Source organism: Aulostomus chinensis, chromosome 12, assembly GCF_037954235.1.
Source record: "Aulostomus chinensis isolate RoL2024-O1b breed Wild chromosome 12, RoL_Achi_v1.0, whole genome shotgun sequence".
Taxonomy (NCBI): Eukaryota; Metazoa; Chordata; class Actinopteri; order Syngnathiformes; family Aulostomidae; genus Aulostomus; species Aulostomus chinensis.
In genome coordinates this window covers 29086885-29157604 of record NC_141331.1, presented here as the reverse complement: position 1 = coordinate 29157604, position 70720 = coordinate 29086885, and the positions used below count along the sequence as shown (strand labels likewise).

The window sequence follows — 70720 nt, the reverse complement described above, 5'->3', positions numbered from 1 at the left end:
GGACGGAGCGACACTGACAGGAGCTCTACGTCAGATGAGCAGAGACTCTCCCTCACTGTCACAGAGGTGCAGTCGCGCTTGTTGACGTACATGCACACGCCCCCTCCTCTTGATTTCCCTGTTGTCTCTGTGTTCCGATCCTGGCGAATTGGGACTCCAAATCCATCAATAGAAAGATCGGCATCTGAGTCCTGCTCTGTGAACCAGGACTCCGTGAACGCCATGATGCAACAGTCCTTATAGTCACGGGAAAAAAGGAGCATTTCCTTGAGGCTCGTCAAGTTTATTCCGCAGAGACTGTGCGTTCCCCAGGATCAGAGAGGGGAGGGGAAGACGAGTAAGCTGTCACTTCTTGAGGTGCAGCCTGACTCCTCCCCTTTTACCCCGCTTCCTTATTTTCGGTCTTGTCTTATAATCGCTGCCAGAGTTCACGCTGTCTTTCCGTCATATTTCCTCTGGTATGTCAGGCAGATGGGGATCTGACGATGACCCAGCGATCTGACCCTGTATGTTCCACTGCAGAAGAAAGTCCCGAGTGTAACGTGTCCTCGGACCAGGAAGTGCGATCCCGCCACATCCCAATGGCAGAAAGCTCAAAGTCCATAAAACAACGAGGAAAAACAGCTCCATCACAACCGATCAATAAAAAGACACCTAAAAGCACTTGTCCATGACGATTAAAGCATAAAAACATATAGATCACTTATAAAATCACTCCAAACACAACAAATAGGGACACCGAAACCCCCCTACCGGTCGCAGCGTGCGCATGCGCCCCTCATCAAATAAAATTAATTTAACTAAACTACACATTGCAACTATCATTATTATTTTGGATAAATAGTTTTGGTCCCAACGACTAGGCAAACTGGATACTCTAAATTGACCATAGGCAAGGCAAGGTAGTTTTCTTTGTGGCCTGTTTTCCCCACCAGTTTGTCTCCAGGCTTCATGGCATCATAACAACATCCTCTGCCCTCAGAGCCTCACATCGACTGAGGAGAAACTCCATAGAAAACCTTGAACAGGGAAAAATGGGAGAAACCTCAGGGTGAGGAGGGGAGGAGGATCCCTCACCCAGGAGGGACAGACGTGCAGGAGATGTTGGTACAGACAAGAAAACAGTTTATAACACAGAATGGAAGAAACATGGAAATGTTAATAACAGCTGAAGAAGGAAGCTTCTGGAAGGGGAGGCAGGGAGAGCAAGCCAGCTTGATGGGGGACTGGATGGTAGACTGGTTCATGGGAGGGGAGGCAGGGAGAGCAGGCCAGCTTGATGGGGGACTGGATGGTAGACTGGTTCATGGAAGGGGAGGCAGGGAGAGCAGGCCAGCTTGATGGGGGACTGGATGGTAGACTGGTTCATGGAAGGGGAGGCAGGGAGAGCAGGCCAGCTTGATGGGGGACTGGATGGTAGACTGGTTCATGGGAGGGGAGGCAGGGAGAGCAAGCCAGCTTGATGGGGGACTGGATGGTAGACTGGTTCATGGAAGGGGAGGCAGGGAGAGCAGGCCAGCTTGATGGGGGACTGGATGGTAGACTGGTTCATGGAAGGGGAGGCAGGGAGAGCAAGCCAGCTTGATGGGGGACTGGATGGTAGACTGGTTCATGGAAGGGGAGGCAGGGAGAGCAAGCCAGCTTGATGGGGGACTGGATGGTAGACTGGTTCATGGGAGGGGAGGCAGGGAGAGCAAGCCAGCTTGATGGGGGACTGGATGGTAGACTGGTTCATGGGAGGGGAGGCAGGGAGAGCAAGCCAGCTTGATGGGGGACTGGATGGTAGACTGGTTCATGGGAGGGGAGGCAGGGAGAGCAAGCCAGCTTGATGGGGGACTGGATGGTAGACTGGTTCATGGGAGGGGAGCGCAGGCCGGTGTAACAGTAGGGAATAAGAGGGGGGGGCGATGCAGGCGGCGATTGGGGCTTTGGTGGATCTGTGGAAACACAGAGAGACTGCGAGACACCAACGCCAAACTACAAAGTGCAACAAGGCGTGGCTGGGAGAGCCAATGGTTGTCTGTCTCTACGTGTTGGCCCTGCCATGGACTGGTGACCTGTCCAGGGGGAAGGCTGCTGGGATAGGCTCCACCCCCACCACCCTGAACAGGAGAAGAGGGAGAACATGGAGGGATGCTAATTTGACCACAGATACAAACATAAACAGCAGGAGATTAGTGTTTAAAAATTAAGATGTTCCAATGAAACACGAGGAAAAGAACCTGAGAAAGAAACTCAGGGAGGCCCAGCCAGCAGCATGTGGAGGACGCACTGAACACATCTGCATGTCATTAAGGTCTTGAGCACCGTTTCACTGTTGTGGTCAGAGATCCATTACTGATCAGGAGGAATGCTCCTCAGATCAAAACAGACACGTATTCGTTTGTAGCTCTGGTCCCTCAACATCAGCCAGTCGCTCTGTCTTCTCTGTGGCAGTGGAGCAGACCACAGCACTTTAGGACGTCATCAGGGGGCTTTAGCAGCCCATAGAAGGGTTGTCCATAGCGGGGCACTAGTGAGCAGCTCATGGAGTACACGTGCATTCAGATGCTCCTCCGTGCCAAGTTTTAGAAATTAATAATTTGACAGTCTCTTATCGCTCCTGGTTAACTTGACATAAGGAATATTGGCTGGTTTGTTTGCTCTTCTTTGAAATGCCTAGGAGCAAGTCTAAAGACGTTTAGTCGCTCTGACCAACTTCGACTAATGCTAATGCCAATGATGCTAGCGGTGATTCTCCCAGCCGAGCTACAGGTGATGTAATGGATGAGTTAACACTGGTGTGGGAGAAGGTCTCCAACAAGATTCTCCGTCATATTAATGGCTTAGTTGACAAGTTGGAACAGACCCTACCGGCCACTCGAGGCTCTCAAAAGGAGCTGCTGGACAAGGTGGAGAACATCGCAGGGCAAGTGCTGGAGCAGGACTCTCATATAAGTTGTTTGGAAAAGGCAGTTTCCAGCCTGAAGAATGAAAATGAGGCACTCAAGCTCAAGGTGGATCATCTTGAAGGCCGGTCACGCTGTAACAACATCAAAATTGTCGGCATACCTGAACAGGAAGAAGGTGGATATCCAATGGAGTTTGTTGAGGCCCTGATACCGAAAGTTTTCAGAGAAGACAACTTCCAATCTTCGGTTATGATTAACCGGGCTCACCGGACCCTGCGACCGCCACCCCGGGACAGAGCCAAGCCTCGTGCCATCATCACCCAGGTCCATTACTACCAGGAGAGGGAGCTTATACTGCAACTCCGGAGAGCGAGAGAGATTCCTGGAGAATCTGCTGAAATTTAAAAACCTTAAAATCAAGAGACCTCATAGAGCGCTAGTTCTTACACCAACCGATCCACAGGTGAGACCCCGGTCTATCATCGCTAAGCTAGCCAGCTACCAAGCAAAAGAGGAGGTAATACGCAGAGCCTAGCTGAAGAGAGAGGTTTTCCACAATAACACCCGCTTCTTCGTGGATCACGATTATCCTCCTACAATTCTCAAGAAGCATGCTGAATACGCTGAGGTGAAGAAAATATTGAAGGAGAAGAGAGCCATGTACCAGACCCCCTACCCAGCGAGGCTCCGGGCTTTTTACAGCGAAGGCACCCACCTGTACCAGAGCGCAGCAGAGGCTACAGCAGACACGGCGTCGCTGGGATTCCCAGTGACCGTCGTGCCTGCTGCGGCTGACCCGGACCAGCGAGAGCTTCAACTCCTATCTACATGGCAGGTGACAGGGGGCCAACGCTCCGGAGCTCCAAGCGGTAGGGATGCTATGCAGCAAACGAGCACCTCTCTCCAGGCCCGTTTCAAAGAGAAACTACAGGAATACAGACTGAGATCAGCTACAGGTGATTGAACGGTGGGCTACAGTCTAAGTGGGACACTGATACGTATACGAGTGGTAGTACACATTAAGTTTTGATTATCGACTGCCAAATATACTGCTGGTTAATTTGAAGTTTAACAACTCCCACTTCTTAATTTTAACTGTTGAATATGTCAGGGCATATAGCGATCAGTCACTGAATAATTTTTGCTACTGATGCTTCCTTATCTCAGTTATAACTACATGCAGCCATCTCAAAGGGCCCTACTCTCTGCAGAGGGCGGGTTAACCCTTTATGGGCGCTCGAACACCTTGAGCCCCTCAAAGCCTCGTTTAGGATGGCCCTCAATTTTGGAAGCAAAGGATTGTGTGGACAACATAACCCCGTTGCAAGTTGTTTTGTTTTGGTTCTGATGTTGTTATGTAAGTTTCTCGATGTTCACGAGAGTCAAAGGGATGTATAATGTTGTGAATACTGGTGGTTATGAAGGGAGACCTTTAATGACAGTAACATCGACAGGAGACCATGGCTAACAACCATCACCTTAAAATTATTTCATTTAATGTAAACGGGGTCTTAAATCTGGTTAAGAGGAGTAAGATCTTGACAAAAAGAAAAAAAGAAAATGCAAAAATAGTTTTACTGCAGGAAACTCATCTTACTCCTACCCAACATGACAAGCTGAAGAGAGTGGGCTTTTCTAAAGGGTTCAATTCATCCTACAAATCAGGTCACAGAAGGGGGGCAGCCATGTTAATATCACATAGAGTCCATTTGAACAACTTACAGAGATAAGGGATAAGGAAGGAAGGTACTTATTAATTTAAGGACAGATAGAAGGGGTGCAGATGACATTGTTGAATGTTGACGCTCCCCCAGGTAGTCATGTTTCTTTTTACAAGAAAATGTTGGAGTTAATGACAGGTAACAGGTATTTTTATGGTGATCGGTTATACGATTTAATCCTAGGCTTAACTCCTCAAAAGACTCTACTTGGACCCTTGTACATAGGAAACCTAAGGTTCTCATGTCAGAGGTGGGGATAAAAGACCTCTAGAAAGATTTCTATCCAACTATCCCATTATTCTCATCTGCATGAAGTCCATTCCAGAATAGAGGTTTTCATTGTTATTAAAAGAGATCGCCAAAGAATACATAACAGTGAAATTGGAAATATTGATTTGTCTAACCCTGCACCACTTTTGTTGTCGTTGCAAATCAACAACAACCCTCGAAATACATGATGGAGGTTAAACTCAAATATTCTAAACGATTTGCAATTTCAAACACAGACCAAAGAAGAAATAAAAATGTTTTTAGAAGAGAACAACAATGGTGAAGTAAGTTCAGAAATTGTCTGGGACACACTGAAGGCAGTCTTTAGGGGGGAAATTATTGCACAAGTAAAAAGAAGGAGAGACAATCAAGATTATCAAAATTAAATGGAAAACTAAAAGAACTAGAGAAAAAGCATAAAAAGGAACCTAATCTGAATCTCATCCCAAAACTGAAGGAAATTAGGGGTGAAATAAATAATCTTTATGAACAGGATATAGAAAAACGATGATCTATAGAAACAGAAATACTATGAAACTGGTTCAAAATTTGCAAAGCTCTTGGCAAGGAAATTACAAAAACAGCAGGCCGATAATACCATTTACAAAGTAATGGGTCCAGCGACTACGTAGTCAACCACACATAGAAGATGGACACCACACTGAACAATTTTTAGGATCTCTCAATTTGCCTGTCCTGTTGGAACACCAAAATACAGAATTAATAGCTGAAATAACAATGAGAGAATTGAAAGACGCGATCTCTGGGTTAAAAACAGATAAATCACCCGGCCCAGATGGTTAAGGTCTGAGTGGTACAAGACTTTCAGGCTAGAGTTGATGCCAAGTCTTCTCCAGATACTTACTACAGCTTGAAAGGGTGGAAAAATCCTGTCATCATGGAGAGAGGCCACTATTTATATCCCAAAGAGGGAAAAGACAGATTGGACTGTGGGTCATTTAGACCAATTTCAGTTCTTAATGCTGATTACAAACTGTACACATCAATCAAATATCCTTCCCCAGCTCATCCACACTGTCCATGGCTCACCACCGATAATTCTTCACCATTCTTTCCCTCTGCTCCAGAATGATGGCCAACTTGAGTGAAGAAATCAAAGAGATCACCAGCAAAACTTTACCAAATGTGTCTGAAGAGACCCAGTGGCAAATAATATTGAAACTTCAAAGCTGCGGCTTGGAGTCAACAGAAGACTTCAAAGATGTGGAAAAGGAAAACACTGCTGATCTGCTACCTGTTAGCCAGCGCCGTAAACTCCTGGATCCATTCAAACTAGGTACTGTGTGGCTAGTTTAGTGTGGCATTCAAGTGGGGATGCACTAGTACTTTCAAAACTCTGGTATCAGGTGGATACCATAGTAACAGAGGGCCCAGGTGTAGGGAATGGCCATAATTAATCCATGAACAGTGGGAGCCACATTGAATGTACCAGAGACCATCCTGAGTTCATCCAGTTCATCTTCATCAACATTTAGGAGGGTGCCCCCCTCATATTGGATCAAATCAAATCAACGCTTTGTATCAGGCAGCTTTTTTACATTGAACTGTCACCCAGAATGCCTCACTGCTTCCTCTCACTCTCCTCCTGATGCGTGAGCTCCTCCTGTGTTAAGGGGGCTCAGTGTTGGTTTGGGCAAGAAATGTTAATGAAAAGAGAAAAATCTTCCACTCTTAATTTTCATGCATTTAAAATTGAATGAAAACATCGGATTCATTTTATTGACTGATTAAACTGAACAAACAAAGAGACATTGGACACCTCAATGTCCTCCTGTTTTATTTTGTCTACATTCTGCTGGCCCTGCCAACTTTCTAGCTTCAAACTGTGTTCTGGACAACTTTATATTTTTTAATCATTAGTGGGCTTTTTTTCTTAACCACATAATTCACCTTTAAACTTTTCAAATATGCCCAGTATAAGAAGAGTTAACTCTGATATAGCTTATTGATTGGGTGCACTCATGATTTGTTTGTTTTTAGACACCAAGACAGTTCTATTGGATTTACAAGCCAGTCCAACTTCATCACCACTGAGTAGTGATTTGTCAGCATGTGAGTCTTCATTGCCATCATGAAGCACGCCACCTCATTCTAGCTCATCACAGCTATTGGCCGTTGCTTCATGTTCAAACCAGGTAAGAAACTGCGAGCCAAGCAACAGACCTTCCACATCCCAGATACTGAAAACATGGCCAGAAACATTCCAGGTGCCTTGGGAACAAATGCCACAGGAGATTTGTTCTGCAATGGCAGACGGCGAGAGGCCGAAACCAGTGGAGCGACGCCAAATGGCACGAGTACTGGTAGATGAATGAGAAGGTATGATGCTAACCCCACTCGTGCCCAGTGCCTAACAGTGGTTCAAAATATCATCAGGCAGTACCCAAAGGGTTCTGCTGACCTGACACCAGATGGGTCACCTCTGGGTGGAGGTTCCACATCACTTTGGATTCAAGTGAAAAACCGCATTGAGAATGTGAACTGTGGTGGAAGCTTTCCACACCAGCGATCCTTCGCACAGAAGAGGGGTCCAACTGACACATATGGCTGCACAAGATTTCAACCAGAGCTTCCCCAGAAGAAACTGATGAGACTGTGGAGCACCACCACCAGAGACGGGTGGAGATTTACAGGCAAGAGGGTGGTGGCGGAGCAGAAAGAGCCAAGGTTAAAAATCTAATGGAGCTCCAATTCTCTCTACAACGTCGCCATATAAATCCACTTCCACCACCTGACATCGAAGATCTGAAAAGCAAATGGCCTTTTCTTTTCATGCCAAGGTATAAAATATATGCACATTTAGGGTTGCTGACAGACGTCGACGTGCTTCATAGCTTGGAACTCGCTATGGAAGAATGTGGAAGAGCCATCACTCAATGTTTCATGGAATACCTGCTAACAAAGCTGTCAAGGATGTCGTCTCCAAGGGGGAAGATGATGAGGTGGCACTTGGTGTTGCTCAGCTGCTCATGGCTCACTTTGGAGAGGACCTAACCGGGCTGATCCTTCTTGCAGATGTAAGTTTTCTGTTTCTTCCTATTTTTACCAATTATTTACCTTTTATGATTTTTTGTCTTAAAAAGTCTTGTATGTACTTATTTGTTCCCTGCAGGTGTCTGCCACTGCAGCAGACGTTGAGACAACTTTCAGTCTTCCTGCAAGTCCTGGCCTGATACTTCATGGTGTACATTTCATTTAGCTTCATTGATAGCCACATTCTATAGCATGGTGGTCATTCATCTTGAGTTTACAAATGTTTACATACGGTTAGATGCATTTTCAAGTTGCTAGGACTTGCAGTTTCAGGTGCAACAGGGCAAGTCCCAGTGGAGGTTGGAGGGTCACCCTCGAGGGCCACGTCATCTCTGAGGGCGTCACACCAACATTTGCAAAAAGGATTCGCTGCTGTGTTTGCATGTTCAACCTTCAGTACCAGGATGAGGCCGCCTGGAGCCTGGATTCATTCAGAGATAGACCCCCTTTACTCCTTGTCACCATTATGTGGTTATGAGAAACTAAATTAATGTGTTTGTATTTTTTAATATAAAATGGTATTAGAAATTTGAAGCCACAACACACACACACACACACACACACACACACACACACACACACACACACACACACACACACACACAGGGTATTGGACTAAGGCTTTATTATAATTCCACTTGATGATACTTGATGGAGTAGCCCAGTGGAGCAGTGGTCCTCACTGTGGCCCCCCATCAAGAAGGTTTTGGGTGGAGCCCCAGCTGGAGCACGGGGTCTTTCTGGGTGAGTCTCCATGTTCTCCCTGTTCCTGCTGGGTTCTCTCTGGTACTCCAGCTTCCTTCACAGTCCAAAGACATCAATTTGGGGACGAGGCTGATTGATTCTCTAAATTGACCGAAGGCATGAATGTGAGTGTGAATGGTTCTTCGTCTCTGTATGTTGGGGGACAAAGGCCAAAAGGGGCAAGGTGTCCAAGAAGAAAGGTGTGACCATCCAGAAGAAGTCTTCTGCAGTCAACACACACGTCTCCATGCTCCTGAAGAAACTCCTGGACTTGATAGAGAGCAGTGAGTTCTCCTTAATTTTGCTCTCTGTCCACGTGTTGTTTTGACAGTCTGGCATTGCCACATCGAGCCATAAGAGAAGTGGTATTATTAGCTTTACAAGCATTAGCTTGGAGAGTATATCGTACATTCCTGGTTGTATAATATTTGTTTGTAAATGTTTGACAGTGGCTCCATTGAAACAATGCTGCAGAGGAGCAGCGGCTAACAAACCGATGGCCATCTCTCCTGGATCCACAAGATTTGAATCCGGCCGTCCACCCAGACTCCCACCAGAACTAAGACGGAAAAACACAACCCTACCTCACAGGACAACTTTAAAAAGTAAACTGCAAGTCACAAGCTTGCGTTGGCACTGATGCCTCTCTCCTCTCAGCCTCATCAAACAGGGTTTATTTTCTGTTTTTTCCGTTTTTTTTAAAGTAGCGGTATCCAGTATGATATTGCCTGTGCCTGTCTACAGTAAACTTAAACAAAATATTATTATAATTTCCAAATAATATAAATATGCTGCATTTTTTTTACTGTATTAAACCGTAAAAGCATTTAACAGTGTTAATACAGAAATATACTGCATTTCTGTTTTTTTGACGACTACTGTAAGTCAATATAAATACCCTAAAATTACAGTAAAGAGCTGGCCTCCCTGCTGCCAGCTCTTTACTGTAATTTTACAGGAAAATTATTTATAGTGTGCAGGTAATCCGGTACCTCCTGAAAGATGTTAAGAACCCTTCCCTTCTTCCAGCTAGTCATGTGGACCCACTTCAAATTTTATCACTGGAATAGCAGGAGGCTCCGCCCCCTACCCCGTCAATTAGAACACAGAGCTCTCCCCGGGTTGTGGCGTCTGACCCTCTCATGCACAGGTGTCAAACTGATCCAGTACAGCGCCGAGTGGCTGCAAAAGCAACACCTGAATCTACTGAAATCCATCAAGCTGTGTCCTCACAGCTCATTGGTTGGATCAGGTGTTGCTTTTCCTCAGCTGGAATAAAAACCTGCAGCCACACGGCGCTGTCCTGGACCAGTTTGACACCCCTGCTCTAATGGGACCAGCGATCACAGTGCTCACCCTCACACAGTGGAACAAGCTGCCCAGTGGAGCCTGACACCACTGCGCTGTCGCACCAGACGGGAAGGATTGTAACATGTAGCAGTGGTTTAATGAAATCATGTTTGAAATTTAAAATGGTGATTATCAACCACTTCTGCCCACCGTAAGTTTTGCAGCAGGATGATTTGTGTTTATCTGCTCCTACAGGAAAGAGGTGGGCAATGCGACTCCTGACGCTGCTCTAGCACTGCTGCTGGAGATGTGAGGGGCTGCTAGCTTTCACAGCTAACAAGCAGGGCTAGCATGCTTAGCGGTAAACTTGTGGATGATTAGTAATTTGGGGGTGTTGTTGGTGGAGGAGAGTTCAACTACTGGAGGAATCGCTGTTCACTGGCTCACAAGTCATGATGGGCCAGCTCCATCATCCCCACCATGAGCTGCGCCCTCATCCATTTTGATCGTGTGCCCAACCGGATCTCCATCTGTTCAGCTCTGAGCTCCCTGACATGCATCCTTTAGCTTGTTCTCCAACTAAGAACTTACAACAGGAGGTCTGTGAGATCAGGGGAGCACCGATAGGGTTCCTGTCGGTTGCATCAATCACATCAGTTGAAACAAGCACAACAAGTTCCCCAGATGTTTCCATCTGCTCCGTCGTGATTGTGTGAACACAACTGAAGGGAGAAGAACTGCGTGTCCTAACCAGGTCAGAGCGGGTGTGTGGCGTCATGCTTGCCTGTTGCCATGGAGCTGGATGAGAGACGAGCTGGTTGCCATGGACAGCAGCTGGCTAAGAGTCCAGGAACTTGGCCATCACTTCTTGGATGTGGGTGACGTTGCGGATGAACGTGTCATCGTGCACCTGAATAAACACAGAATATATTGCAACTGCTCAGGAAAATGCTCAGAATCCACAATGTGAGATCTGCAGGGCAGCTGAAATTAGATCAACTACAATTAATCTCACAGGGAACGTTCCAATGGGACGAAGGTGTGTTCGTCCAGGCCAGGCGGACTCAAACAACAGGGTGTTTCTGCACCAGAAACGGCAGAATCATCTGCATGAGATTCTCATATCACAGTATTTCACAGTTATCATCAGTTACAGTGGCTAACCAGTTAAAAATAAATGTAGACCTCTTTTTTCTTAGCAGTTAATGAGAACATTCCTGTTTGAAAATAGAGGCTGAGGAGTTCTGTGTCTCCGTGTTGCTCAGAGATTTCTGACCCATGAGTGAGTGTTGCCAGCCTTGAATGGAGGGACGGGGATCCGTTCACCTCTCACAGCCACACAGGAAAGGTAATGCTCAATGCTCGCAACTCTGTATTGTCTGTAAATGTCAATCAGTATCATCATCAAGGCAACAGCTGTTTCAGTATTTGACCACCACTCAAAACTCAGCACTGGTGTGTCAGCAGCGGTGTGTGTGTGTGTTCACGCATTCTATTAATAAATTAGAGACCTCCCAGCCCAGCTGAGTGAAGCCATTTGTCTGAGGCTCCAGACCTGAAGAGGCTCCAGCTGCCACCTGTAGCTCCACCTGCTCACGTCCCTGTCTGTCCATCAGTCTCTCCTCCTTTCTCTCTCTCTTTATCTCTGTCCCTCTCTTTCCTTCTGTCTCTCTGTCTTCCTCCATTCTCTGTCTTTGTCTCTGTCCGTCAGTCTCTCCTCCTTTCTCTCTCTCTTTATCTCTGTCCCTCTCTTTCCTTCTGTTTCTTTGTCCTCCTCCATTCTCTGTCTTTGTCTCTGTCCTGCTCTCCTGCTCTCTCTCCGTCCCCACTGATCCTGGATCTGCTCCACCTTCCTGCTGGTAAAGGAAGGTTCTGGTGGCTGCTGTTGCAGGATGTGCTGCTGATGGAGAATTGTTGGGTGGAGGTTCATTGAAGGAGGGAGGTGCTGGACCTGCTCTACTTGGACAGAGTCAGGACAGAACTTTGGTTGGGGTTTGGCGCTGTAGAAATAAACCTGACTTGACTTGAAAACGGCTGTGAGTGAAGCCGTTAGCTGATTAGCTCTGGCGCTAGAAACTCGCTGTGAAGTGAAGGTTTAAAGGAACAGTGGCCCTCGAAGATCTGCTCACCTTCTGCTGTCACAGGACAGGAAGTCAAAATCAAAGCTGCCCATCTATATATTGATGGAGACATAACTGTTTATGCCTGTTGCACCCCCCAGGTGCTGCACGACACCCCACCCCCATCCTCACTCCCTATCCTACAGGACAACATTACTTGGATGATGGAAGCTCATAAAGTTAAAGAGACAAACCTCCAGCAGGGGGGGGTTGGTTTCTTCGCAGCAGGTCACATGATCCAGGCATGGAGGTGGGAAGAGCCTGGTGACATCGACAGCTGCGGCACTGAACGGTCTTCTTCCTCCACTTGGTGGTATCCTGGGGAACCTAATGGTCCACATAGAGGAGCTCGTTCCATCCTTTCATTTTGTTCATTTATTTACAGGTGTGGACTCACCTTCAGCACTTTGGCCACCTCGGGGTTAAACGCAGGTGTTCTTATGAACTGGAGGAGGAGTGAGGAGATCCTCCTCCTCAACCCCTCCAGCTTGGCCTCCCTCACATCCCGGGTCATCAGGTCCACTTCCCGGTCCATCAAATCCACAATGTCACCAGTCAGTTGACACCTGTGCTCCTGTCCAATGGGGACACAGACGTCAGTGATTTCACACAAACAAACACACACACACACACACACACACACACACACACACACACACACACACACACAAATTCAGATACTCAATCACACTCACTCACAAACACACTCAGAAGCACACACCCACTCACTTAGTCACATGCAGACGTGTGCGTGTGTGAGTGAGTGAGTGTGTGGTACCTGGATGGTGTGTTTGAGGGTCATCAGGATCTTGACCCTCTGCTCTGGACTGACGGCGGTCTGGCTGACGCTGTTGTACAGGTCTCGCAGCTCTCTGGCCCTGATAGTGTGGAGAGTGTCCATCTTCACTAAACCACCATCGGCTGCTCGCCAGTGAAGAGGAGCCGCACACTAACACACACACACATGCACACACACACACGAGTCAGTCCAACTGCTGACGGTACTATGACCTGTGCTGAGACGAGTAACTGTACTTGTTGAAGGAACCTTCTACTACATAACTGTCGCTCCTTCAGCAGGTCCAAGCTCAAGTGAGAACTACACAACCATCTTGGGCTCTTGTGGGAAGCAGCAGAGTCCTCACATGATGTTTGTCCAGCCGAACCTCGTCACCTTGCTTCTAACAACGCACGTCCCTGTGAGCCTGTGACCTTGTGACCTTGTGACCCAGCTCAGTGGGGAATATCTTTTGTCCTATATGGACATTAATCCCAGCTGCACTGCTTTCATCAAGTCTACAGTCTCCACACTCCTACTATTACTGCTGCTGGTATTGAATCACTGCTACTGCTGATAATACTACTACTACACCTGTTACTAATACTACTTCTCTTATCGCTAAAGCAGACAATATCAAAAAGTAACCATGGAAACAGCATCACTGTTCTCTTTGCTGCATCCAAAGATTGTTCTGACTGTTGTGACTGTGTTCTGGTTGTGTCGCATCTGCGTTGCGACTCTGTTCAGAGTCTGTTGTGACAGTTGTGATTATGTTCTGGCAGTGTTCTAAGTGTTCTGACTGTTTCATGACCATGTTTTGGGTCTGCTCTGAAGGTTGTGACTGTTGTTACTGTTGTTACTGTTGTTACTGGTGTTACTGTTACTACATTACAACTGCTTCTCATCTAATAGGAAAATTCTTTTAGACAACATGTGAATGGCCTTGGCCTGGATCAAGAGAGCCAGGAGAGGGTGACCTCTGACCTTATCCAGGATGTTCTTGACAGCTTTGTCTTTGTTGCTGTTCTGGACGGCAGTCTGTTGGCGTCCGATGTTGGTGATGTGTACTGTCTCTTGCTCCAGAAGCCTGCAGAGTGCTGCCTTCCTCTCAGCTCCCTGCAGGGTCGCATTGATGCGCTGCTCCTCCTCAGTCCACCACTCCTTTAAGGTGTAATGCAGCAAGTGGAAGTCCCGCCTCTTCTGTGGGTTCATCTGGTGGGCTTGACGGTCTCTTCGCTGCTCTTCTTCTTCCTCCCTCTTCCTGATCTCCTGCATGACCAACCAGTCCATCCAGGATTCCTGCTCCCTCCTCATTCTCGCCACCAGCCGGCAGCTCAGCCAGCGACGGGCGAAGGCCTGCAGACGAACCACCTTTGGGGGGGAGGGGCGGTGTTTTATTATCTAACACAAACAAAATGGCTTCCTTGCTTCCCCTCAATGTTAATTACTACATTAAATATTTATCAGCTGATCAAGTTTGATAATACAGGATGTATTGATATTATTAGCAATAGTAATATACAATCACATCAGATGATTAGGGCCTTCTGTCCACGTGTGTGTGTGTGTGTGTGTGTGTGTGTGTGTGTGTGTGTGTGTGTGTGTGTCCAAGACTGTAACGATCTATGATTACAACGATGATGATATGGATGGAAATGATGATGATAAGATAACCCTTTATTCGTCCCACAGTGGGGAAATTGTCCCTTTTACAGCAGCAGAAAAAACAGAAGTAGCAGTGGAAAATTTACAGAGCAATAAATGGGAGAAACTACAATAAATTAAATTAAAAAACCCTATAATACACGATCGTAAAGTACAACAACTACAATAAATACTAGCAGCATGAGTGTTGGCTATTGCACAGTGCAGTATTAAGTATTGCTCATGTTATGTATTCCCCACTAAGATTGTCCAGGGTCTGGTAGGGGGGGTCACTGGGACCAGTGCTTGTTGTCCAGTCTGACAGCCTCAGGTAGGAAGGACCTGTGAAACCTCTCCTCCAGAATTAGGGTGGAGGAGCCTGTCACTGAAGGATCTCTCCAGGGCTGTCAGGGTGGTGTTCATGGGGTGGGAGTCAGTGCTCAACAGAGAGGACAGCTTGGCCCCCCCCCCCACCACCACCACCACCACCACCACGTCCACTGGTCCAGGGGGCATCCCAGGACAGAGCTGGCCTTCTTGACCAGTTTGTACAGTCTCCTCTTGCCTGCAGCTGCTATGCTGTTGCCCAAAACACCACCCCTGCAAGATGGCCGACACCACCACCGTGTCACAGAAGGTCCTCAGGAGTGCCCCCCATTCCAAAGGACCTCAAACTCCTGAGCAGGTAGAGTCTGACCCTTCCTGTGGACGGCCCGGTGTCATCTGACCACTCCAGTTTGTTCAGGTGAACACCCAGGTACTAATAAGATGTCACCATCTCAGTCTCCATTCCCTGGATCTTCACCGGCATTGGGTGGGGCTGCGTCTGCCTGTGAAAGTCAACCACCAACTCTTTGGTTTTTCCCTGCGTTTATCTGGAGGTGGTTCCTTGGGCACCAATCTACAAAGTCCTGGGTCAGTTCTCTGTACCCCTTGTGGTCCTCATTTGTGGCTGACAATGGCAGAGTCATCAGAGAACTTCTGCAGGTGACAGGTGGATGTGGTGGGAGAAGTCTGAAGTGTAGAGCGTGAAGAGGAACGGAGCCAGGACCGTTCCCTGCGGGGCCCCCATGCTGCAGATGACCGTGTATGAAACACAGTCCCCGGCCCTCGCATACTGCGGGCGGTTTGTGAGGTAGTCCAGTTTCCAGGATGTGAGGTGATGGTCCAGTCTTGTATACTCCAGCTTGTCCCTCAGGAGCACCAGCTGAATGGCACTGGAGAAGTCAAAAACCTGATTCTCACAGTGCTCCCAGGCTTCTCCAGGTGAGAGAGGGCTGGATGGAGGAGGAAGATCACGGCATCATCCACCCCAATGCCACACTGGTAGGTGAACTGCAGTGGGTCCATGGATGAGCCCACCAGGAGGCGGAGATGTCCGAGGACCAGCCTCTCCAGGGTCTTCATCAGGTGGGATGTAAGTGCCACTGGTCTGTAGCCTCTGTGGTCCTTGTGGTGCAATGTCTTGGGTACAGCTGTGGCACTCTCCCCAGCTTCAGGCTCAGGTTGAACATGGGATCAGTTATCCCACAGCTGGTCTGCGCAGGACTTCAGGACCCTGGAGCTGATTCCGTCAGGACCGGGCGTCTTCCTCAGCTTGATCCTCCTGAGCTGGTTTCTCACCTGAAGTGTTGTGAGGGACCGGTTGGAGCAGGGGGGCTCTGTGCTCAGGAGTGGTGATGGTGAGTGGATGAAGAGCGTAGTCAGGGAGGAGTCAGGCTGGGAGCTGAGTGCTGTAGACAGAGGTGTGAAGGTGGGTGGGGGGGATGAGGGTGTGATGGCCTCCTGGAGGTGTTGATGAGGGGGGTCGCAGCAGTGAAGACTGGTTGGGGTGGGGGGGAGTCGGTGTCTGATCAAACCTATTGAAGTATAGGTTCAGATCGTTCCCTATCGTTGACCCCCCAGTCTGGGAGCTGGGTTTGCTGTGGCCAGAAATGGTCCTTTCTGGCCTTGCCAGACTGCCCTGGTGTTGTTCTGCAGCAGCTGATCCTCCATCTTCCTCCTGTAGCAGCCCCCCCCTCCCCTGATCTTCTTTCTCAGCTCCCTCTGCACAGCTTTCAGCTCGTCCCTGTTCCCTGACTTGAAGGCTCTCTTCTTCTCCTTGACGTCAGGGTTAACCCATGGTTTGTTGTTGGGAAGCATCGTACAGTCCTGGTGGGTACGATGTTTTCCACACAGAAGTTAATGTAGTCCGTGATGCAGCCTGTGAGGCTGTCAATGTCCTGCCCGTGAGAGTCACAGGATTCCTCCCACCTGTCGTGTCAAAACAGTCCTTCAGAGCCTCCTCAGCTTCGTTGGACCATCTCTTCACCATGCGGGTGGTCACTGGTTGCGTGTGTACATGGGGCTGATACACAAGCAGGAGATGATGCTGGCAATGATGATGACAATGTTGTGATGCGATGCTGGCGATAGGGATAGCAATGATGGGAATTATGGCAATAGCAATGATGGGAATTATTGCGATGGCGATAGCAATGATGGGAATTATGGCGATGGCGATAGCAATGGCGTCGATGACGCTGATTACCGCTGATGGCGATTACGATGATGATGGCAATAATATTGATGATGATGGCAATGGCGATAGCAATGACAAGGATGATGATGATGATGATGGCAATGGTGATGGCAATGGCGAAGGCGATGGCAATCCAAGACTAGTGACGATGACTATGGTTACACTCACAGCGTTCAGCCTCCTGTCCTGGTGCTCCTCAGCAGGGACATAGCATCCGGGGGTCAGCAGCTTGTCATGGGTGCTGGAGACAAAGCAGCCGGGTTGGCTAGTCTGGGTGGAGACGCTACTGCAGCTCTGCTGATCCCGAGACACCGGCTGCACAACCTGACGGAGATATACACACACCCCCACATTTCTCAGCCTGCTTTCATTCTGCTGTAAAATCTATGTTTAGACCAATGTGATGTTTGTGTACCTGTGAGTCACGGCTGAAGGCCACGGCTCCTGGGTCAGGTCTCCTCTTAGGCAGTGTCTGGACCGCAGCATGATGGTATTTTGCCCCCGTCTGCTGATGTCTGTAGCTGCCCAGGAAATGCCTCTGTTGGCCGGAGCATTTGGCCTCCTCCCCTAGACACAAGAGGGGTGGTATCTGGACTATGTTTTTTTTTTACAATTCAAAAGAGATGACCCCTGCTCCTGCTCCTGGCCCTGATCTTGACCCTGCTCCTGCTCCTATTCCTGCTCCTAGCCCTGACCCTGAGCCTGACCCTGCTCCTGCTCCTAGTCCGGCTCCTGGCCCTGCTCCTGACCTTCAAGTTGGACTCAAAATATATTTGTTTAAACTTGCCTTCAATTGCCAAGGAGTTTGTGGGGTTTCTGGGGTGGAAGCCCAACACTTGTATTTGTATCATTTTATACATTGTTTTGTTGTTCTGCTTTGTCTGTCAGTACTGGTGTCTGTATATTTTATTGTTCTGTTCTCACAAGGGTTCTAGTTCCAAAGAGGTGAGGTATTTAAGCAGCCGCCATGATGGATCCTAGTATAGGGGCTCCATTGGTGCTGGTGTTTTAAAGTCCCAGTGCACATGCTTAACTCCAAGTGAACCTTCCCAGAGTTGATGAAATTAAGTCCTACTTTTATGTTTTAACTTTTTGTGAACTCCGCCAATAACCGTCACCTTATTGTGGTGGAGGAATTTGAGCGACCTGAGGACCCTAGGAACTATGATGTCAGGGCAATTTTGCCCCTGGTAGGGTTACCCAAGGCAGACTGGTCCTATGCAAAGGGCCAGACAAAGAATGGTTCAAAAGACCCTTCATGGGAAATAAATGACCACAAAGAGTTTGTGTACCCAGCCGGAGGATTACTGGTGGCCCGCCCTGGAGCCAGGCCCAAGGTAGGGGCCCATGGGCAAGCACCTGGTGGCCGGGCCTTCTCCCATGGGGCTCAGCTGGGCCCAGCCCAGAAAGGTTACACCTCTCTGGCAAGAAAGGAGCGGGAGCTGGTGGAGGAGGTTGAGTGTTATCAGCTAGATATAGTCTGCCTCACCTCGACACATAGCTCCAGTTCTGGAACCCAACTCCTTGAGAGGGGTTGGACTCTATCCTTTGCTGGAGTTGCTGCGTGTGAGAGGTGGAGGGCCACAGTGGGCTTTTTGATAGCGCCCAGACTCTCTGCCTCTTTGCCTGTCTGATGGGTCTATGATTGATTTTATAGTCGGATCATCTGATCTGCGACCGCGTGTTCTGGACACTCGGGTGAAGAGTAGAGCTAACCTGTAAACTGATCTCCATCTGGTGGTGAGCTGGATCAGATGGCAGGGGAAGACACCGTTTGGACCTGGTAGGCCCAAACGAGTAATGAGGGTTTGATGGGAACAACTAGCAAAAGAATCAGGGTCAGGATGATCTTCAACTCCCACCCCCTGGCAGAGCTTTGACCACATCCCGGGAGCAGTGGGGGACATGGAGTCCGAATGGACCCAGTTTCACTCTGCCATTGTCGAGGTGGCTCTTGTGAGCTGCGGCCCTAAGGCTGCTAGGGCCGGTTGTGGCGGTAATTCCCGAACCTGCTGGTGGACACCAAAGGTGATGGGAGCCATCAGGCTGAAGAAGGAGGCCTAGAGGGTGTGGCTGGTTTGTGAGTCTCCAGAGGCAGCCGACCGTACCGAGGCAAAAACTCATGCATGGGAGGAGTTTGTGAGGTCATTCCAAAAAGGTTCAGGCAAACCGTCCGAAGGTGGCAACTTGCCCACACTGTTTACAGTGAGGATGGAAGTCTGCTGATGTCAACGGTGGAAGGAACACTTGGAGGAACTACTAAATCCCACCAGCACATATTTAATGGAGGAAACAGAGTTGGGGAGTACTTGGGGGTGGGGGATGTCCACTGCAGAAGCAGTGATGGCAGAGCTCCGGGGGTGGATGAGATCCGCCCTGGGTATCTCAAGGCTCTGGATGTTGTGGGGCTGTCTTGGTTGACACGTCTCTACAACATTGTGTGGACATCGGGGGCAGTGCTTTTGGAGTGGCAGACTGGGGTGGTGGTCCACATCTTTAAGAAAGGGGACCAGAGGGTGTGTTCCAACTATTGGGGGATCACACTTCTCGGCCTCCCTGGAAAGGTCTACACCAGGGTACTGGAGAGGAGGGTCAGGGCGATAGTCGAACCTCAGATTGTGTCAGTGTGGTTATCGTTCCAGCCGTGTAACCATGGATCACCTCTTCACCCTCGCTAGGGTCCTGGAGGGGGCATGGGAGTTTGCCCAACCAGTCCACATGTGTTTTGTGGATTTGGAGAAGGCTTATGACCGTGTTCCCAGGAGCACCCTGTGGGGGTACTCCGCGAGTATGGGGCGGATGGCCCCTTACAAAGGGCCGTTCAGTCTCTCAAGCAAAGGAGTGAGTGTCTGGTACGCGTTGCTGGCAGTAAGACCGATTTTTTTTTCCTGGTGAGGGTTGGACTCCGCCAAGGCTGCCCTTTGTCACCGGTTCTGCTCATAACTTTTATTAACAGAATTTTTGGGTGCAACCAGGTGGTGGAGGGGGTCGAGTTTGGTGTTGGGAGGACGTCGTCTCTGGTTTTTGCCAACGATGTGGTCCTCTTAGCTCCATCAAACCCCAACCTCCACCATCTCTTACTGGGATAGTTCGCAGCCGAATGTGAAGCAACGTAGATGAGCATAAGCACCTCCAAGTCTGAGGCCATGGTCCTCAGCCGAAAAAGGGTGGCCTGCCCACTCCAGGTAAGGGGGAAGGTCCTGCTTCAGGTGGGGGATCTTGTTCATGAGTGAGGGTAGGATGGAGCAGGAGACTGACAGTTGGACTAGGGCAGTGTCTGCAGTGGTGTGGGTGCTAAACCAGTCCATTATGGTAAAGAGGGAGCTTAGCCTAAAGGCAAAGCTCAGGATTTACTGGTCAATCTATGTTCCAACCCTCACCTGTGGTCATGAGCTCTGGGTCATGACCGAAAGAACAAGATAGGCGATAATGAGTTTCCTCCGGGGCTGCATGGTGGTGCAGTGGTGAGCACTGTGGCCTCACAGCAAGAAGGTTCCGGGTTCGAGTCCCGGCTGGAGCACGGGGTCTTTCTATGTTAGTCTGCATGTTCTCCCTGTGCCTGCGTGGGTTCTCTCCGGTACTCCGGCTTCCTCCCACAGTCCAAAGACATGCAATTGGGGACGAGGCTGATTGATACTCTAAATTGATCGTAGGTATGAATGTGAGTGTGAATGGTTGACTGTCTATATGTACTGGCCCTGCAATGGACTGGCGACCTGTCCAGGGTGAACTCCGCCTCTCGCCCATAGCTGCTGGGATAGGCTCCAGCCCCCCTCCAGAACCTTCTTGCTGTGAGGCCACAGTACTAACCACTGCACCACCATGCAGCCTCATTTCATGTTCTTGGTTCTATAATCTGGCACAGCAGGTATAGATGTACAGATGACATAGATGTCTTGGCCTTAAGGTGCAGGGCTGCATGCTAAAGTCTGGTTTCTATTACTGCTCAAAGCTCGGATCCGATCTAGACCTGCCTACTGTATCCGGTAATTACACACACACACATACACGCACGTAGGGTTTCGGCCCCAGACCGGATCAGCAACCTGCTGAGTGAACTGATCACATCTTTGCGTTCATGTTTCTGTTGCACAAATATAGAACTAAATAGACTGATGGGACCCGAGTCCTGACCAGGACTGAACCGTAAAAAGAAACCAGGCTTTCCGCTGTGGAAAGTACATTTAAATGTTAAAAGCCAGGACAACTCCATCTGCTCCAGGCCAGCCCACAAGCTAACTTACCGAGGAGAGTCTTCAGTCAGCTCTGCTAAAACTCCTACCTGCTTTCTGCTCAGGTGTTCATTCATGATGGCCCTTTTCTCGTGCCAAGCGAAGTCCTCCTTGCAAAGTTTACAAGTATTTTATTCTTTTCTTTAATGAGAGTGAAACACTCCCAGCCTTTAGCTCTTTTCAGCCTACCGCCACATGCTGCTGAAGTGGACGCCGCCATTGTTATTGTTATTTGCAGTTGCTAGTGCGTGCAATGCTTACTTGTCCCTGCCCTTATATATGATCGGCATTACATGTTGAAAAACGCTCATGTCTTTGCCGATGAGTTATCGATAATCAAATTCGTTTGGCATCGAATTTATTAATCGACTTTTAATCGATTTAGCGATTTGTTGTTGCAGCCTTACTGCCATCAGGGAGGGGCTCAAAGTAGAGCTGCTGCTCCTCCATGTGAGAGGAGTCAGTTGAGGCAGTTCAGGCATCTGGTGAGGACGCCTCCTTGACACCTCCTTTGGGAGGTTTTCTGGGCATGTCCGACTGGGAGGAGGCCTCTGGGTTGACCCAGGAGCCGCTGGAGGGATTATATCTCTCGGGTGCCCTGGGAACGCCTTGGGATTCCCCCAGAAGAGCTGGTGGAAGTGTCTGGGAGAGGACAGTCTGGGCTTCCTTACTGAGGCTGCTGCGCCTGTGATCCGGACCCGCATTAGCGGAGGACAATGAGACAAAATGAGAAACCTGTTGTGAAGTCTGAGATGACAGACGGTACTCTGGGTAGCTCTGACGCTGTCTGTATTTCTGTGGTGATCATACATCAAGACAGAAGTCAGGCACTGACTGAGATGAGTAGTGAGAATGACTGAGATCAAAGTCAGACATTGTCAGGGAGTATTGTAATGTGCCATTACCCTTGGCCCCGCCCCTCTAATGATAGACACCGCATTGATTTTCTGTCCATAAATGCAATTTTTTTCTGTGGCTCGATTAGCTCAGTGACTGTTCCTATGATTCGCCTCGACGTGGCACATGTTGCTGGCATCTGGAGGAACTGCAGTGGGTGTGTGAGGGTCAGGGGTCAAAGGATGTTAGCTGAGTGAATGACAGGATCAAAGACTGGATCAACCTACCGGCTGGACCGTTCAGGTGAGTTGAAGTCAGAACTGCTCTAGTCATTTAACAGAGGATAAAGCTCTTGGAACAAAGATTCTGCCTTTAATAAAGTATTACTACATGTACATGCATATATTCCGTCAACATTTCGTGTCATTGTGACATCACAGTCTGATTTCTAAGATCACAGTCAAGGTTATATATCGTGTAACTTATCACAAGTTGTGATGTTTCCATGCTGTGAACACCGTCATAGGCAGGGATGAAAGTGGCTTAAAAGTCTTGCTGGAACTGTACGCCCTTTGGGCGTAAAAGGTATGAAGATATGATAAGGTCAGTGTCACTGTATGGAACATATACAATAAATTATAACCACAAACAGTAACTTCAATTAAGAAAGAAATAACACATCACTGACTATGCCATAATTTTCTATATAATATTTATGTCATCCTAGTCATCACTTGCTCCCCTTTTAATATTTCCCTCCCTTCTACACATACACACTAATATATATATATATATATATATATATATATATATATATATATATATATATATATATATATATATATATGATGGTTAGTTTGATTATTGTAATAAAGATGTTTCTGTGGCAGTTCCCAAAGAGGTAAAAATTGATCCAACACTGTATTTAGTTCATCAATGTACTTCTTTAATGTTATAGACGGATCCAGGATCTCCTGCTCATGCATCCCAGGCAGAATCAATGACTTAGCTGCAAGTCACCTTATTTGAACTCTTGAACATCTGGAAGTAGTTAAAGGTGTTTTACAAGGGGGTCTCACAAATCTCCAGAGTACCCAGGCTAGTTGGCACCGTTCCAACAACAGGAAAGGACTCACAAATGGTAAAGATAACACAGACACACATTCCAAGAACATTTGTCTTTTAGATCTATGTAAACTTATATCATGTATATGCTTAACTTAGAAGTATACGTGAGTACAAAGTATTATTAAAAGATAATACATAAGACAACAGAAAAACACTTAATATCACACTGTCAGACTCCTCAGAGACAGTCTCTCCCTGAACTAACTCTCATCAGTGAGTGGCTCTTAGTCTGAATCTTCCGAGGGTCTAATTTTCTAACTTTTTCTCCTGCTTCTTCAGCTCTGTCACATTTTCGCTGAAACATGTCACTTATTTTATGTTGCACTGTGCCAAAGCAGGTAGCCAGCAGCCGACTTCTTTGATTTCGCCGTCTGTTTTGTTTTCTTTGGCTGCATCTGAATTGCCAAGTAGGTCTGATCTTAGGTCTCAGAGTAGGTCGTAGGTTGTCAGAAACCACAACTGGCGTGAGTAGCGACCTACTTCACAACCTAAATTCCAGCCTAAACACGCCCACAATGTAGGTCGGTTCAGGTGCATCCTACGGAGCAACCTATGGCCCACAATGCACCGCGGACGTCTTCTTCTGTGTTCCCTAAAAACTTGTGGATCCGGAAGCCAAGTTTGCGCCACCAACAGTCTCCCATTCTTATGCAACACCAACATTTACAGTCGTTGTTGATGACTAAAGGTGTGTTCACACCAAACGCGACGTGTGAACACACCTTTACAGGTGCATTAATGTTCTTAATAACAGAGAATGAGTGAAAGGTGCGCTCAGAGTGGAGTGCAGTATGACAGTCAGGCCAGCAGGTGGGGCTTTCGTTGGTGCTTTCTCCCTATTTGCGGTATCTGTGCTCTGCCAGCAGAGGTCGTGCTTCACCACCAATCTTCTAGGGTGTCTGAATGGTGCCACCGTGTTTAGATTGTAGCAGGAGGCTGTAGCAGTAGGTTGCAGCACACACGCAACGGTCGTACCCTTACCAAACAGAGACATCAGGTGGGCAGGTGTTTACTCACAAACCCAGTACGTAGCAGCACACATGCAAACTATCAGAGACGGCGAGTCCGGAGTCGCGGGGAAAGACAGCGTTTTCAAGATGGAAATATAGGCACTATTTTAACTTGGTGGAGGTTAAAGGTGAAAACGTACATATTGAGGGGGCGTAACGTCATCCCAGAGTGAGAGTGAAGAGGCTGTCAACGTCCAACGTCAGCAACTCCCATTTAATGAAGCGCCTCTTGACGGCCTGACTCTTCTTCTACTAGAGGCCAGAAACTGCGTTGACACCACTGATGGTGGTCGAAAGTAGGAGCTGTTAAGGTGAGCTCCGCTAACAGAGGACAGGAGCCATGTGTCCAAGCAGCCACAGCAGGAGTTTTCTGCCCCCCCCCCCAACAAAAACTTATGGCACAGACAGAACTTAACGAACTGATAGGCCTTTATGTTGAAAACAGGCTGCCGCTGGCAGCAGTTGATTCAGACTCCTTCAGAGCCCTCATAGGCACCCCCCCCCCCCAAAAAACCTCAAAATTCTATGACATTTTAAACTTAAAAGAAAAAAGAGTAACGCAATAGTTACTTTCCCTGGTAACTAGTTACTTTCATAGTGGAGTAACTCAGTTACTAACTCAAATACTTTTTGGAAGACAAGTAACAAGTAACTATAACTAATTCATCTTCGTCTTCGTCGTCCTCCGCTTCATCCGGTGGGTCCGGGTCGCGGGGGCAGCAGTCTCAGCAAGGAAGCCCAGACTGCCCTCTCCCCAGCCACTTCAACCAGCTCTTCCGGGAGGATCCCGAGGCGTTCCCAGGCCAGGCAAGAGATATAATCCCTCCACTGTGTCCTGGGTCGGCCTCCTCCCGGTTGGACATGCCTGAAAAACCTCCAGAGGGAGGCGTCCAGGAGGCGTCCTCACCAGATACCTGAACCACCTCCACTGACTCCTCTACCTGGAGGAGCAGCAGCTCTACTCTGAGTCCCTCCCGAATGACTGTACTTCTCACCCTGTCTCTAAGGGAGAGCCCAGCCTCCCTGAGGAGGAAACTCATTTCAGCCGCTTGTATTCGCGATCTTGTTCTTTTGGTCATTACCCAAAGCTCATGACCACAGGTGAGGGTTGGAACCTAGATTGACCAGTAAATCAAGAGCCTCGCCTTTTGGCTAAGCTCCCTCTTCACCACAACAGACTGGTTTAGCACCCGCAAAACCACGGATGCCAACCCAATCCGCCTGTCAGTCTCCCGCTCCATTTTACCCTCACTCGTGAACAAGACCCCAAGATACTTAAACTCCTCCACCTGAGGTAAGACCTCCCCCCCGACCCGGAGTGGGCAAACCACCCTTTTCCGGCTGAGGACCATGGCCTCAGACTTGGAGGGGCTGATTCTCATCCCAGCCGCTTCACATTCGGCTGCAAACCGTCCCAGCAAGAGCTGGAGGTCGTGGCCCGATGGCGCTAAGAGGACTACGTCATCCGCAAACAGCAAAGACGACATCCTCCTGCCACCAAACTCTAGCCCCTCCGCCACCCGGCTGTGCCTAGAAATTCTGTCCATAAAAGTTATGAACAGAACCGGTGACAAAGGGCAGCCTTGGCGGAGTCCAACCCTCACTGGGAACAAGTCCGACTTACTACCGGCCACGCGGACCAGACTCTCACTCCTCCGGTAGAATGACCGAATGGCCCTTTGTAAAGGGTCATCCACCCCATACTCCTGGAGTACCCCCCACAGGGTGCTCCTGGGAACATGGTCGTAAGCCTTCTCCAAGTCCACAAAGCACATGTGGACTGGTTGGGCAAACTCCCATGCCCCCTCCAGCACCCTAGCGAGGGTAAAGAGCTGATCCACGGTTCCACGGCCAGGTTGAAAACCACACTGCTCATCCTCGATCTGAGGTTCGACTATCGCCCTGACCCTCCTCTCCAGTACCCTGGCGTAGACCTTACCAGGGAGGCTGAGCAGTGTGATCCCCCGATAGTTGGAACACACCCTCTGGTCCCCTTTCTTAAAAACGGGGACCACCATCCCAGTCTGCCACTCAAAAGGCACTTCCCCCAATGTCCACACAATGTTGCAGAGACGTGTCAGCCAAGACAGCCCCACTACATCCAGAGCCTTGAGATACCCAGGGCGGATCTCATCCACCACCGGGGCTCTGCTGCCACGGAGTTGCTTAACTGCCTCGGCGACTTCTGCCCCGGAGATTGGACGACGACCCCCCCCAAGCACTCCCCAAACTCTGTCTCCTCCATGGAGTATGTGTTGGTGGGATTCAGGAGTTCCTCAAAGTATTCCTTCCACCGCCCAATTATCTCCCCAGTTGACGTCAGCAGCCTCCCGTCCCCACTGTAAACAGTGTGGGCAAGTTGCCGCCTCCCGTCCCCCCTGAGGCGACGGACGGTTTGCCAGAACCTTTTCAGAGCCAACCGTTAGTCGTTCTCCATGGCCTCACCGAACTCTTCTCATGCCCGAGTTTTTGCCTTGGCGACCGCCACAGCTGCAAACCGTTTGGCCTGCCGGTACCGGTCGGCTGCCTCTGAAGACCCACAGGCCAGCCATGCCCTGTAAGCCTCCTTCTTCAGCCTGACGGCCCCAGCAGCCTTGCGGCCACAGCTCACAGCAGCCGCCTCAACAATGCCAGAGCGGAACATGGCCCATTCAGACTCAATATCCCCCACTACCCCGGGGATGTGATCAAAGCTCTGCCGGAGGTGGGAGTTAAAGATCGTTCTGACTGGTTCTTCTGCCAGGCATTCCCAACAAACCCTCACTACTCGTTTGGGCCTGCCAGGTCTGCGCGGCGTCTTCCCCTGCCACCTGATTCAACTCACCACCAGATGGTGATCAGTTGACAGCTCAGCTCCTCTCTTCACCCGAGTGTCCAGAACATGCGGTCGCAGGTCAAATGATACGACTATAAAATCTATCATAGACCTGCGACCTAGGATGTCCTGGTGCCACGTGCCCTTGTGGGCATCCTTATGCTCGAACATGGTGTTTGTTATGGACGAACTGCGACTTGCACAGAAGTCCAATAACTGAACACCACTCGGGTTCAGGTCGGCCCTGCCGTTCCTCCCAATCATGCCCTTCCAGGTCACGCTGTCATTGCCCACGTGAACGTTGAAGTCTCCCAGTAGGACAATGGAGTCCCCAGCCGGGGCACCCTTCCCAAGGACTCCAAAAAGGGTGGGTACTCTGAACTGGTGTTTGCCGCATACGCACAGACCACCGTCAGGACCCGTTCCCCGACCCGAAGGCGCAGGGAAGCAACCATATTATTTTACCATAATGGCCGAATCACTGCTTAGGAGCATACTCCTGATTAACTAGCTTAGCTAACATTAGGTTCACCCTGGACGGGTCATCAGTCCATGGCAGGGGCCAACACATATAGACAGACAACCATTGGCTCTCCCAGCCACGCCTACGGTCAATTTAGAGTCTGGATTAACCTGGTCCCCTCTTGATGTCTTTGGACTGTGGAGGAAGCTGGAGTACCAGAGTGAACCCAGCAGGAACAGGGAGAACATGGAGACTCACCCAGAAAGACCCCGTGCCTGAGCCAGGACCTGAACCCAGAAACTTTTTATGACTGTCGGTGCATCCTCCATCTTCTATGCAGTTGCCTGCTGGGGGGGCAGATGCACCGACAGACACAGGAACAGGATCGACAAACTGGTGCAGAGGTCTGGCTCCATGCTGGGATGTCCCCTAGAGTCTGTGGTTGTGGTGGGTGAGAGGAGGATGTTAGCAAAGCTGACCTCCATCATGGACCCCCATCACCCTCTCCATGAGACCGTGGGTGCATTGAGCAGCTCCTTCAGTCAGAGACTGAAACATCCTGGCTGCAGGAAGGAGCTCTGGCAGGTCGTTCATCCCAGCACAGTGAGACTCCACAAGGGTTCATGATGCTGAGAGTCACTGGGACACTTGACCTCCTCCTCACCTCCCCCACTGGAGTCAGTTACACATACATATCTATCATTTATTTATTTATTTATTTATGTAAATACCTCCAACCCTTCCCTGATAATTGGAAACGATGTATATTTGGTGTCTTGTATACAGTATTTTTTACATCTGTAACTCTGTATATAAAGTTCTTCTCCTCTCTTTGATATGTTTAACTTTTCTTGTCTTTCTTTCTTGTAATTGAGCTGTGATAAATTTCCTCATTGTGGATCAATAAAATTCTATCCATCGATCTCTCTATCTATCTATCCATCCATCTATCATCTATCCATCCATCTATCTATCCATCTATCATCTATCCATCCATCTATCTATCCATCTATCCATCCATCCATTTATCTATCCATCCATCTATCCGTCTATCCATCCATCTATCTATCCATCCATCCATTTATCTATCCATCCATCTATCCGTCTATCCATCCATCTATCTATCCATCCATCCATCTATCGATCCATCTATCATCCATCCATCCATTCATCTATCCGTCTATCTGTCTACCAATCCATCTATCTATCTATAATCTATCTATCCATCTATCATCTGTCTATCCATCCATCCATCCATCTCTCTATCTATCATCTATCATTCATCCATCTATCTATCTATCCATCCATCTATCCATCATCTATCTATATATCCATCCATCTATCTATCCATCTGTCTGTCTGTCTATCTATCCATCCATCTATCCATCCATCCGTCCATCCGTCTATCTATCCATCCATCTATCCATCCATCCATCCATCCATCCGTCTATCCATCCATCCATCCATCTCTCTATCTATCATCTATCATTCATCCATCTATCTATCTATCCATCCATCTATCCATCATCTATCTATATATCCATCCATCTATCTATCCATCTGTCTGTCTGTCTATCTATCCATCCATCCATCCATCCATCTATCCATCCATCCATTTATCTATCCATCCATCTATCTGTCTATCCATCCATCACCGATCTCTCTATCCATCTATCACCGATCTCTCTATCCATCCATCTATCTATCATCTATCACCGATCTCTCTATCTATCCATCTATCTATCCACCGATCTCTCTATCCATCTATCCATCAATCATCCATCCATCCATCCATCCATCCATCAATCTATCTATCTATCATCCATCCATCTATCAATCTATCATCTATCTGTCTATCTATCCATCTATCAATCTATCGATCTATCATCTATCTGTCTATCCATCTATCTATCCATCCATCCATCCATCTATCCGTCTATCCATCCATCTATCACCGATCTCTCTATCTATCATCTATCTATCTATCCATCTATCTATCACCGATCTCTCTATCTATCATCTATCTATCTTTCTATCTATCTATCCATCTATCACCGATCTCTATCTATTCATCTATCTATCTATCTATCATCTATCTATCTATCATCCATCTATCTATCTATCTATCATCTATCTATCCATCTATCCATCCATCTATCCGTCTATCCATCCATCTATCCGTCTATCCATCCATCTATCACCGACCTCTCGATCTATCATCTTTCTATCTATCTATCCATCTATCTATCACCGATCTCTATCTATTCATCTATCTATCTATCATCTATCTATCTATCATCTATCTATCCATCTATCCATCTATCAACCTATCATCTATCTGTCTATCCATCCATCAAACTTCATTCCAAATTCACGTCTCTGACTACAATTTCCATCTTTGTCTGTGACACTCCCCACCCAGGCATGTGTTGGTTTGGCCCAACCCTAACCCTAAATTCAATCCGTTTCCATCCAGTCTCCGTTTCTGAGGAACACCAGCAAACCAAATGCCTCAATTGAAACGCATAATAATACTCTTTCAGGTATGGAAGGGCTAAGCCCCCTGATCTGACTGATTTGAATTTTGTCGGACCAAATTAAACATGATCAACCTGTCCCACGCACGGAACCTTTAAAAGGCCAAGACTTGTTTCAGTGTTCATACAGCTTTTTTTAAGCCAATCTGTCCAATGCCAAAACTGAGAGGTTCCAGAACGGCAACTCCAGACCTACAACAACACAGGATCTGGATCAGAACCAGCTCCCCCCTACCCCCAACTACTTTAGATGGTGGAGCTGTTGACCTCTACTGGTTTATACTGGGATCTGTTTCTATAGATTTGTGCACACGTATTCGTACGTGTGTGTGCTCACATGTGTGCTGCGAAGAAGCTTCAACACAAACACTGATGTCCTCTATTTATTGTTCTTTCTTCCACGGTCGTCCTCCATGACAGAGCATAAATATTTTACAGAGCGAAACATCAGTTTGGTTATTTACAAGATTCAACAAACAACTAACAACTCAAAACATGAGCTTGGGTTGGAGTGTGGGAGGGCGGGGGGGCGGGGCATGACGACACCAAACATTCAGTGGAGCCTCCCGTCTCACATGGACACTGATTAGAAAAAGGGGATTCTGGGACTTCTACCACAGCGGTGGTGCACCTGCAGTCAGAGCTGTTGCACAATGGGAGCCCCACTGCTGCATGCGCCGTTGCTTCCCTCCTAGGACACGCAGATGCTGGCTGAACATTTTGCCTCATTCACTAACCTGATCATGTACGCTTCACTTCAACAGGACACAGCATGCTGACATGCATACACATGTCACGCTACAGCCGTGAACACATCAGCTGCAGCAGGGAAACATCGCTTAACAGACGTCTGGTCATATGCTGCCCCCTGGTGGTTTGGAGTGTACAACATGAGACAGCCGAATAAATACCACGTCAAAGATCAGGAGACAGAACTATGGGAGGTCCCGAGACTGTCAGTAACGTGGGGCTCAGTGAAGACACCTGGTGCTACAGGAGCTACTGAAGGAGCCACATGGTGTCCTCTCCCTGTCCAGATACAGGAAGCTGTTCAGCTGCAACACTTGAAAGCAGCTCCATGACAGTGCCATCACACACAGGAAGCAGCCTTATCTCTGCTGATGACTGTTGTTTATAGGAGGGACAGAAAGAAGGTCGAAAACCTTCAGGGATGCAGCACATTCTGTCAAGCGGTGTTCATGCTGAGAGTCGCCAGCGCACTGATGGTCACCGTTCAACTGAACTGTTTCCTGGAGCTGCAGCCATGGCGTGAGGAGGTCAGTATCTGTCCTGTCTTTGCCTCATTCAGAGGCGACAGTAGTTCTGCAGCTGTGTATATATGTGTGTGTGTGGGGGGGGGGGGGAGTGTCTCAACACAGGTTTGGAGGTAGGAGGGAGTCAACAGGAAGTAACTGCCATCATGCCACACAGTTAAAGCAAGGATGAGGAGGAAAGGGGAGGACCACACGCTAGTCATGGTTGGCTGTTGGAGAGAGGACACGCCACCAGTGTGTCCAGGGCATGACAAACAGGAAGTGTTCCAGGTGAAGGTCAGGGATGTGGTGTCTTTAGATGGGCAGCTGGAAGGTGATGTCCACCTGAGCCTCCTTTGCCAGCGACACAATTTCAGAAAGCTTTACAACCTGTGAGCAGATGAGAGGAGACAGAACATCACCAGGAAACCCAGGTGACCCGAGTCATTGACTCCAGGTGAAAAATGGTGAACAGCTGAGAGTGAATGCTAATCAATCAGAAGTGACCCAGGGCCACTGTGTATACGCCCACCAACTCTACACACAGTGTTGCATCTGCCGGAAAGGAGAAGAAGAAGAAGAAAAAAAAGAAGATGGAGAAGCTCTGCCATACAGACACCCAGCTTCCTGCCAGAGGCATCAAAATGACTTCCCATGATATCAGTAGAGGTGTAAGGAGACGTCACTATGTTTCCGTTTCTGGAGAGTAAGCAGAAGTGTGCGTGGCCTTAACTGGAAGTTAGACATTTTTGTTTCAATGAACGAAGTGGAAATTAACTGCCTGGGGTTGTGAACTCACTTTCCAAAAAGGAAACCAAATTAATTTCATCAGTTTAACCGGAAATATGAATGAAAAGAAAACAACTTTCTCTCATAAAATCACCTCACTTCCTTTAGAAATGTAAACTCGCGTGCTGACATTATTTAGCATTTATATCATCGATCATCTTACACTACAACTCTGAAGCTTACAGTGACATTTTCAGTTGAATGTTTGTCTGCCAGGTCCTGTGCCCCCTGTGTGTTTGTGTGTGTGTGTGTTCTTTTACTTGCTACATAGTGAGGACTAGAATACGTATTGAACCAACAGAGTGAGGACATTTTAGCAGGTCCTCACATCTTCAAAGCGCCGTTTCAAGGTCAAGACTTGGTTTTAGGGTGGAGTTTAGAATCAGGTTCAGGTTAGGGTTAGGGTTCGGGTCAAGGTTAGAATCAGGCAGTCAGTTGAGATGGTTGGGGGAGGGGCTAGGGAATGTATTACATCGATGAAAGTCCTCACAAAGATACAAGTACAAGGATGTGTGTGTGTGTGCATATGTTAAGGGTTTGTGTGTGTGTGTACCATTTTGGCAGCTTCATCCAGGTCGTCACAGGCCAGGATTTTAAGCGGACTGGCAGCAATCAGAGCTTTGGCATCGTCCACTCTTGTTCCTAAACACAATACAAGAGAAAACATTATTCATGATTTGATCACAAGTGCATTTACAAACAATAACACACAAATCCTTCCCAACTGGACCTCCAGGGTCTTGCAGCTCATTATGACACACTTTGGAACCAAAATTCCTGTGTTCAGCAGTGGCAGCAGTGAGATGTTGCTGCTCCAGGAGCCGTCAGCTGCTGATGACACAGACCTTCACAGTCCCTGAGGACAAGACCTGGTGAGTGCAGCGAAGCCCAAAGAGACTCCGGCAACGCAAACATGCTAGTATCAGCCAGCTACGCATGAGCCGCCAACAAACTACCAACAAGCTTCACTCTGTTGGAGAGGAGGACCTTAACACCGACCAAATATTAATATTATTAATAATAGGAACACTCACTGGTTGTTGGTCGACAGGGAGTTCTGAACCAATGTATAGTTCAGGCTCTCTATGTAAAGTTCTGGTATAGTGTATACACACATATACAAATACACACACACACACACACACATATATATATACATATGTATATATTTGTGTGTGTGTGTGTGTGTGTGTGTGTGTGTGTGTGTGTGTATCAGAATCAGAATCCTTTATTCAAACAATTCCATCAGCAGCTTACTCTTGATCACCTGGGGGGCTTTGTCACCCTGACTCTTGCGTAATGACAGTCTCCCTATTGCAGTAGATCATCTGGTCCCAGTTTCAGGGTCATGCTGGTTGGCACTGATCAGCATATATGCCAATACAAAACCTGGAGAAAGAGGCTTATGTCTACTACCATCAACAGATGGCAAAGAAAGCCTGTGACCAGCAGAGGAACACCATCTCTGCCCCCCGAGCTGCTTTACCAGCCCCATACACCTTCCACGCGGTGCTCATGATGTTCATCCGCAGGTCCACCACTAGACTTGATGGTCTGTGGTTTCTTGTGACATGACTGCTCATGGCAGGGTTCCATGATGCTCTACCTTGTAACCGCACTACGATGGGGATCTTGAGGTCCAGGTCTCTCACAGCCATGATGATGCCCTGGGCAATGACGTCACACCTCATGATGCCTCCAAAGATGTTGACCAGGATGGCCTGAACCTGACATCAAAGCAAACATATGAAGGTCAGTAAGGGGCCCGGGTAGTTCACCTGCACTCACATTGTGCTTGTGGCACAACTGCTCCAGGCAGTTGGCACAGTACATTTTCTAGCCCATCTGAACATTGTCTAAGTGTCCATCCTAATGCTGAAGGGATGAGTCTACATTCATTATGGTTTTGTTTCAACCCTGACAGTTGACAAGAGCCTCTCCATCAACCATCTTCAGCCTGGAAGCTGTCTAGAGGCCCAGGCAGGCCTGTGTGGGAGCACAGGCAGAAAGGTCTCCATCTGGACAGCTTCTAAAGCTCAACTATTCATGTTTGTAATGTGTGACGTGTCTTGGATACAGCCTCTCACTCGGACTACATCAATGCCAACCCTTCACCCACTAACCTTCCTGTCAGAGGTGATGAGCTTGAAGGCTTCTGTCACCTGATGAGCTGTGGCGCCACCTCCTACATCCAGGAAGTTGGCTGGTGTGCCGCCATGCAACTTGATGATGTCCATAGTGGCCATGGCCAGTCCGGCACCATTTACTGCACAACACAAAGACCTCTGGTCAGACCGTGACTGCTACTATTCATGGCAATTAATCACTGAGACCTTCCTCTTCACATGATGGCTGCTCTCTTCTCTCACTTGAGTCACTGAGTGGTTCGACTGAGGCTGACTGTACTAACAACTAAGTTGATCAAACCTCACCTGCACCTGAACCACTACACGTGAACTGAAAGGAGGCCTGTTTTACTTTTAAATCCTGCTGTAACATACTTGGCCAGATGTAGGGAACAGCTGATTGAACACATTGTGGTGTCTGGCGTGTACTGACCCAGGCAGCCAATGGTTCCATCCAAGCCAATGTAGTTGAGGTCAGCCTTGGCGGCCTGCCGGTCCCGTGGGTCCTCCTGGGTCCAGTCTTGCATATCAAACACCTTGGTCTGGCGGTAGGCTGCATTGGAGTCAAAGTTGATCTTTGCGTCCATGCACATGACTGTGGACGGAAAGGAGAGATTCTGCCGTTATTCAGCCTGCTGCTGCCACAGGAGCACCAGCGCTAACACCTGACACAGCCAGCGCCAGGCTCTCTGGTCTTGTCACTAGAGGAGGAGCTGAATAGCAGTGTGAGGATGAGCTGATTAATGTGACACCATTCCCATTGATACCTCTCGCCTCTTGATTGGTTCACGACAGAATCTTCCAGTTCAGGCTCGGGTTCGGATGCCCGTGTGCAAGTGCATTTATGTGTGCGCTTGTGCGTGTGCATGTTACCGATGCCAGAGGAGTCCTCCACCATGGGGTTTATTTCCACCATGGACGCGTCGTACTTGATGAAGACATTGTAGAGTTTGACCATGTTCTCCGCCGCCTCGTTCAGGAGCGCCGGGGGGAAGCCCATCTTCTGAGCCACCTACAGCAACACCAGAAAAGCCAGTCACTCACCACTTTCTGAGATTTTCCCAGCAACTAGTCATGCAGATACCATCAGCAGTAAAAAAAAAAACAACACCACATTGTCACGTCCTTCATTATTAGGTGGAGAAATAATGGAGCTACTGAAGCTATTTGTTACATTTCAGCTGTCAAAGATTCAAAGGGTGAAGGAGGTCAGAGGCAGCTGACACCTGGAACCTGAGGAGCAGTCGGGCACATCAGCAACTCGGAGGTTGAACAATGAGGACTTGTTCAACTGACCGAGACGGAGTAATGCATGTTTCCTCGCAACAAAACAGAGCTAAGGTTCTGACATGTTTGAGAAACGTCACTATACAGACTGCCATTAGTGGTGCTGCTTGTTAAGGATTTTGTACTTCCTGGGTGTGCTTTTTCTTTCAAGTGCCTTGAACCTCACCTGCAATGGGGCAGGTACCTCCCCAGGCACGCCCCTCCTTGGCTGTTAATATAACAGTCTCATTAACTGTCCTCCAGCAGTCGTGTGATCATGGTACCACATGCTTGAAGCCAGGCTGCACCACAACAGCTTCCGTCTGTTCATATTCACACTGATTTTCATACGGAGTTTTACCTGGTTTCCCTATTGACTTCATTAATCATTCTGATTCTGATTTTGTGGTAGTAGGTGAGATTTGTGATTCCCGTCCGTCTGATTCTGTTTGGCAAGTACAGTTGTTCAGGTCAGTGCTTGAGCAGCGGGGTTAGTTAGGGGAGTGGAGCTTGACACTTGTCCTCTAACGGTTTGTTCTTTTGTTGTTCTTCCTGGTTTCTTTTGGAGGCTCCCTGCTGGGGCCACACTGCATCACTGCAGCAGCAGCAGCAGCAGCAGCAGCAGCAGCAGCAAGCTGCATCGCTGGGGCACTGTGGTACTCTGAGCTCAGTGTTTACAGCCAACCAGAGCCTGGTAACCTCAAAACGTTGTTAAAGGTTGTTAGGTGAGTTTTACGTTAGGACGGACATCTGCACTGTCTGAGACAAAAACTCAGTGTTGTTTCTAGGGGAGGGAGGGAGTGTGTGTTCAAAGTTCAGTGGGTGCTGAGGTCTTTTATTAGGCACTTTGGTGTTGAGTCCATCCTCCTAATTTTTGTGTGTCTAGTGAAGTATGTGTACTTGTGTAGATCAGTATTATCCTGAGAACTGTTGTGTGTGTATTTAGGATACCAACAGGTTATGTGCTTGGAGGGAGTTTGCATCTTTATTGCGCTACCTTGGGTAGGAAGTATTGACGCCTTCTTTAGTTTGTAAATAGGATGTGATGGGGAGGAGAGAAGTGGAGGAGGCAGGATCAACTTAGACTGAAGGAAAGGAAAATGCTGAGAGTTGGAGTCGAGACTCGCGTCCCCACCACCTGGACCCGAGTCCTCCTTCCAAGGCAGAGACATTGAGAGGTATTTCTCTCATTCTGAGCATGAGGCCATCACTTCAAAATGGGACCAGCAGCCTCAGACGTTGCTTACCGTGGTGGTTCTTGTTGGGAAGCTTATTCTGCTCTTCATACTGATCACAGTTCAGAATCAGATGACCTTGTTACAGAGGCACAGGGTACAGGGTCAGAGTCAGTCCCAGAGAGGAGGACCCCACCAGGTCTGACCCTGAACCGTACAGGGTCACGGACTGATTCCAGAGAGGAAGACTCCAACCAGGACACTGAATGCCTTTGTGCCCTTTGTGTCCACCAAAACCTCTCTCAAATACTAAGGAAAGGAACAACTTTCTGTTATTGCCATGGTAGGGTCTTTTACATCATAAATATATCAAGTGATTCATTCTTGCCTTGATACTTCCTATGAATGAGCATAAAATGGCGATGTCCCGTCCAGAGAGGGTAAACGTGCGACACGATTCATCCGAGTCATGGCGGCTCTGTTGTGATCGATTCTATCACCACCAGACATGGAATTGAGGATAAACACACAAGCCCACTCCGGTGCGCTGGGTACCAGGACAGATGGGATAAAGCCTCACAATGATGAGGCGATACAATAGAGATCATCTCAGGTTTTGGATATCGTTATATCATGATATGGATTGAAAGGCTGAATGATAGTAACATTTGCCTTAATACCATTTAACCATGATGTCCTCGTCACTGATGGCTATCTAACGACATGATTTCATGTTTTGAGCAGTAAAAGTCATCCAGACAACACTGTTACTGTTTCACTGTTAGTAAGTGATAGGTATTGTGATATTTGATTTTGTTAATGTGTCCAGTTTGTCAATGTGCAGTTTACCAGGGTGACGGGTCCCTACCACATTAAAGCTAGTTAGGCAAGCTTAGTTAGGTGGGAAGAACGCAACCAATCGCTGGAGACACTTGAAGGTGCACCCGTGCCATTTATGACATGGTAAGTTAGCTAATTGTAGCGGCTAATGTTGAATGATAAGTTCTGATGCTAATTAACATTAAGTCAATGTCACTGGGCAGTTGCTATGACAACTGGCAATTTTTCTAGCATGTGAAATGTGCTTACTACCTTAGAACAGACAGGATAGCACCGCAGCATCTCATAGATGGGAGTCTAGTCTAGAGATAGCCAACTAAGCTAAGGAGTCCGTAGATTACAGGTAAAGGTTATGAGTGAAATGTTGCTTTATGAATTTCATCACTTGATACAAACTGTCACCTTCATTCCAATTGTCAATACCTGTATTAGCCTAGTTGAACTGATTGAAAAAGAGAACACATTTTGACTAAAAGTAATGACTAAAAGTTGACTAAAATATATGGACCTTTTGACGACAAAAACTAGACTGAAATTAGAAGGAAAACAATGACTAAAATGTGACTAAAACAAATGAGCATTTTCGTCCAAAGACTAAGCCTAAGGCTAAATCTAAAAAAGCTGCAAAAATTAACACTGCTTCTCAGGCTATTAAACACAACAACACAACTCTAAGATTTGCTGCTGTTTGAGACTTGATGTCTGACTGTCTGATGACTTGATGTAGAAAGATACTTAAGAATTGTTCAGGAAATGGTTCACCTGAGAACAAAAAAATGAGGGTTACGCATCTAACTGTGGTTCTTTTTTTGTTTGTCCTGACCGCCAGAGGCAGTGCTTTCAGAACATGAATGACAGATACCAACAAAGTTATGACGAGTGCCTACCTGCTTTCAGAGATACTGTGACGAGGTAGGGAGTATTGCTGGGGCCACAGGGTCATGGGACACGACACTCACCCTGTAAAACCTTGTAAATGTGCAGCCCAATGCCCAGGAGGCCACTCTGCAGATTTCGGTGAGGGGAACAACCCTTAGGGACGACATGGAGTGTGCTTGAACATGCTGAGGAGTCGGGGAGCCACTATGCCTGTAAGCCCATTGAATGGACTACGCAACCCACTTAGTCTCTGCCTAGACAGTGCATGGCCCCTTCTTGGGCCCGTGTGGCAGACCAATAATTTGTCTGACTGACAGAATGCTGCTGTTCTTGTGACGCAAGTTCTGAGGGCACACACTGGCCACAACAGTTACATGCTCAGGCCCTCCTCCTGAGCGGACTTGAAAGCTGCTAGGCTGAGGGGCAGGTTAGTGAATGTAGGGGAAAGAGACTTTGGGAGGAAGGAGGGGTTTGGCCATAGGGTGACACTGCTTGTCATGTCTTGAGGAGATGGCAGCAGTATATATAGCTTGATGGAGAAGGACATGAGTCCCCTATCAAGGAGCGACTGTAGCACAGCCGGTAGGGGGCAGCGTGTCGGCTCCTGCCCCTGCCCTTGGCACCATTCCATGAAAATCCTCCACCTGTTGGCAAAGAGGGCATTGGTGGAGGGTGCCCGTGAAGACCACCACCGGCTCACAAAATCCTAGCAGTGGGTCTGGCCCTTCAGAGGCCATACCCAGAGCTGCAGTCACACCAGATCGGGATGTCAGATCTGGCTGCTCAGCCGTGAGAGTAGATCGCGCCTCACTGGAAGACACCAGGGTCTCCCATCCAATAGCTGGAGCAACCTGGGGAACCATATTCTCCCCAGTCACAGGGGAGCTATCAGTAGCAGCCTGTGGCCTTCTATTGCCACACTGTGCACGGTGGGCCAGATTAGTGGCAGAGGTGGAAATGCATAGAATGAAAGTCTTGGCCACGCATGTGCCAGTGTATCCCTGGCCTAGAGGGCTTGGTTCAGAGAGGCTGAACCAGAGGGAACCATGTGTTGACTCCTGAGAGGCAAATAGGTCCACCTCTGCCCTGCCGTGTTGATTCCATTTAGTCTACACTACCGCTAGGTGGAGTATCCACTCCTCTGGCCTGGGGTTCTGACGGGACAGGAGTTCTGCGGCTCTGTTAGAAGTGCCGGGGAAATACATAGCCCTCAGGCTCGACAGCTGCTGATGGGCCCACTGGAAGAGCTGCTGGGCTATCCCCAAGCACTGCACAGATCTGATGCCTCCCTGGTGGTTGATATAGTACACGGCAGACACATTGTCTGACCTTATCAATACATGCCTCCTTGCCACTACTGGGAGGAAGTCACTCAGGGCAAGCAGCACTGCCCAAAGCTCTAACGACATTTATGTGCCGCTGAGGGCTCCAACAACCTCTGGCTCTCCAACACTGCCACACAGCACCCCAACCTTCCAGAGAAGCATCTGTGGTCACCACCTCCCTCCAGGAAGGGACAGCACCCAATGGAACTACCTGGGTCAGGTACCTCCTCATCCGCCAGGGACAGAGGAGTTGGCGGTGATCCTCACCAGCCTGTGTCTGTGCTGTATGGGATGGATGCCAAGGCTGTTTAGCTAAATTTGAAAAGGCCGCAAACCCATAAAGTCCCGTGGGATCAGGGATGAGGCCACTCCAGCAGATGCTGGAATGATTTCAGGGACAGTGCCCTGCCCCGTCTGAAGTGCCAGCGAGCTGCAGGATTCTGTCGATTCGCTGTCGAGAGGGGAAAGCCCTCATCAGTTGCAAATCTAGGGTCATGCCAAAGAACACACACTGCTGACAAGGAACAACGCCCTCGTGGAGAGTGCATCCTGCTCCTGGGCTCTCCGCACTGGTGATCGCGACAGCGGTGGAAGCTGCCCCTGCCGGCTCGTTGGGTGTCACAAGGAACGGTACTACCCCGTGATCCCAGTGCCCTGCAAACAGGCCAAGCCTGGACCTGCCTTCTGTGCTAGCACATGTTGAGGGTGTCACCCAGGTCACAGATGACTTTGCTGGTATTAATATCTGACCTGCTGCTGAAACCACTGCCTCTGGCGGTCAGGACAAACAAAATAGAACCAACCCACTAAACATCATCAAGACACACACACACATGCGTGCACACACACAAAATCAACTGCGGCAGTTTGATCGTAAACCTTAAGTGCCTGCTCCATCTTTATGCCTTCCACAATGTCAATGGGCTCCTTCACAATGGCGTCTGGATTTTCTGCTGCAACGTCTTCAATGTTTACGCCCCCCTGAGAGCTGCCAATCAACACGGGACCCTGTGGAACACATAAGGAAGTGACAAAGTGACTGGGTTGAATACTGTGAATTCTCACGGTCAAACTGGCGGTGAGGTGAGTGGACACACCCATGGCCTACTGCAGTTCAGTCTGTCAGTAATCTCAAAACAACAGTTTCAGAGACATGTATGTGTGTCATCTCATTGGTCACTCCTTAATCCAGTTGATGATCAGAGATCCAGTAACACTTTGACCGGAGACCAGAACAAATTGACTAAAACCCTTGTGGTTTGTGCTTGCTGACAGTAGCTAAAGCAGCAGGTTTCTAGTTCGTTTGTTTTTGGTGGCCATGGGGCACCATTAGCTTCAAGCTGAACATACATGACTGGCTCTTTCTGCATTCTGGAAACGCAAAGACGTGAAACAGGAGGGAAAATCAATGTGAGCTCAAAACACAAGTGATGTGAAGGTCGGCCCATTGCCGCTCAGCTCACAGCAGGATCGGCTGCACAGAGCGCACTCATTCAGCCTCTTGTTCACTGGTCATGTCAACCCTACAACAACGACTGCAGTACAATTCACACATGGCCCAGGTACCTGATCCAGTCAACTGGCCGTTAGTCAACATTTATTTGTTCAGGTCTTGAAAAACCATGGCCCACTTTTTGAGTGACTTACTTCTTTAAGATGTAAAATGGGACAGCTTGTCCTGTGAGTGTCTCACCTGGAAGGATCTCTCCATGGTGATGGCAAAGTAGTACTCTCTGCGCGGATATCTGCGCTCACAGATGAACACCTGGTTGCAGATGCGACCAGCCTCCCCCGTCTGCTTGGTGTACAGCTTTCGACCAATCATCTGGGATGAAATGTCTCGGGCCTCCTCGGGTCTGGGAGACAGAGGCCGGGAGAGACACATGTAGGAAGTAAAATCAATCCCACAATGGGATTGTGCTGTGTTTGGGTTCCTGAGTGGAACCTGAAGGTTGTTCTCATCTCTACCTGAGGCCTACAAACTCTACAAGTGTGACACTGACTACTGGTCACTAGAACACTGGTCCCTGCATGTTTATGATGTCCGTCTGATGACTGAGATTAAGATTGTGGGGAAATCAAGGTCAGAGTCAGTGGGAGGGGTCAGAAGTTTAAATTTAAAACTCATTCATTCATCATTATGAACACTCAATTTCAACCAAGGAAATAACAGGCAAGGTCTCGGTTTCAGTCCTGGTTTCATGACAACGTGGTGGTGAACTGTCAGTGGAGCAACAGAGCAGCTCAGCACGCAGTTTTCCTCCGCTCTCCACAGCCTCAGGTTAGCATTTACGTAGCGCCTGTAGCAACAGGAATGCCACAAGATGCTGTCGACTCCGTCAGATAATTCCACGGCTGCGTGATTCTCTGAGATCATGTGACACACTCGATGGCCCAGTGCAGAGTCCCAGTCTGCTCCACTGTAACATGCCCGGGGCACCGCCAGTGAGAGCCAAAGAATGTTTGTGACTTTGAAGATTCTCGTGGACCTTTCAAACCTATCATATATGTTTGAGGAGGTCATGTGATCTGACAAGCTGGAGGAGCTTTTGTTGCTGGAGTTGTCAGTGAATGTTTATTGATCTGTGTGGAGGAAAGAGGTTGGACCACTTACGAGTAAACAATCCTGACTCCTCCCTTCAGCCCGCCCTCGAACGTCCCCTTCCCTCTGCCACCAGCCAGGACCTGAGCTTTCACCACCAAGTCCTTTGAACCTGACACACACACACACACACACACACACACACACACACACACACACACACACACAGTGACCATGATGGGGATGTTGGCAGTTTGTTGTTTTATTTTGTGTTTTTTCCCTTTTGTAACAATGTATTTATGTCCTGCCTATGTTTAATGTTATTTATGCTATATTTTACTTATTGATGTACAGGTCTCTCTGCCCAGTGTTTCTCCATTATCTGAAGCTGCTGGTCCTCAGCAGGCCGACGGTGTTCATCTGCTGTGTGACTGTCAAACTGACAGCAAAATAAAAACTCGCTCTCTTTACCGTTGCACTCAATTTCATGTTGAAGTGATATGGAGCCAACACAACCACAAATCAGTTAATTGTTCGATCCAAGTGTTGAGATGGAAGTTCTGACTGTAACAAATACCAGACACAAGTGTCCTGTGGTCTTTTTCTAGCTTTTGTTGAACTTGTGAGTGCAGGTTTGGTTGGCAGGAACCAGCCACATGCTTAAAGACCCAGATGCAGACAAACATTCAACCCTGGGAGGCAACACCTCCGCTAAGTTAGGAATTGTTAGGATCCCTGAGGGAGGACGCAGGATTCAAAGGGTCTGTGTTGGCTGTCACCTGACACCAGGGAGGCAGGAGGCCATGTTCAGCAGCTCTGGCCATAGCTATTTCAAACCTCCACACACAAAGGTCATGAACAGTCAGCGAAAGCTGGGAGCACTATTCAGGTCCTGGTCCTGAACCCAGGTGGAGTGAGACAGGCTGGTCCCTCTACACCAATGGGCTGAAAATCCAGGCAATAATCTAATTACCAGCATCATGACCCCCCCCCAGCTCGGGTCTTCCTCTGGAACCCAACATCAGGCTGCACCAGTAGAGGCAGCACTCTGGGCCGGTCTGACCCGGACGTAAGCCTTCTCTTCTCTGGACTAGTGCACACAGCAGAGAGTCGTACGATGGTGGTGGTGAAGGCTTACCGATCTGCTTGGCTACAGTGTAGGCCTCCTCAGAGGAGCTGGCCACCATCCCAGCTGGAACTGAGATGCCCGCCTCCTTCAGCAGGCCGATGCTCATGTACTCATGTAGGGAGAGGTTCCTCTGCTGCTGCTGCTGCTGTTGTGGCACATGGCCTCCAAGCAGACCAGGGGAACCACTGAGAACCTGGAGGAACAGGAGAGGAGAGGTAATAAGACCCTCTACAACAGTTCTTGAATCCACGGGTGACCTGTGAACCTGCCCCATGGAAATCCACTAGGTGTCTGACCCCGTGATGCATGGTCCCTCCTCCTCCAGGAAGCTGCAGCGGTGGACTCCTGGAATACCGTCACTAGCGGCTACGCACCAGAGCCACGACATGAGCTTGAGACATTTGTCTCACAGGACTCATTCCTACCTGTTTGGGGCCTTTTCTCATGTAATGCCATCAGGTGAAATTGTAATGTGCCCAGTAACAGATTAGCAAGCACACACCAGCACACTTACATGCTGGTGCCAACACACATCCAACAAATGCTTCATTGTCTCAGTCCCAAAGGTCCAGTACAGGTGCAGTACTCTGAACATCCCATTTGAAGCTCGTGAAACCAAGCAGAACGTTAATGCAAGGGGCCGAGTGTGACCAGCCTGACTGTCGCTATCCATCTAGTGTTGAGGGAATGGCGGTGGCTGTGGTGGCCAGAAAGAGTTCATTTATTTTGTGCAATTCTTCTTTTGTATTGTTCTCTTTGTAACTTGATTTCTTGGTATAAAGAGGCAGAGGATTTTCTTCTTCTGGAAACTTTTTGTTGTTTCCCCTCAGTGAAGGGGAAAGCCCCCTCCTCGCTGAGGACCCCTCCCATTCTCTCCACCCTCCTTCATGCCGCTGCCCTCAGGCAGATGCTACAGAACCCCACTGGCCAGGAAAAACATCACAAAATATCTTTCACCCCCTCTGCAAGCGCTGCTCCTCATCAGCTGAAACAGACGGGACGGCCTTTCATTTCTTAGTCGTCGTGCTGCGCTCCTGAAAGTGAGACGCTGTCTCTGTTAGGGTTTTTGAACTTTGTCTTACAGCCGTGACAGAGGATGAATTTCTGTTTTTCTATTTGGAACAGACAACAAAGTTTATCTTATGTTTCTCTCATCTTTTTTTCTTTTGTCCATGAATGAAACAAGCTATTAAAAAGGTATGGGGAGCGTATGCAGTCCTGCTGAGATGGCAGAGGCACGCACACACAGATACATTCCAGGGTTGCATCCTGTTACGGCGACACAGCAGCTTATAAACGGCCAGCAGGTCCCGAAGTCCAGGCTCAGACAGTTCCAAATGGATCCGGAGCGAAAAGGAGAGCAGTTTTGTTGAATCCACACCGACTGATCCAAGTAGTTCCGTCTGAAGTTGTTTGGTGACTTACGTGTTCTTGTATTTCAGTCACACACACACCTCATTCACTCATTCAGTAGTTTAGCTTCCTTGATGCTCCCTCCATCACTTCACCAGCTGCAGCAGAGTCACAGAGGTACCAGGTTCTGATCTTAGAACCTGTCACTGCAGGGTTCTCACCTGAGGGAACTATAGAACAACAGAACTCAACCAGGGGGGATCTGGCAGCAGAACCCTTTCAGGATGGCCACAGATATCAGAGCAGAGCAGGAGGAGTCGTGTCCGTGTCGGTGGTACCGCCAGCCCAGCAGCGGCCGGTAACAGAGATCCCCCTGATGCACCAAGTCTCACACCAACCCCCCAGAACTCACCAGAGCGGTGCTGGAGCGAGACTGGCAGCCCTCACACCTACAGGAAGAGCGTGTCCCTGTCCTGAACCCAGGTGCAGGGTCTCAACCTGGTTCAGACCTGGCACCTGGGTTCCATCTCGAGTTCCACCTGAGCCAGTAGGTGTAACGTTCAAGTCACTCTGGTACCACCGCTGCCATGGCTGAGCGCTCCTGAATCACAACAGCAGAAGCGTGGTGTCCATCCAGAGTAACAAGCTGTCACTCGTCCAGTCGCGGCAGCGTTCCGGTACCAGGTGCTCCCGCACGCACTTGAGGGTGATGTCAGGTGACGCGATGCTCACCGGAAGTGTCCAGACGCTCCAGCCGACCGGAAGCAGCTAGCAGCCGCTGGAGGTCACCGCACACACGGCCGGGCTCAGGGACACCTCGAGCCTTGGACGCAGTGTGTCCGCTAGAGGTCCACTCGGCAGGTTCTCCGTTCGCCTCGAAGCGAACTACTCGTTAGCATATTAGCCATAACAACGGAAAGTCGACGCAGACGATGAAGTCAAATGTGACCCTGCCAATCTGGGGGGAGGGGGGGGCGTGGTTTTCGGGGGAAGCCGCGACGCCTACAGGTGAGCGTCCTCACCTCCTCAGGAGCCACCACTTACCTTGGTAGCGGGGCTGAGAGTCTTTCCCGCCCCGTAGCTCCTCAGACCAGCCGCGACACGGCCGCAGATCAGGGACGTCGCCATGTTCGCCTTGAGCAGGGTAATATGTGCGCATGCGCAGTTTAGCGTGCTGCCTTCAGGTGCTGTCTGACAAGCACACAGTGTTACATTTCGATTCGGTTCGACTTTTGTACAATATTGATTGATAAATATTGAAGATCCTTGGAGTTGTGATGGTTGTGGTTCTGTGAAGCCCCCTGATGACATCACAGTGACATCATCGTGTGCTGGAGGGGAGACAGAGCCACAGGCTGATGACCCTATCGATTTATCCGTATTTAAGAGAATGTCGTTTCCATGGCATCGCTCCAACCTCCAGTCAGCGGATCTTTACGTCATCACAGTAGACAAGAAAGGAAACGTCTTCCAAACCTCACGACACATGTATATCCTGCACTACTGGACCCAGAGGAGGACTTCCCCAGAGGCCCTGAAGGCAGCACTGCCCACACTTTCACCTACATCAACATGTCAGTTTATTCATGTGGAAGAAGTGCTTGGGGGCATTAATCCCACAGAAATGGCTGCAGGAACGTGGCGTTGGTAATGCAGGTCCAAGAAGAAACAGATAAAAGACACACTTCTGAAACCAAGAGAGCCATAACCAGGTCTGGACTCCACAAGGCTCTGTGCTTGGACCAGTCCTCTTCACCCTGTACCTGCTTCCTCTAGGTCACATGATCAGGAAACACTCCATTAATGTTCACTGTTATGCAGACGACACTCAGCTGAACTCATCAATGATCCACATGGAACAAACCAGCTGACTGAACTGGAGGCCTGTCTGAAGGACAGGAAACATGGAGGACCATCATTTCCTATATTAAACTCTGATAAACTGAAGTTCTTGTGCTGGGCCCAAACACCTGAGCACCACCTGATCTGATGAGACAGGTACCCTGGATGGCACCACCCTGGCCCCCAGCACCACCGTAGGAACCTAGGAGTTCTCTTTGACCAGGACCCTTTAACTCCCACATTCAACAAATCTCCAGGACGCCTTCTTCCATCTACGTAACATCGCTAAGATCAGACACATCCTGGCTCAAGAAGACGCAGAAAAACTAGTCCCTGCTTTTGTCACTTCCAGGCTGGATCACTGCACCTCCCTCCTACCAGGCTGGACTAACAAGTCCCTAAAGACTCTCCAGCTGGTCCAGAACGCTGCTGCCCACGTGTTGACTAGAACTGGTAGCAGAGACCAGGTCTCTCCTGGACTGCTTCTCTGCATGGCTCCCTGTCAGATTCAGAACAGAATTTAAAATTCTTCTTCTACCATCAAAGTCCTCAACAGTCAGGCTCCTTCATCCCTGACAGAGCTCCTAGTCCCCTATGATCCAGCTGGAACCCTTCACTCATGTATCACAGTGGTCATTTGTAGGTTCTCTCACTTGACTTTAGGCTCGTTACGAGATATACGTGATCGATGAAATCTGAACTGAGAGCTAGGCTGTCTGAGAGTCCAGACCTGGTTATGGCTCTCTTGGTTTCAGAAGTGTGTCTTTTATCTGTTTCTTCTTGGACCTGCATTACCAACGCCACGTTCCTGCAGCCATTTCTGTGGGATTAATGCCCCCAAGCACTTCTTCCACATGAATAAACTGACATGTTGATGTAGGTGAAAGTGTGGGCAGTGCTGCCTTCAGGGCCTCTGGGGAAGTCCTCCTCTGGGTCCAGTAGTGCAGGATATACATGTGTCGTGAGGTTTGGAAGACGTTTCCTTTCTTGTCTACTGTGATGCCAAGTTGGATACCAATCACATGTCCAGACATTCTCGCATCATCATACGTCACATGATTATCTCAGTCAGTCGATGAGTGCAAATCCAACACACATTCCTACTCAAAAATGTATTTATTTACAAGGCTGGCTTTACAAAGCTCTGTTAACACAGAGGCCCCCCCCACAGGAAGCTGCTGAAGATCCAAGAGTCAGGCGAGCAGATGCTTCTCTGAACTGACGCCATCAGTATGGAAAACCCACACTGCTGTAACAAGTGACCTACTCCCCACAACTAAAACAAACCATGACACAGGAGCACCACGGAGGCTCACTGAGCCTGATTTCAGTCAGTCCGAGTCGCTGCTGCTGCTGGATGAGTCTGTTGACATGGCCTCCACGTCGTCCTCGTTCTCTTTGTTGTGACCTGGAGGTTCCAGGCCGAAGTCGTTTGTGTGGTGAGGCGGCAGCATGCCCACTGAGATGTCAGAGGACTGCCAGGGGTAGTGAGGTGTCAGGACATCTGAGAGGACGGACGAAAATGGTGGTTGTTAACAGCCCTTCAACAGCGGTTCCTCTGGCAACCTTGACTTACCAAGTCACTTTGTCTGGCTTTGTTGATGTGAGATGGTAAGAATGTTAATTACACTCACCCGGCAATCTCCCAGCAGCCAGCGCGTCACCTGGGAGGTGTCCGTTCACGCCGTTGGTTGGTAGGTTGGCCATATGACCAAGCATCCCGCTGCGCATTTCCAGGTCAGTGGGGTAGGGGCGTCGAGGGTCACCTGGGACAAACAGCTGCATTAGAAAAACCTGACCTCTACTCGTGACCAGCAGCAGAAGGGCCACCACTTACCTGGGACCCAGTTGAGCGGTGCACACACGGCGTTGCTGGCACTGATGCGGTGAGCGTACTTGATGATCTCCTCAGATGAGATGCTTCCTACAGAGAAGAAGGAAGCAGCGCTGAGTACAAGAACGAGCACAAGCACAGGTCAGCGAGCGTCTCGGCGGGCAGCTGGCTCACCTTTCCGCGCTCGGTCGATGGATTTGAGTTTCTCCTTCGCCTGGTAAACAGCTGTGGCCTTGAGGAGAAACAAGAGCACCTCCTCATCATAACTACATGTTATGTCTGCAGCAGGCATCCAATAAACAAGAGGTCATTAGGTCAACAGAGTGAGTCCTCCACCACTTAAGAGGTTCTTATGGTAGAACACAAGAAGCCTGAAGCTTAGTGGAGGAGACCTTGAAGCAGTTCCTTCACAGGCTACTGTTAGCTTAGCACTGCTAACTGTAGCATCCAGGCTTCCAGCATCATCAGAGGGTTCATTAGTGAAGATGATCTTGATGAACTGAACCTGGAAGATCACCAACTGTTGTTCACCAGAGCTGATTTACTGGTTCAATCACCACAATCACAGCATCAGCAGCATAGCAACTTGAGACGTTTGCGTAAAGTTGAAAGATGACACAAATGAGCGGATTGTCTCATGAGGAGCCGGTTTACACTCTTCACACTTTTGGTTTCACACTAAAACCACAACAAGGTCTTTGTTACATCAGACGAGACACATTTCTTCCACCTGACGCTTCAGCCAATAGGAACTGTTTCTTTTGAGCTCCTCATGGACTGTTTGCTCGGACACAACCGAGGCCCCCTTCAACATGAGTGGTAGGGATGCACCAGTCCCTAGCCATGGCCAGGAATAGTGGTGTGTATTTTGAAGGATAGCCTCTCAATCTGCACAGAGCAGATGGATCCAGACAGGAAATCTCCAAGAGTAGTATGGTATATCCTGTCAATTTTCAAAATAAAGCACCATGTTCAGGCCAACGATCACAAAACCAGACCTGAGAAAGACTGAATAACACAGACTCTACATGCAGGTGATAGAAACACATGAAGAACGCCGGTGGCAGCTGGAGGTTACAGCAGTGTGGAGGACTGGCGTGATCAGCGTCACAGCTGCAACCAGCGCAGCGGAGCTTGATGGGAATTCAGGGTCAGTGTGGAAGTCCCTCAATGTGAGTAATGAGGACATGAAGCTCACAATTAGTCAAACATGTAACACCAAAATAAACCGTGAGGAGCCACAACGACCAACATACCTGATCAGACCTATTAGACCCCACCAGCCCAGCTGGAGGAAGCTAACAAAGGGAAGTGGCTAGTGCTGGTTAGCAGAGTTCAGAGCCCAAAAGCAGCCTGCAGCCTCTCCTGCTTCTGTTCAGCCACACACAGCAGCTCAGTGCACTCTTCCTCTGCCAGTAGGAGGACACTTTGTTCATTTAGAAGTTTTAAAGTACACCAGGGCTGTAACCAGAGCATCTCCAGGGGTCACACCTACTCACACGGAAACCAGAGGCTTCCCTGTCCTAACATTCTTTCTCTTGCCAAAAGATTCTGCACCCATGTACGGGTTGCTATGACGTTAACCTGCTACAACCACCACGCCTTCCAGTCTCTCAGCTGTGGGGCTGTTAGGGTAATTGTTACCCCGTTCACACTGAGAAACACGTGTCAACACAGGTTTATGGACCCGCGTTTGCTCGGCATCAGGGCGCATTCAGGCTTCCAGAAGACCCGGGTCTGAGCTCCTGCTGTGAGGCCTGTTTTTCTCCCTCTACGTCATCGCGCTGACAACGTCATCATTTCACATAAACGTGCGCCGGAACACTGCGACGTAAACAAACGACAACATGGACGTCGGCAAGTTGAACGTTAGCGTTGCGTGCACTGCAATGTTGCCTCTTTTGCAAAGCATACAAACTTGTGCAGATGGAAAATGTCCGAGCGCTGATGCAGCGAAGGAGGATGGAGTTTTTGGTTCGTCTGGAAGGGAGCAGAAGAAGCTACAGGTGGAGCCTGACAGGCGGCACAGAGACACAATCAGGATGAGACAGGAAGGACGCCTGAAACCTGAGACGACGCGGGTTGCCTCTTTCACACTGCAGGCGAGCCGAGCCACTAAACACCCGGGTCGCTAGGCAAGTCGGTCGACGCGGGTCGAAATGCCGAGTCGACCCTTTCAGAGTGCTGAAAAACACGTGTTGACCCGCATTTATGGTGCAGTGTGAAAGGGGCTTGTGACACCTGGTGGTAGGATTTGGCACACAGGTGTAGCCTTACCAGAATGTGTTCCGCCTCCTTCAGCTGCTTCTGGAGCTGCTGGATGTCACTGTCCCTCTTCTCCACCTCCTTCTCCAACAACTGCATTTCCTGGTGCACCTGCCCCTGCTGCTGGGCCACATCCATCAGCTCCTGGAACTCCCGGTCCCTCTGCACCAGCAGCTCCAGCACCTGACAAGCAGGACAGAAATATGAGGACAATCCCTCTTGGTTACTGGATCATAAAAGCCAAAGGCACAAAGATTGTTCATTTGCTTGTGTTTGTCTCACGCAGCTTCAACATTCATGACATCAACCCTCTTTACATTCCAGAGAGGACATTTGATTCTAAGACAGGGGAGGTGTGAACGTGCTACATCTCCCCCTGAGGGGCAACTGAGGATCTGAGTGAGTACATGAGGAGGAGAGTCAAACGTTACAGATGATATCTTCTGAGCAGTTGTTAGAGGACACCCTCCTTCAAGTGCCTCAGAGTTCTTCCCTAGGATATGGGTCATAGGTCATGTTACTGTGTGTGTGTGTGTGTGTGAGAGAGTGTGTGTGTGTGTGGGTGTGGGGGGGGGGGGTAGTCAGGACTACCAGTGTGTGAACCCCAACCACCCTTTTACAGTATTTGGACAGATAACCAGGGGTAGCGTGGCTCAGAGGTACAGTTGCCATCTAATAACCAAAAAAGGGTCGCTGGTTCGATCCCCACTTCCCACGGTGACCATGTCCGAGTGTCCTTGAGCAAGATACGGACTGTTTACAGTCTTCCCTCGTGATAAATAACAGAAATACTGTAACGTTAGCCCGGCACCATGTTGGCCAATTTCTACCGTCTCCGTTACTAAAGGTACTCGTGTGTGGACTGCGTCCCGTACCTGAGTGTCCTCGCCCGGCTGCGGGAGCTTCTGGCTCCTGGACAGAGCCAACATCTCGATTAGCTCCCTGGAATGAATGAGAACACATTAGCTTTACACATTAGCTAAATCATCAGGGAACAGGCAACACGGGTGGGACCCCCCACTCATCCCCGATCCACTTTACCGGGATAAAACCTCCAAATCATCCAACACCGACAGCAGACGTTCTTTCGTTGACTTCTCCGCCGCCGCCATGGTCCCCAGCTTCTGCTCGGCTCAAGTCAGGAGGATCGTGTACGAGCAAGCAAGGGTTGGTTCCTCCTCCTCCTCCTCCTTCTTCTTCTTCTTCTTCTTCTTCTTCTTCCTCCTCTCTTCATATTCCGGGAGGCTGGACGCAGCCGCGGCGAGTTGCTGCCCTCTGCGGGTGTCCCGCAGACTGGCGCCCGATAACAAGCTTGTAGTCTTTTGTTTTTGTTGTAGAAATTCCCAGATTTAATAGTAGCGCTACACGGTTAAAAATTAAAATTCTTAATTCAACATTGAAGGTTAAGTAAGGTAGAGAACTGTTTCACATTGAGTTTGTTCAAAGGGAGTCTGCAACAGTTTCACTGTACTGACCATGTTCATGATGCCCACGTGCTAACGGAGGACCTATCGAACCTCGGCTCCTCACCAAAGCTCCTTGAGGATCTCCACAGATTCAATGAGTCTGGGTGAGGACGGAGAAGAGGCCTCACCCAGATTTGCACCTCTGAGGTTCCACAGCATGACCCAACTGACTCCGTAAGAAAGTCTGCTCCAATCCAGCTTTGCTCCAACTCGTTGTCGTCTCAAATCAAGACCGGAAGCTTTGTGTTGCCTTTTCACTTTGCTATTCCACCACATGCTTTTTTTTTTTACTCTGCTTTTTTTGAATTATTATATGTGGCAGAGGGATCCCTCCACTGTTGGCTGGGTGTTTTTTCTTTCTTCCTTTCTTTCTTTTCTCTTGCCTCCTTCTCCTCTCAGTATCGCCCACTGACACCTGTAGGCACTCTACTAATTGCAGGCCAGTGCTGTAGGATTGTGGCCCCGTCCACACGAAGACAAACCGAGGTGTAAACTCACAAGTTTTTTGCTGAATCTGCCTGTCATCCATACGAAGACGGCGTTTTGGGGGTCTGTAAACGATCATTTTTGAAACCAGGTTCCTCAGTGGGAAAGATTTTGACATGGCGTATATAACAGAGGTAAATAGGATCTCACTTGCTGTCAGTTTATTTCATTTATTATCACACACTTAATTGTATTTATCTAATTTATTTTGTTGTTTTCATCATTCTCAATTAAGTACTGTGTTTTCTTATTTTTCTGGTTGTTCCTGAACGCCACATGCCTTGCAGACTTCACGGGTGCAACCCGCGAATTTTCACCGTCTGCTACTTTTCTACTCACAGCTAATGTGTGTTAAGAGGCCGCTGCACTGTGGAGACATATTTGTTTGCTGTTTCGCCAGAATAAACGGACGTGGTCCAAGAGAAATACTTCGTGTCACCTCATTAACACAACGCACAGAGAGTACTACCTGTTACAATGGTGCCGTGACCCGTTCTTCTCTCCGGTGTTGCTGCGGGCTCGACGCGGGAAGGACGTCTCTTCAACCTGCCTGTCTGCCTGCTCCACCTATGGTTTTCGTCGGCTTTCCGACGGTGCAGTGAGTCGCTGTTTGTGGCTTGGAGCCTTATATATATATATTTTCTGCTGTGGACTATATTTCATGTAGCCTCAAGTAAAAAAAAAAAAAAAAATGTAGTAATTCACATTCATTGAGATTGTATTTTTTTTCTTTTTCTCCTTTCTTTTCACTGACTATGGATGGACTTAATATGTCGGTTATTGGTCGGGGCGCAACAATGTGGTTTAAGGAGAGTCCAGCTGTGGGTGGGCTTAGGAAGGATGAACATTTTACTTCTACTCCTCACCATGCTTATGTTACTCATACTTTGTGTGATGATGCTTGTGCCACTGCTGATATTGGGGTGGATGATCAGCCTGATCAGTCTACACCTTCTAGTCAGGATGTTGAGCATGTTCCAGTTTCTGTTCTCAGTGATTTGGTGAGGCAGATAGGGACCAGTATAGGTGAAAACATTGTTTCATGTTTAAACTCCATCCCAGCTACTGATGTTAGCATGGCTCGTCCAAGTGTAGCTGACCTTTCTAAGGTTAACCTGACTGTTTCTCATGATGGTTATGAACCACATACTTTCAGGGGAGACCACACTGACTGACTTTCAGTCTCTGAGTGGGAGGAGGCTGTCAGGCTTTATCTGAGTAGAAGGGGCATTGAGTTGTATGACCAGCTGGATGAGGTTCGCAGTAAGCTAAGGGGAAGAGCACGTGATGTTGTCACTGTTGGGCTACGTAGCAAACCCTCCTTAGACTTGAGAACTGGCCCACAACCTGTGTTTGACATTCTCAGACAACACTTTGGTGACTCTGTGATCTCCTTCATGCCTCTTGCCGACTTTTATGACACAAAGCCTCATCCCACTGAGAATGCTGTTGATTACTGGATCAGGCTTAACATAGCCATTGACAATGCAATAGAAGGGCTAAAGAGACAGGGAAAGACTCTTGAAAACCCCTCTCGTGAAGTAACTGTCATGTTCATCACTCACTGTCCCGATACTGAACTGTCTCTAGTCTTCAGCTGCAAGCCGCTAGAGGAATGGACAGCTGCTGATGTTCAGGTGAGGCTGGATGAACTCCACCGCAAGAGGCGTCTCCAACAGCATCAGCCCACATGTCCAGCTGACAGCTTACGGGCTGCCCAGCCTGCAAGAGTTCTGCAGAGTCATGCTCAGTCTGTCGAGAGCCCTCCGGCCACACAAACAAATACAGCTGGCAGAGCAGTCTCGACTGAAGGTCAGTCACTTGAACATGTCATCGTTCTGCTGGAGCGCTTATTACAGCGGGAGGCCTCACACGGTTCGAGGCCGCCAAGATCAAGAAATGGCGGCCGCACCAGGTCTCAGGGTCCATGTGTGGTTTGTCAGAACAGTAGCCATGACACGATGTCCCACTGCAGGAGAGAACGTCTCTGTTTCCGCTGCCATGCTGCAGGGCATCAAGCTGTAAATTGTACTGTTGCTCCTGCCACAGACACACCTGCTGCTCAACCTGACAGCTTCAACCAGCAGGGAAACTAACTGGCCCACATGAGCAGGGGACTAATGGAGGGCCAGTTGACATGTCCCCAAAAGATCTCGGTGATACTGACCTTGAGTCTATATACTCACATTTCTGTGCTTCAGCAGGTGACGGCTCTAGGGTGATATTTCAAAATACACAGAGGCTTTCTGCGACAGATAAACTTTTCCACATCGATGTGTTGATCCACGATGCTGTGGAGCTACGTGCAATGCTGGATAGTGGCTCGATGGCCTGTTCTTTAAGCTCTCGCATGCTCCCTCTCCTTGTGCAAGCTAATGTTGTCTCTCCTGGCTCTATCTCTCCCACATCAGTGACCCTTGTTGGATGTGGCGGTTCAAAGACTAGCCCTGTTGGCGTGTGTGAGCTTCAGATGACAGTTCTTGACTGTCGCATCTCAGTACCCATTCTCATTGTAGACGGCCAATCTGATGATCTCATTCTTGGCAGCAATGTCATAAAGCACCTCATCCGTGTACTCAAGCATTCTGGGGATTTCTGGGAGAAGGTGTCCCTTTCAGATAAGACATCCGTGGAGGAAGAAAGTTTGCTGCAGCTGCTGGCCGCTGTAGAGACGTGGAGAGGCAGTGAGTGCCCTGACAAGGTGGGCGCTGTCAAACTCAAATGTGCTGTGACCCTGGAGCCTATGACAGAACACTTGGTTTGGGGTCGCCTTCCCAGCCATACATGTCTCTCTGCTGGCAGTACAGTTGTTGTGGAGCCGAGTGAGTCACGCACTGTGCCACGTACAATAGTAGTGGGGCGAGTTGTGACGCCATTATGGGGTGATAGATGGGTACCTGTGAGAGTTATTAACCCCTCCACTAAGCCAGTGACCCTGAGACGCAATTGTATAATTGCGGATGTGTCTCCATGTGTTGCGCTGGAGGACTTCGACACTGACTACTTGTATGAAACTGACCGACCCGACGATGGGAAATGCACAGTTGCCAGGACAGCTGACCGGACTGACACAGGTAATGAGAAAAGCTTGACTGTTGACTCAGAACATGCCGCACACAGACCTTGCAGCTCGAAACTCCATGATTTGGGTCTGGGGGACACTGACATTGACTCAAGTAGTCTGTCTCCATTCTGGAGGACGAAGCTTGTTGGTCTGTTGGCCAAGTATGAGTCCATCTTCTCCCGCAACAGGTTGGACTGTGGAAAAGCCAAATACTTTGTTCACCGTATCCGGCTGAGTGACAACAAACCCTTTAGACTGCCATATCGTCGCTTGTCTCCATCTCATTATGAGAAGCTGAAAGTGGCTCTGAACGAAATGGAGGAACGTGACATCATAAGGAAGTCCACAAGCGAGTACGCCTCACCACTTGTCCTTGTTTGGAAAAAGAACGGTGACCTGCGGCTTTGCACAGACTTTCATTGGCTTAACGCACGCACCATCAGAGATGCACATCCCTTACCTAACCAGGCCGACGCCTTGGCTGCTCTTGGGGGTAACGCTTTCTTCTCGACCATGGACTTGACCTCAGGTTACTATAACGTGGAGGTCCATGAGGAGGACAGGAAGTTTACCGCCTTCACCTCTCCTTTTGGACTGTATGAATACAACCGGCTCCCACAGGGGCTGTGCAACAGCCCAGCCATGTTCATGAGGATGATGATGGCGATCTTCGGTGATCAAAACTTCTTGAGCCTTCTCTGCTATTTAGATGACATCCTGGTGTTTGCTCCGACTGAACAGCTAGCACTGCAGAGGCTGGAAATGGTGTTCGAAAGGTTACAGGCACACAACCTGAAGCTTGCTCCTAAAAAGTGCCACTTCATGAGACCATCTGTGAAGTTTCTGGGGCACATCGTGCAGAGGGATGGCATTTCTACCGACCCTGAGAAAGTCGCGGCCATTGTTGGCCTTGGGGAGAAAGACATGATGGAGGAGGGCACCAACATACCCTCTCCTAGCAAGATCAGATCCTTCCTTGGCATGGTTGGATTTTATCAACAGTTTTTTGAGGGATACTCATGCATCAGCAAACCTCTGTTTGCGCTGACATCTGGAGTGAAGAGGCCACGACTTACCAAGGACAAAAAATGCTCACCTGAGGCCAGGAAGCTCTCTTCTGATGATTGGACCCTGGAGTGCAGTGAAGCTTTCAGGAAGCTGAAACAGGCTTTGTTGGAGAATGCCACCCTTGCCCATCCCGACTTCAGTAAGCCTTTCCTGCTGTCTGTTGATGCCTCCTCAAACGGCCTCGGGGCTGTTTTGTCACAGCAAGCTGAGGGTGATGACGTTGCCCGAGCTGTAGCCTTTGCCAGCAAGTCACTCAACTATGCCCAGTCCCGCTATCCTGCTCACAGGCTGGAGTTTCTCGCACTCAAGTGGGCTGTCTGTGACAAGTTCAGCCACTGGCTGAGGGGTCAGCCGTTTACCATATGGACTGACAACAATCCCTTAACGCACATCCTCAATAAGCTGAAGCTCGATGCCTGTGAGCAGAGATGGGTGTCAAAGCTAGCCCCATTTGACTTTGAAATCAAGTACGTACCTGGACCTAAAAATGTAGTGGCAGACGCCCTCAGTCGGGAGCCATTTGTGCAGCCAAGTGTGTTTCATCGCCTCACGAAAGTCCATTACGGTGCACTCTTGGAGGAAGCAAGTGCCTTGCATCCTGACTGTGTGCAGGACGCTTTCCGTCTGTCGTGTGATCCTGTGCGCCGGCTGCAGCTGCTCAAGCCCCTCTCTGTGGCCTCTGAAAACACGGTCATGGTGCCCTGTGGTCAGTCTGTCTCTGCGCCGGCGGTGTCTGCTGTCTTTGAACAGTCTTTGGATCGAGAGTGTCCACCTCCTCATGCCTACCTCTTGCCTCAGCTCACCCAGTTCCTTCAACCGCCAGAGCTGGCTGATTTCCACTCTCTTCCGAGAGATGAGCTGATTGCTAAGCAGCGTGATGATCCCTGCTTGGGTCGTGTGCTTCATTATGTGGGTCGACAGCGGAGGCCATTGAGACGAGAACGTTCACATGAATCTGTCGATGCTCTGCGGCTCCTCAGACACTGGGACAGACTCCTTGTCAAGTCTGGTGTGCTGTATCGCACTTCCAAGGATGCTGTGACAAAGGCAAGAACTTACCAGTACGTTGTACCCTCTGCTGTTAAGGAGAAAGTGCTCAAAGGAGTCCATGACGAGGCAGGTCATCAGGGGCAGAGAAGGACGCTCTACTTGGCCAGACAGCGGTTCTATTGGCATGGGATGGAAGGGGATGTCAAGGACTATGTGCGGCGCTGCCGTCGGTGTGTGTTCAGCAAGTCCCCTGAGCCTGAGGCCAGAGCGCCACTCGAGAGTGTCAAGTCCTCCAGACCTCTTGAGTTGGTTTGCATTGATTTCTGGATGGCTGAGGATTCCTCCAACAAGTCCCTCGACGTGCTTGTGGTGACGGATCATTTCACGAAGCTTGCCCAAGCCTATCTCTGTCCCAACCAGTCAGCTAAGGCTGTTGCTCAGCATCTCTGGAACAACTTCTTTTGTGTATACGGCTTTCCTGAGCGTGTACATTCTGATCAGGGGGCGAACTTCGAGAGCAATCTGATCGCTGAGATGCTCCAGGTTGCTGGTGTGGAGAAATCTCACACAACTCCTTACCACCCCATGGGCAACGGAGTGATTGAAAGGTTCAATCGCACCCTTGGAAATATGATCAGAGCCCTTCCACCTAAGGCCAAGCAACGGTGGCCCCAGCTGTTGAGATCTCTCACCTTCTCATATAATGCCACTGTACACGAAACTACAGGCTTCGCCCCATTTCAACTCATGTTCGGCAGGACCCCCAGATTGCCTGTGGACATGATATTTGAGTCTGTGCTGTTGGATGATCAGGTGGTAGACTACGATGCCTATGTCCAGTGTCTCAGGCGTGACTTGGCGGATGCTATCAGGATCGCACAGTTGTCGACCACTAAACAGCAGGAGAGACAGATGGACCTTTACAACCGCAAGCTGAGAGGTGCACCAGTGGATGTTGGAGACAGGGTCCTGTTGGCTAACAAGGGAGAGAGAGGCAGGACGAAACTCGCTGATCGCTGGGAGAACCACCTCTACACTGTTGTGGAGAAACAGGAGAGCACTCATACCTTCAGACTCAAGAACTGTGCTATGGACCAGGAGAAAGTAGTACACAGGAATCTCATCATGCCTGTGAATTTTCTACCTGTCCCAACTGAGACTGAGGACTCTGGTTCTTCTGTTGGTGACCTGACCGATGTGGATGAAATAGCGCTGGATGTGGACATTGAGGGCCCGTCGATGCCTCCTGACAGTGGACGTGAGGACAGGACTGTGGCATGGGTCTCCCAGCTCCCAGTTTCCACTGAAGATCACGTGACGGATGTGGCTGATGTAGCTGCTATGACTGACGTAGTTGACACTATAGGTGTACCTGACCAGTCCGGTCTGTGTGACCTGGCTGACCCCCGTCCAACTATCGCCACACCTCCAGTTGATACGCCGCCTTCTTATGCTGGTTCTATTGTCACAGCAGGGGCAGTGCGTAATCTTTTCAGTGACAAGACACTTGGGGTGAGAACGAGGTGTGGTAGGGCCGTTAGGCCTGTGGTTAGGCTCATTCAAAATATGCACCAGAAAGTTCTTGCTGGTCGTTGATGGGTGTGTTGTGCAATGTTTTTGAACATATGTGAATGTATTTTCATTTTATGTATTTTAAGGGGGATCTGTTTCTGTTTGTTGTTTTTTTTTCTATCAGAACATCGACATCTGTGTGTGACTAATGGTCAGATGTTTGTTTGGGTGATGTCTGTTAGTACTGCTTATTAATTTGATTTGTGAGTGACTTAACATGTATATGGGCATGTTTTCCTATGGGTGTTGAAAGGCTTTGCTAACCCTTTCACATTCTAATTCTTCAGGAATAGTCTTGCGACTGGAGTACTCAGTGTCAGTGATCTTTGCAGTACTGTACATTTTGAAAATGAGAAGACAATTGATTTCCTCTTTGAGTGGTTTTGTTGGTACCTGGTATATTTTTTTAGTTTCATTTTGTCTCACAGTCCGGTCTCATTTTTGTTTTGTGTAATTTTTTTGGTTCAGCTTGTAGGGGCAAGTTAAGATCAGTGGGGGGGGGGGGGGGGTGTAACAGAGGTAAATATGATCTCACTTGCTGTCAGTTTATTTCATTTATTATCGCACACTTAATTGTATTTATCTAATTTATTTTGTTGTTTTCATCATTCTCAATTAAGTACTGTGTTTTCTTATTTTTCTGGTTGTTCCTGAACGCCACATGCCTTGCAGACTTCACGGGTGCAACCCGCATATTTTCACAATCTGCTACTTTTCTACTGACGGCTAATGTGTGTTAAGAGGCCGCTGCACTGTGGAGACATATTTGTTAGCTGTTTCGCCAGAATAAACGGACGTGGTCCAAGAGAAATACTTCATGTCACCTCATTAACACAACGCACAGAGAGTACTACCTGTTACACGTAGACGCGGCTCCGTGATTACCGGCTCTCTGCAACTTTTCGGATATGCTTGCATCATAGTTTCATATCTTCTTTGACACGCATGCGCCACACGGGGCAACGACAACAACAATGGTGGCGTACGGTGTAGCATATGTGCTGATGAAGCTTTTTTACTTTTTATTTTTCCACATTAAGAACATTCCATGCACTCATCAAATAGCATACATAACATAAACAGAATAAAGAAAACAACCAAACAAACAGAACAAAGGAAAAAAAACAACAAAAATAAATGGAAACGGAGGTCAGACTCGTCTGTGTTGAGGCCTCTAACAAGTCATTCAGTGCCTGCTTGGTTTTCGTATATTTCAATGATTCTTGGAAGTTTTTTAGCTCGTTCTTGTAAACACAAAATCAGGGTCTCGTTTCCATGAAGCGACACCTGTGTACGTGTTGTTTGGCCAAAATAAAGATTGTATTGTAGCCACTTTCCCTTGTTCTCTCCTCCAGCAGGATCCCAGATCCCATACTAGTACAACTGAAGCTGACTGGGTCTGAGTCCTTCTCACATGTCCAGCTCTGACAACGTCTCCAGAGGGTTCTCACCTGTTCACGTTCAAAGAAAAGGTGTTCCAGTGATTCAGGTTGGGATCCTCAGAGGGTGCAGTCGTCAGTTTCAGGCTTAAATCTGTCTCAACATCATTTATTCTCTTAACAGGAGTTTCTTTAGCCTTGGGCCACACAGGGAGGGACGGGGATCTGGTTCTGATTTGGGGATTTGATCTTCTGAGAACTGTTGCAGAATATTTTTCCTTTTCAGTGGGAGAGGAAAAAGTTCCTTTGTGACAGCCCCTCTTGACTTTGTTTGTGCATTTCTTTTCTAAAAAGTTGAGGTTATTAATGAGAGGTGAAGGTGGGGAAGGATGTACTTTTTCATCTGTTAACACACCTTTTATGATATTCAGGGTTGCTTTGTGATTTCCAGATATGGTTCTCTAGTGCAGTTGCAGCCCTACTTGCTGTTGAACTCAATAATCTAGATTTCCACCTGAATCCATTGAATGCACCACAGACCAGATGTCCTCTCCTCACCAGTCGCCAAAGCATGAAGATCTTCTCTGAGACAAAGGGTCCCTGTTGTCCCCGACTGGAGAGTCGGGAGGGGTGAGGTTACGTTTGAAGGCCAGTTTCCAGCAGAGGAGAACTTGTTGATGAAATCTGGACAGTTTAACAGGTAGTTCAGAAACCCAGAAGTCCCATTTTAGGAGAAATTCAATGCCACCACATTCACTGAATATTTTGGAGGGAACATTGAACCAGACAGCGTTCCTACGACGGATGAACTGTTGAAGCCATTTTAGTTCGATCCTCCATCTTCAGCTGTTGTAACCTCATCGATGTTTGTTTTTCCACACCAAGTTGAGAATCGTCTGATTGATGGACTTCATCTGCTTCGTGGACACAGCTCGTGAAAAGGCAGGATATGTTAATCTGGACAATATTTCAACGTCAGCGCTCAGAACCCTTCCAAAGATGGACAGATACCTTTGCAGCCATGAGAGAAGAATGGATTGACTGTTCCTGCTGACAGAGTCAAAGTTCAGTTGTTCTTTGGTTTTCATGTCTTTTCTTATTCTTCCTCCCAGATATTTCACTTCATTTCTTACAGGGATGTTCATTCAGTGGCTGATCATGAATGGACATTGACTCACATTTTTTCAAATTCAAGTGTAACTCGGACGCTTTGGAGAACTTTTCCATTTGTGTGATTGTTACTGGGATCTGCTCCGGTTGTTTGATGAAGACGGCTGTAGCATCTGCCAGTTGAGTGATTGACAGGTGATGACCTAAAACATTTGACGGCTCGATTTCTGGACTGTTTTCAATGTAAATGGCCAGAAGTTCTGCCACTAAAATGAACAGTAAGGGAGAGCAGGGCAGCCTTGACGGATTCCTCGCTTCACCTCCAACCTTTGAGTCGTGCCTTGAGGGAGGGAGACAGAGATGTTTATTCCACTGGAGGTCATCTCAATTATCTTCATAAACCTTGAACCAAATCCAAAGTGTTTCAGAGTTTTCCAAACGAATGGGTGATCCACCGAGTCAAAGGCCTTATAAAGTCTAGGAAGAATGTAAACCCTTTGTCTTCAGTGAGGTGGTTGTAGTCTAACATGTCTGGCGCCAGTCTGATGATGTTATGAGTGGACCTCACTTTAATAAAGCCTGACTGACTTTCACTGATTATTTGCTCTGTTCCCATTTTCAAGCTGTTGGCTAAGACAGTAGTGAATAGTTTATAGTCTACATTTAGCAGTGTTATTGGTCTTAAGTTACCTACAGTATGAGCCTTTTGTCTTTCCCAGGGTTAGGTAACAGAGTGATGATCCCTTGTTTCATGGTTGGCATTAAATCCTTATTTTCTATACATTCTTTCAGAGCATCGAATAACAGATCTTTTATTGACTCCCAGAAGAATTTGTAGTCTGTTGTATTCAACAGACCCCTCACGGAGAAGCCAACAAGTGCTGTGTGTACCCTGCCCAGAGGGGCACTGGGGCCCCGCCCTGGAGCCAGGCCTGGGGTAGGGGCTCGAAGGCGAGCGCCTGGTGGCCGGGCCTTGGTTTGTGGGGCCCGGCCGGGCCTAGCCTGAAAAGGTGGCACGAGCACATCCTCTCTTGGACTCACCGCCCATAGGAGGAACCAGAGGGGTCCGGTGCAATGTGGCCTGGGTGGCAGTCCAAGGCAGTGGCCTCGGCTGTCTGAACCCCAGGCATGGAAGCTGGCTTTTGGGACATGGAACATCACCTCTCTGGAGGGGAAGGAGCTGGAGCTGGTGGAAGAGGTTGAGCATTACCGGCTAGATATTGTCGGCCTCATCTCGACACATAGCTCCAAGTCCGGAACCCGAGTCCTTGAGAGGGGTTGGACTTTCTCTTTTGCTGGAGTTGCTCCAGGTGAGAGGAGGAGGGCAGGGGTGGGCTTTTTGGTTGCCCCTAGACTCTCTGCCTGTACGTTGGGGTTTACCCCGGTAGACAAAAGGGTTGCTTCCCTGCGCCTTCAGGTCGGGGAACAGGTCCTGACGGTGGTCTGCGCGTATGTGCCGAACACCAGTTCAGAGTATCCACCCTTTTTGGAGTCCTTGGGAAGGATACTGGATGGTGCCCTGGCTGGGGACTCCATTGTCCTACTGGGAGACTTGAGACAGCGTGACCAGGAAGGGCGTGATTGGGAGGAACGGCAGGCATGACCTGAACCCGAGTGGTGTTCAGTTATTGGACTTCTTTGCAAGCCATAATTTGTCCATAACGAACACCATGTTCAAACATAAGGATGCCCACCGGTGCACGTGGCACCAGGACATCCCAGGTCGTAGGTCTATGATCGATTTTATAGTCGTATCATTTGACCTGCGACCGCATGTTCTGGACACTCCGGTGAAGAGAGGAGCTGGGCTGTCAGCTGATCACCATCTGATGGTGAGTTGAATCAGGTGGCAGGGGAAGACGCCGCGCAGACCTGGCAGGCCCAAATGAGTAGTGAGGGTTTTTGGGGAACGCCTGGCGGAAGAACCAGTCTGAACGATCTTCAACTCCCACCTCCGGCAGAGCTTTGACCATATCCCTGTGGCGGTGGGGGACATTGAGTGTGAATGGACCATGTTCCGCTCTGCCATTGTCGAGGCAGCTGTTGTGAGCTGTGGCCAAGAGGCTCCTGGATCCGGTCGCGGCAGTAATCCTCGAAACCTGCTGGTGGACACCAGAGGTGAGGGGAGCCGTCAGGCTGAAGAAGGACGCTTACAGGGCATGGCTGGCCTGTGAGTCTCTAGAGGCAGCCGACTGGCACCGGCAAGCCAAGCTGTGTACAGCCATGGTGGTCGCCAAGGTAAAAACTCAGGCGTGGGAGAAGTTCGGTGAGGCCATGGAGAACGACTATCGGTCGGCTCCGAAAAGGTTCTGGCAAATTGTCCGTCGCCTCAGGGGGGAAGGAGGCAACTTTCTCACACTGTTTACAGTGGGGACGGGAGGCTGCTGACGTCAACTGGGGAGATAATTGGGCGGTGGAAGGAAAACTTTGAGGAACTCCTCAAGCCCACCAACACGTCCTCCATGGAGGAGCCAGAGTTTAGGGAGTGCTTGGGGGGGGGGGGGTCGTCCAATCTCCGGGGCAGAAGTTACCGAGGCAGTGAAGCAACTCCGCGGTGGCAGAGCTCCGGGGTGGATGAGATCCACCCTGGGTATCTCAAGGCTCTGGATGTTGTGGGGCTGTCCTTGTTGACACGTCTCTGCAATATTGCGTGGACATCAGGGGCGGTGCCTTTGGAGTGGCAGATGGGGTGGTGGTCCCTGTCTTTAAGAAAGGGGACCAGAGGGTGTGTTCCAACTATTGGGGGATCACACTCCTCAGCCTCCCTGGTAAGGTCTACGCCAGGGTACTGGAGAGGAGAGTCAGGGCGATAGTCGAACCTTAGATTGAGGAGGAGCAGTGTGGTTTTCATCCTAGCTGTGTATCCGTGGATCAGCTCTTCACCCTCGCTAGGGTGCTGGAGGGGGCATGGAAGTTTGCCCAACCAGTCCACATGTGATTTGTGGACCTGGAGAAGGCTTACGACCATGTTCCCAGGAACACCCTGTGGGGGGTACTCCGGGAGAATGGGGTGGATGGCCCTTTACAAAGGGCCATTTGGTCATTCTACCGAAGGAGCGAGAGTTTAGTCCGTGTGGCCGGTAGTAAGTCAGAATTGTTTCCAGTAGTGAGTTGGACTCTGCCAAGGCTGCCCTTTGTCACCGGTTCTGTTTGCAATTTTTATGGACAGAATTTCTAGGCGCAGCCGGGTGGTGGAGGGGGTTGAGTTCAGTGGCAGGAGGGTAGTGTCTCTGCTGTTTGTAGATGACGTAGTCCTCTTAGCGCCATCGAGCCACGACCTCCAGCTCTTGCTGGGACAGTTAGCAGCCGAATGTGAAGCGGCTGGGATGAGGAATCAGCACGTCCAAGTCTGAGGCCATGGTCCTCAGCTGGAAAAGGGTGGTTTGCCCACTCCGGGTCGGGGGGGAGGTCTTACCTCAGGTGGAGAAGTTTCAGTATCTTGGGGTCTTGTTCACGAGTGAGGGTAGGATGGAGCGGGAGATTGACAGGTGGATTGGGGCGGCATCCGCAGTGATGAGGGTGCTAAACCAGTCCGTTGTGATGAAGAGGGAGCTTAGCCAAAAGGTGAGGCTCTCGATTTACCGGTCAATCTACATTCCAACCCTCACCTGTGGTCATGAGCTCTGGGTAATGACTGAAAGAACAAGATCCTGAATACAAGTGATCGAAATGAGTTTCCTCCTCAGGGAGGCTGGGCTCTCCCTTAGAGACAGGGTGAGAAGCTCAGTCCTTCAGGAGGGACTCAGAGCAGAGCTGCTGCTCCTCCAGGTAGAGGAGTCAGTGGAGGTGGTTCAGGCATCTGGTGAGGACGCCTCCCTCAGGAGGTGTTCCAAGCATACCTGACCAGGAGGAGGCCTCTGGGCTTACCCAGGACATGCTGGAGGGATTATATCTCTCGGCTGGCCTGAGAACACCTCGGGATTCCCCCGGAAGAGCCAGTTGAAGTGGCTGGGGAGAGGACGGTCTGGGCTTCCTTGCTGAGGCTGCTGCCCCCACGACCCGGACCCACCGGATAAAGTGGAGGACGGTGACGACGACGGAGAAGAATTTGTAGAAGTTTGAGGTCAAACCGTCTTGGCCAGGTGCTTTATTTGGTGCCAGTTGTTTTCAAACTGTGTCTAACTCTTTTATCTTGAATTCTGAGTCACATATTTCTTTGAATTCTGAATCTATCTGAGGGTTAGGATGTTGAATGCTGTCCAGAAAGAGGTTAGCATCGGATTGTGAGTAGGATGATGAGTATAAATTAGAGTAGAACCAGTAATCCTCTTCAGAAATTATTTTTGTATCCGAGCATTCACTATTATTTATGATCAGGCTGTTAATACTGTTTCTCTCTTGTCTCTTCTTTTCAAGACCAAAAAAGTAGGAAGTGTTTTTCTCCCCCTGCTCCATCCATTTAGCTCTGGATCTTCCATCGGCTCCTTGTGCTTTTTTAGTGAATATGGAGTCCATATTAGTTTGTAGCTCGACCAGCTTTGTCGTGTCTTCATCTAATAAACAAAGGTTTTGGTTGTATTTGTTCAGCTCTTGCACCAATTTGACATCAGTTTCCCTTTGCCGTTTACACAGACTTTTACTGAATTTAATGGATAAGATTCTGACTTTGAATTTAAAGTACTCCCATTTTCTGCTGCAGGTGACAATCTCACTCTCAATAATTTCTTCAAATAAAGATTTGACTTCCTTCTCATTGTTCAAAAGCTCAGCGTTAATCTTCCAGTAACCTTTCCTGCTTGTCGGCTTGTGTGGTTTCAGTGTGATATTGATTACACAGCGACGTGATATTGAAGACTCAGCTGAGTTGGTGACCTCTGGGGAGGAGAGCCACAGATCTGGACCGTTTGGTTTTATCCAGGTAAACTGCCTCCTGTCTGCATCACCTTGTTTGTGAAAAGTGTCATAGATAGAGGGACGTCTGTCCAACCATTCATCTGTCACCATGTTAAAGTCTCCCCCAACTAAAATGTAACTTATGGCTGATGAGTTTTTGTAATCAGCGATGGTTTCTGTGAGATTTTCTAGTTGAGGTTTGTTTCAGGCGCTATCATTATGACCGTAAATATTCATCAAAATTACCAAATGCCCTTCTCAGTTTACCACAGCAGCGATCCAGTGGCCGTTGTTGTCACATTCAAATGTTGTGAATGTTCCAGGAAACCTGTAAAAACATATAGCCACACCTCCAGAGGTATTACTGCCATGAGAAAAGATGATGTTGTCCCCCATTGGTTCTTCCAAAGTCTCATGTCCTCTTCACATGAGTGAGTCTCTTGTAGAAAAAAACAATGTGCTTTGAGTCCTTTACAGAATAGAAAAACAGCCTTACGTTTCGTGCTGTCTTTTAGACCTCTTGTATTTAAAGAAAAAAAAGAAATCCCTGACTTGAAAAAAACATACACAAATTGACATTAAACGATAAACGAGAGAAACAGAAAAACGAAACAGAAAAGCAGAGCTCGCACCTCCTCAGACCTCTCCAGGTTGAGAGCAGATGCTCCTGTGACGGCCGCTTCAGCAGATCAGACTGCGTTTAAACTTAAACATGACCTCTCCACATTCCTCTCGGAGGAAACAAGTAGCAAAACAAAACAAAATAAAATTCTATTTTTTCCTGGCAAACGACTCTTTGAGAAAGATTCCAAAGAGAGAATAAGAAAGGGAAAAACACAAAATGTTGCAACTCTCTCAAAGAAAAGACAGAGCCAAGAACAGAAGATGTGGGTAGCTTGTCTGCTGCGACTGATCCAGAGAGAGAGGGAAAAGAGAGAAAAATCTAAAAAATGGACTACAAAGAGGACATCTTCCATGTCCCTGGCTGTGACTCTTTTCCCATCGATGAAGGCGTGCGCTCCTCTGAGGCCGGCTTTCTTCCCCTCTGTCCTGGCCTCCTCTGCCTGCAGCCACAGCTTGTTCCTGGATTCCTTGGCTTCTCGTGTCAGGTCCTCCTTGAACTTTATTCCTTTTCCTTTGATGCACTCAGCTGTTCTGGCATCCCTCCAGACTTTATCCCGATGGGATCTTGACATAAAGTGCACTAGGACGCGGCGGCTGGAGCGCTCGTTGTCCACGATGTCCACCGTGACAGCCAGCTGGTTCGCGATGTCGGGGGAGATTTGGAAATTTTTGTTTATTAGGGCCTGAGCCCTGGGGGTCCTCCGGGGCTCAGGCCCTGCTATGTTTGCTCGACATACTCGCCACTTCAAAAGTTAATTTGATTTAATTTTGCTAAAAATGCGATAATTAATAAAAAAGAAGCAGCACTCTACTCAATAGCGCCACCTACATACACAAAAAACACGCCACGCCCTGTAGGAAAGTCCTACAGACATGGGACCAACACCGTTTTATTCGTCTCATCAAGATGGACCAATCATACACAGTCACCTCTGACCTCACTCTAACAGGACATCCACAATTTGGACTCGGAATGTCTAATTTTTGATGATTTTGCGCCCCGAACAAACGCTATCTCCTCCTAGGGCGTTCATGGTATCGCTTCCAAAACTTATTACATGACTCTCCAAACTCTGCTGATTAAAAGTTAAGAGTTTTTATAGAGGCTAAATGGTTTGGGTTTTATAAGCTCTCAAATTGGGGGAGACACTTTTTACACTTTTCACCTTACAATGGAAACCAATGGGGCACCTGTCTGCTCTCAGGGTACATACTGTCAAACACTCGCTTCTCACGTCTACACCATCCATCCCACAGCTCTACCAACCACAAAACTGACAAAAACCCCTCCAAGAACATGGTGTTCTGTGTCCCTCTGGACCAGCGTATGCCGACTTCTTCCTCTTGTCCCACTCCAGTCCTGGTGCTCCTCCTCTCTCTCCACTCTAGCACAGATCAAAGACAGAGCAGTGGGGGAGGGGTTCTTAAAGGGCCAGCTCTCAGCTCTGCTCTCACTCTAGCACAGATCAAAGACAGAGCAGTGGGGGAGGGGTTCTTAAAGGGCCAGCTCTCAGCTCTGCTCTCACTCTAGCACAGATCAAAGACAGAGCAGTGGGGGAGGGGTTCTTAAAGGGCCAGCTCTCAGCTCTGCTCTCCACTCTAGCACAGATCAAAGACAGAGCAGTGGGGGAGGGGTTCTTAAAGGGCCAGCTCTCAGCTCTGCTCTCACTCTCTGATCAGAGACAGAGCAGTGGGGGGGGGGTTGTTCTTAAAGGGCCAGCTCTCAGCTCTGCTCTCCACTCTAGCACAGATCAAAGACAGAGCAGTGGGGGAGGGGTTCTTAAAGGGCCAGCTCTCAGCTCTGCTCTCACTCTCTGATCAGAGACAGAGCAGTGGGGGAGGGGTTCTTAAAGGGCCAGCTCTCAGCTCTGCTCTCACTCTAGCACAGATCAAAGACAGAGCAGTAGGGGAGGGGTTCTTAAAGGGCCAGCTCTCAGCTCTGCTCTCACTCTAGCACAGATCAAAGACAGAGCAGTGGGGGAGGGGTTCTTAAAGGGCCAGCTCTCAGCTCTGCTCTCACTCTCTGATCAGAGACAGAGCAGTGGGGGAGGGGTTCTTAAAGGGCCAGCTCTCAGCTCTGCTCTCCACTCTAGCACAGATCAAAGACAGAGCAGTGGGGGAGGGGTTCTTAAAGGGCCAGCTCTCAGCTCTGCTCTCACTCTCTGATCAGAAACAGAGCAGTGGGGGAGGGGTTCTTAAAGGGCCAGCTCTCAGCTCTGCTCTCACTCTCTGATCAGACTCAGGCTTCTAACTCCTCAACTACAAGGCCTCCACACTGGACCAGGACACCCTGGGATTCAGGCCAGGGGCTCAGGCCCTCACAACGCTGCTCGCAGCTTTAATTTTCTTTGTGTTTGGATGCTCTAATCCATTTACTTTTAGTAGGGACGACCTGCTAACCATCAGGGAGTTCTCTCCGGTCATTTTAACTTCATTCCACACAAACCCAGAGAGTTTTTTAGACCTTTTGGTTGGAGGAGCAGCAGCACTGTACGGGACGTGGAGAAGACGCAGAAGAGGTTAGCAAGCCAGCGCTCTTGTTAAACTCCGTCAGCGCGGGCACTGTTCCCATCCATACACCTGGCGAACCTTCGCTCCCTGCCCAACAAGATGGACGAGCTGCTTCTCCTCAACGGATCCAACAAAGACTTTGCACGTTCTGCTGCCCTTTGCTTCACTGAAACCTGGCTCAGTGAAGCCGTACCAGACGCCGGATTACATCTGCCGGGCTTCTCTCTTTATCGCACGGACCGCGCTAAGGAGCTCTCGGCGAAAACAAAGGGCGGTGGAATATGCTTTTACATCAGGGGTGGGCAACCATGTGCCACGAAGGGCCGTGTGTATGCAGGTTTTCCTTCCAACCAAAAACTTTAACAGGTGATTCCACTGATAAACACACCTTCAGCCACAGAAGAGTGTTAATCAGTGGAATCACCTGTTAAAGTGTTTGACATCCGTCACAGTCCTGTCTGAACATTGCAGCCCGAATCTGGAAGCTCTTATCATTAACTGTAAGCCGTTTTATTCACCGCGGGAGTTTTCCTCCTTCATCATGGTTGGAGTTTACAACCCCCCCCAACCCAACTTGAGTGAAGCGCTGCAAACTCTCCCTGAACAATTAAACGGCTTTTTGTTATGGGGGACTTTAACAGAGCGAAACTTAACCAGGAATTTCCAGCAAGTACAAACAGCACATCAGCTGTCCCACCAGAGGCAGCAACACCCTGGACCACTGCTACACCGTCATTAAAGGAGCATACCACTCAGCTTTGGGACACTCTGATCACTGCTTGGTACATCTCATCCCCACTTACAGGCAGAAACTAAAATCTGCAAAGCCTGTGGTGAAAACTGTGAGGAAATGGACCAATGAGGCAAAGCAGGAGCTACAGACCTGCTTTGACTGCACAGACTGGAGTGTCTTTGAAGCTGCCAATGACAACCTGGACGAC

At 48.9% G+C, this 70720-nt stretch overlaps 3 protein-coding genes across 5 annotated transcripts; all 3 read right to left on the bottom strand.

Moving 5' to 3' along the window:
* Positions 1-10062: 10062 nt before the first annotated feature.
* Positions 10063-22468, bottom strand: LOC147252697 (IQ motif and ubiquitin-like domain-containing protein). Its single transcript, XM_086221067.1, has 8 exons — positions 22393-22468; positions 17452-17603; positions 17205-17360; positions 13856-14242; positions 12869-13039; positions 12488-12664; positions 12285-12417; positions 10063-10880 (listed from the first exon to the last, which is right to left on the bottom strand). Exons 1-8 carry the CDS (start codon positions 22436-22438, stop codon positions 10870-10872), a joined length of 1233 nt encoding a protein of 410 aa, XP_086077193.1. The 5' UTR covers positions 22439-22468; the 3' UTR covers positions 10063-10869.
* Positions 22469-30440: 7972 nt separating this feature from the next.
* On the bottom strand, positions 30441-45889 carry sucla2 (succinate-CoA ligase ADP-forming subunit beta). 3 transcript variants are annotated; one of them, XM_086221065.1, is made up of 11 exons: positions 45780-45889; positions 43392-43575; positions 42326-42425; positions 41405-41567; positions 40591-40719; positions 35100-35238; positions 34660-34821; positions 34263-34366; positions 33707-33827; positions 32654-32742; positions 30441-31701 (listed from the first exon to the last, which is right to left on the bottom strand). In XM_086221065.1, exons 1-11 carry the CDS (start codon positions 45861-45863, stop codon positions 31627-31629), a joined length of 1350 nt encoding a protein of 449 aa, XP_086077191.1. In that variant the 5' UTR covers positions 45864-45889; the 3' UTR covers positions 30441-31626. The 3 variants fall into 3 exon arrangements, with proteins under 3 accessions (XP_086077191.1, XP_086077190.1, XP_086077192.1); XM_086221064.1 differs by having other exon boundaries at positions 30444-31701; positions 34224-34366; XM_086221066.1 differs by lacking the exon at positions 45780-45889 and adding an exon at positions 45148-45402 and having other exon boundaries at positions 30445-31701; positions 34224-34366.
* Positions 45890-47681: 1792 nt separating this feature from the next.
* med4 (mediator complex subunit 4) lies at positions 47682-51943 on the bottom strand. Its single transcript, XM_086219428.1, has 7 exons — positions 51718-51943; positions 51552-51618; positions 50689-50859; positions 48586-48643; positions 48415-48501; positions 48212-48343; positions 47682-48081 (listed from the first exon to the last, which is right to left on the bottom strand). Exons 1-7 carry the CDS (start codon positions 51786-51788, stop codon positions 47909-47911), a joined length of 759 nt encoding a protein of 252 aa, XP_086075554.1. The 5' UTR covers positions 51789-51943; the 3' UTR covers positions 47682-47908.
* Positions 51944-70720: the final 18777 nt, after the last annotated feature.

Coding starts and splice junctions, on each gene's coding strand:
- LOC147252697 (XM_086221067.1), bottom strand. CDS start 22,438: ATGACTAGAGCAGTTCTGACTTCAACTCACCTGAACGGTCCAGCCG. Junction 17,604..22,392: donor TCACCTGAACGGTCCAGCCG/GTAGGTTGATCC, acceptor TCTTGTGTCTAG/GGGAGGAGGCCAAATGCTCC. Junction 13,040..13,855: donor TCAAGAACATCCTGGATAAG/GTCAGAGGTCAC, acceptor TGTGTGTGTTAG/TGTGCGGCTCCTCTTCACTG.
- sucla2 (XM_086221064.1), bottom strand. CDS start 45,863: ATGGCGACGTCCCTGATCTGCGGCCGTGTCGCGGCTGGTCTGAGGAGC. Junction 43,576..45,779: donor CTCTCAGCCCCGCTACCAAG/GTAAGTGGTGGC, acceptor CTGTTCCTCCAG/GTTCTCAGTGGTTCCCCTGG. Junction 33,828..34,223: donor TCATCACCTCTGACAGGAAG/GTTAGTGGGTGA, acceptor CTTTGATGTCAG/GTTCAGGCCATCCTGGTCAA.
- med4 (XM_086219428.1), bottom strand. CDS start 51,788: ATGGCGGCGGCGGAGAAGTCAACGAAAGAACGTCTGCTGTCGGTGTTG. Junction 51,619..51,717: donor GATTTGGAGGTTTTATCCCG/GTAAAGTGGATC, acceptor CATTCATTCCAG/GGAGCTAATCGAGATGTTGG. Junction 48,344..48,414: donor ACCGCTCAACTGGGTCCCAG/GTAAGTGGTGGC, acceptor TGTTTGTCCCAG/GTGACCCTCGACGCCCCTAC.